At 41.5% G+C, this 72089-nt stretch overlaps 2 protein-coding genes across 3 annotated transcripts; one reads left to right on the top strand and one right to left on the bottom strand.

Annotated features, from left to right (window-relative positions):
• Positions 1-30707: 30707 nt before the first annotated feature.
• Positions 30708-35078, bottom strand: LOC115776426 (uncharacterized). 2 transcript variants are annotated; one of them, XM_030724097.1, is made up of 10 exons: positions 34975-35020; positions 34456-34668; positions 34292-34367; positions 33909-34027; positions 33400-33819; positions 33091-33301; positions 32598-32809; positions 32372-32519; positions 32052-32161; positions 30708-31397 (listed from the first exon to the last, which is right to left on the bottom strand). In XM_030724097.1, the coding sequence occupies exons 3-10, from the start codon at positions 34329-34331 to the stop codon at positions 31086-31088; spliced, it is 1572 nt and encodes a 523-aa protein (XP_030579957.1). In that variant the 5' UTR covers positions 34332-34367; positions 34456-34668; positions 34975-35020; the 3' UTR covers positions 30708-31085. The 2 variants fall into 2 exon arrangements, with proteins under 2 accessions (XP_030579957.1, XP_030579956.1); XM_030724096.1 differs by lacking the exon at positions 34456-34668 and having other exon boundaries at positions 30709-31397; positions 34975-35078.
• A 270-nt stretch (positions 35079-35348) lies between these two features.
• LOC115776425 (uncharacterized) lies at positions 35349-39312 on the top strand. Its single transcript, XM_030724095.1, has 3 exons — positions 35349-35929; positions 36025-36111; positions 36763-39312. Exons 1-3 carry the CDS (start codon positions 35519-35521, stop codon positions 38899-38901), a joined length of 2637 nt encoding a protein of 878 aa, XP_030579955.1. The 5' UTR covers positions 35349-35518; the 3' UTR covers positions 38902-39312.
• The last annotated feature ends 32777 nt before the right edge of the window (positions 39313-72089 follow it).

Genomic DNA, 72089 nt, shown 5'->3' with positions numbered 1-72089 from the left:
GAATGACCTCCTGTGGCGCTCTGTGGTGCATTTTGGTGGGATGAGTCTTGCGCTGAATGTGCTCCTGTGTCTCATCACTGTGTCGTAGAATGGGTGGGAGGCATTGTGCATAATGGCCTGCAGCTTAGACAGCATCCGCTTCTCTAACACTGCCCTCAGCGGGTCCAGCTCCACTCCCACAACGTCACCAGACTTGGAGATCAGTTTGTTGAGTCTGTTGCTGTCTGCTGCCTTCAGCCTGCTGCCCCAGCATGCAACAGCATAGAGGATGGCACTCCCCACCAGACTCACAGAAGATCCTGAGCATAGTCCAGTAGATGTTGAAGGACCTCGAGCATCTCAAAAAATAGAGATGACTGGCCCCTCCTGTACAGAGCATCAGTGTTCTTAGCCCAGTACAGGTTATTGTCAATGTACACACCCAGATATTTGTAGTCCTCTACAAATATCTAGTGTTGAAGATTACTCTGTCAGACACACAGTGCTGCAGGCATACATACTGTGGTCTGCCAGTCAGATAGGGACACAAGGGGGGCGTCTACCTGCTCCCCTGTCAACTTATCTCCCAGAAGAGCAGGCCGAATGGTGTTGAATGCACTCAGGAAGTCAAGAAACATGACCCTCAGAGTGTTGGCTGGCTTATCCAGGTGAGCATAGACTCGTAGATTTTAGCAGGTAAGGTTAGGGCTGTCAAACACAATCACAGAATGGGCCAAAAAGAGGATTGGCATTTACTGAACATCTAAAACTGAAAATATTCTAATCAGCAATGTGAATTTGAATGGCCAGGATACAGCAACTTTTCTCTCAACATATTAAATAACATCTAAATTAATTTTTCTAATTATATTTTTCTTAAAAAATAACATCATGAAAAATTTGAATATTTCAAGCTGATGAAAATTTGCAAAATTTTCAGATAAAAACTGTGATGTGATATCAGCAAACAAGAAACAAGCTATTCAATTTCTCACTTATTCCATTTCGTTCTTACTTTCCATGAACTGACAGATTTCCTCAGGCAGCTCATCATACCTGTGTGATAAGACACATCACCAAATTCAAAAAGTATTTCAATTCAATTCAGTTTTATTTATGCAGCGTCAAATCACAACAGTAGCCTCAAGGTAAGCCTCGGTCTTTTCTGGAGGAAAAGACTTAAACTGCTGGTGACTTAAACCTTTGCCTCTGACGCGTTCTGTCTTCATGACTTTGCTGCGCAGCATTTCCTGCTGTGTGACGCAGTGATGCTCTGTCAGCTCACCTGTGCAGGTCTCCCTCTGCATCTTCTCCTGTATCTGTCCCACCAATCTGCTCTTTTCCCGCACATCGCAGGCGAGGAAAAGAGACACAGTTTACCTCGGATGTCAGCGATCAGGTGCCTCCCACCTGTTTGGAAAATCCCTGTTTTCCCCGTTTTGTTTGGCCATTTTTGGGGGTCAGGCTAGATTAAATGTCACTGTAGTGTACTGATCAATGTTTTTATCTGCTGACCACTGATCAGTGAGTCATTGGCAATGCCAGAAAACGGGTTAGTGTGCAGGTCATCACCTGTGCAGCAGCTGTTGCAGTGCATAGTGGGATTTGTTGTATAAGTGATAGGAGCGCTATTTACTGGCGGGCCATTAATAATACCCATATGAAATTATCTCACAGGCCGTATATAATTATATCACGAGCTGGATCTGGCCTTGAGTTTGACACCTGTGAGGTAGATGATGGCATCCTCAACTCTCAGGTGGGGCTGATAGGCAAACTGGAGGGGGTACAAAATAGGCTTGACAATGGGCCGGAGCTGATTCAGGACGAGCCTCTCCATGGTCTTCATTACGTAGGACGTCAGTGCCACTGGCCTGCAGTCCTTGACGTCACTGGGTCACGGCGTCTTCGGGACAGGAACAAGGCAAGACATCTTCCACATCACAGGGACCCTCTGGAGACTCAGGCTCATGTGGAAAACATGCTGCAGTACTCTACAAAGCTGAGTGGCACAGGTTTTAAGTAAGGGACTGCAGCCTTGTTTGTGTGGAGTATTTTCAGTTGTCCTCTCACCTGGGCAGCAGTGAAACTAACTGTAGAGGTGACGGGTGGGGGGGTGTGAGGTGGGCTATCACAGGAGGGGGGCAGGCTATTAGGAGGTGGAGGGTTGGGGAGTGGAGTGGAGTGCACTGCTGAGGACTGGTATCAGAGGAGTCAGGAGGACAGAGTCAGATCTGTTAAAGAACAGATTAAGGCCCTGTATACACGAGAACGTTTTCAGATGAAAACGACAAAATTTTGATGAGTTTCGGCTTCCTGTTTACAGGACAACAACGTGAAAACAATACTTTTTGGGGAACAGGCTCCAGACCGGAGCGTTTTTGAAACGTTTCCGTGTAATCGGGGGAAAATGCTACTTTTTGAATACTGGGGCACTGGCACATGCACACTATGGTTGCGGCTCCTATATCCACACTGTCAACTTATCACCTGGCATTAGGAACTGCAGCATTTTCAAAATCTTGATTTCCATGTAAATGGAGATCATTTCTGAAACATTTCTGTCTGAACGCGCTTCTTTTCAAAAATGAAAACAGCAAAACAACACTGGTAGGAAGCTAATCTTTTAAAAGTGTTTGTGTACTGGTTTGTTGTGCATAGTACTGCTTGCAGTGTGCCAATTAGTCTTAGCGAGGTGCTTAGTGCATGCGATAAGTGTCCTTGTGGGATTATATTTGTAGTGGATTGGTCTTAAGGCACCTTTTAAAGCCTCCTGTTGGTGAGATTAAGCTGATGTTCACAGGTGATTGATGCTTGCCTGATATAGTACACCACAGCAGGTATTTGTAAGTTGCTAGTGCTTCTGCTGGGTTTTCTTTGTTTATGTTTAACTTTCACAAATTCTTTTAATATAAAAAACCCTTTTATTCACTGAAACTGACCTCTTGTCCCATTTATTCTGGACTCCTGCATAACTGTATTTAGGGGTCACACCAGTAGAGTCAAGGCTTTAGTAGCCACGGAGTTTCTACACAAGCAAGTGAAAGCAAAAAACAAGAACCAGGGTCTCCTGGTAAACCAGTAAATTATGCCTCCACTCAATTTGGTGCTATATAATTAAAAATTAATTGAATTACCTGTAGATTTTATAGGCTAACAACACCTGAAAGAAAATCAGGAATCATACAACCATCATTTTACCCCCTTGAAGTAGGTTTTTTTTTTCATGGAGAAGACGGACCAAACCCTCCGTCCATCAACTTCTCAGGTTTGAATGAATCACCATTAAAAACAAGTATCCTTTACCTCTGACCTCACCCTCTGACCTCACCCTTTGAACAGGGAGCCACCATCTTTTCGAAACTGAATTTACAAAATGCCTACCATCTGGTTCATTTCAACGAAGGAGATGAGTGCAAGACTGAGTTAAATACTCATCTCAGTCACTTTTAATATGTAGTTGTGCCTTTTGGTCTCACTAATGTACCTGCAGTTTTTCAAGCTCTAGTAAATGATGTCCTTCATGATTATGTGAACTGGTTTATCTCTGTCTACCTTGAGTCTTTTCGATCATCCTTCCCATGTCTGCCACATTTTGCAGTGCCTGTTAGAAAACAAGCTTTATGTCAAAGGTAAGAACTGTGAATTTCACATTGACTGTTTCATTACTTGGCTACACTGTACACTGATCAAGGCAGACCCTGATAAAGAACAGGCAGTGGTGGATTGGCCCAAACCTGCTACCCGAAAACATTGTTAGTGTTTCCTTGGTTTCACAAGTTCTATCCTTGTTTCATCCAAAGCTACAGCAAGATTACCTTGCCATTAACCACTCTCACCGCTCCCAAGGTACCTTTCCTTTAGAATGAGTCAGCCCAGAAAACCTTCAATACTCTGAGGGAGTTTTTTGTTTCTGCTCCATCCTAATCCAAACTGATACTTCCCTGCAGTTGATCGTTGAGATGGATGCATCTGATTCAGGAGTCAGGGCTGTGTTGTCACAACAAAGCAAAGGCAAAATGCATCCTTGTGCCTTTTTCTCACCCGCAGAGTGTTGGTCAAGTTAGCCCTGGAAGAATGGAGTCATTGGCTGGAGTGTGCTGAGCAGCTGTTCGTGGTTTGGACGGATCACAAGAACTTTGCTTACCTGAAAACAGCCAAGAAACTCCAGTCTCATCAAGTCAGGTAGGTTCTGTTTTTCACAAGTTTTAACCTCTCCATAAAGTACAGACCCAGTTCTTGCAATACCAAACCTGATACCCTGTCATGACAAATCTCCAGCTCAAAGAACACCGTCATCCCTCCCCCCTCCTGCATCATCGGCTCTCTCACTTGGGAGTCTTTTGTTAAAACACTCAGGACGAACCCGACCCAGGTAATAGACCTCCTAATCACCTTTGTGTTCTTTCCAGTGTACAGTCTCCTGTCATTCACTGGGCCCATACTTCATAGATCACGGGGAGAACTTTGAAGTTCGGGGTGTCTGGAGCTCAGGAAGTAGAGGAGGTCACCTACTAATCAGAAGATTGGTGGACTGGCTGCTCTAGTCTGCATGCCAAAGTATCCTTGGGCAAGATACTGAACCCCAAGTTGCTCTCTGATGCAACCATCAGGGTGTGAATTTGTGTGAATGTTAGATAGAAAACATCTAAGCTTAGAAAGAAGTGCTTGAATGAATGTGTGTGAATGGGTGAATGAGGCATGTTGTATAAAACCCATTTGAGTGCTTAGAGTAGAAAAGTGCTATCTAAGAACCAGTCCATTTACCATTTACTTGCTGTCTTGGTAAGAATCGCACCATAACTTTCCTTCAGCTCTTGTTTTGGTGGCCTATTTTGATAAAAGATGTTGTCTGATGTACCATCTGTGCACAAAATCTTCCAGCACCCCTCCTGTGAGTCTGCCCTGGCCACTCCCTATTCCTGGATGTCTCATATCACAATGGACTTTGTGACTGGTCTGCCAGTGCCTTCTGGTAAGTTATTCTAACCAATATTTCTCTAAGTCTGCACACTTTGTTGATGTCCCTGAGCTCCTTTATGTCCTAGAGACTACCCAGTTATTGACTGACCATGTTTTTCATCTCATGGAGTACCTGAAGACACCATTTCTGACCAAGGACTACAGTTCACATCCCGTGTCTGGAAAGTGTTTTGCTCCAACTTCATTGCCTAGGTCAGTTTGTCCTTTGACCTCCATCCCCAGACTAATGGACCAACCAGGAGCAGGAGGCTCCTCCCCGGTGTGCAGTCTCCTCCAATCAATCCACCTGGAGCTCAGAATTTACCTGGATAGAGTACACCCATAACTCAGTGACATCCTCTGCTACTGGCCTCTCTTTATTTGAGGTATCCCTGGGTTATCACCTGCCACTGATTCCTCCAATCGAAGGTGAGTTCTCTGTTCCATCCGTGCAGCATCATTTTCGCCATTGTCTCTGGATCTGAAGGCCACCCATGCCACCCTGTTAAAAACTGCAGAAAGAAATAAACTTTTTGCTGACCGCCACCAAACTCCAGCATCAAGTTATATCCCAGGTCAGAATGTCTGACTGGCTACAAGAAACATTGCTAGAAAACTGAATCTAAAAAATGCTCTCCTGCTTACATTGGTCCAGAGATAGAGGCTTAACCCTGGTTAACCCTGTGTCTGTCTGAAATTGCCTCACAACATGAGGATTTATGATGTTTTTCACGTATCACAGTTGAAACAAACTCATTCCAGCCCTTTGTGCCCACCTTCCAACCTCCCCCACCTGCCTGGATTATTGATAGTGAGCTCGGTCCAGGGGATGATGGACATCAGGTGGCATGGGAGTGGTCTTCAGTACTCCGTGGACTAGAAAGGTTATGACTCTGAACAACACTCCTGGATTCCAAGGTCTGCCATGCCTAACAAATGCATAATCAGAGAGTTTAACCTCAAGCATCCTAAAAAGCTGTGTGGGTTGCTGGGAGGCTCCCATTAAGGGGAGGCATACGTTCCTCCAGTCTTCCTGTGCTGGTTTACCCAGTTCTTGCAACTCCCCTCTTTGTTTTCACTCTTCAGTGCCTCGTTAGCCTTAGCACCCAGCAATATGTAAACATGCCATGACAAACACTGCTGCAAACTTGCGAGGCAGATAATGTGGCCAATAATGTGTTCAGTTGCCTCCGAGCAGTGGCTGTTCACAACACTACAGTTTGTACACAACCTTTGTTTGTGTAGATGCATAAGTCACCCCCTCAGGCTTTCCCTGATAGCTGGTTGCAATCCGCATGGAAAAGCAGCCGGCCGTCGATCTGGACGCTAAGTTGGGCATGTTGTTGTTTAGCCATGTTTCTGTTAGGAAAAGTACCGCAGAGTTCCTCATCTCACAGGAAACACTCAGCCTCAGCCAGAGAAGGCCCAGCTTATTGTCCAGGGAACGGACGTTGGCCAGGAACAGGGAAGGGATCGGTGGTCTGTTAGCATTAGCTTCCAGCCTAACTAGCAGGCCGCCTCGCTTACCCCGCTTCTGCTTCTGCGCACACGCTTCCTCTTGCCCTTTAGCTGCTGCATTCTGCTACACCACCCCGATGTCCTCAGGAGCTGCAGTCTGCCCAGCATAGCTCTGAGTTGGAGAGGCACGTTGCTGTTTTTGTGGCTGAACCTTCCCTCATTGGCTGTACATTATCCGTGTAAGGCAGGCGAGGTCGGTCTCAGGACCGGCTGGAAAAAATTTTGTTGGCTGGAAAAACGTTTTTGTCAGGCTTAACACTGGGAGCTCAAGAAGCCGCTGCACAGCTGCATGCCGCCATAACACTTAACATGTTTTGCAAATGCAAAAAAAGTGGTCCTACATATTGTTTAATATGTGCATTGAAGGACATATCCTGGTCAAAAATTGCTCCAAGATTCCTCACAGTGTTCTTCAAGGTAATGCCATCCAGAGTAAGTATCTGGTTAGCCAGCATGTTTCTAAGGTTTGTAGGGCGAGTACAATAACCTGAGTTTTATATGAATTTAGAAGCAGGAAATTACTGCTGTTGTCTGTAGCTTCTCAAAACAGTCACCAGTACACTGTACATTCTGTATGATGACAAACAAAAGCATTCTATTCTGTTCTATTCTATTCTATTTCAATAACCAGAGTTTGTTCCTTGGTGGGTGTGTCACAGAGTGGGGAAAATTAATTAGAGATGTGAACAGGTTGGTGGTCTACTTGGGACATCTGTCTAAGGCTACACTTCCTCCTCACTGTCACCCAGACAGCCTGATTTAAAGGCTGCTCGGGACAATCTGCTGAGGAAGAGCTAACAGTGGTCCGCACGGACTACAGGGACTACCTACAGGATTTTCTAGGGTGCGGAGTTGAGTCTCCAATTCAATGAGCCTGGCCTCCAAAGCTACAAACAGGCTACATTTATTCCAGGTGTCGTTATTACTAAAGGAGGAAAAGGAGTAACTAAACATCTGGACGCGTGTGGGAGGGGCACCTAAAGAAGCTACGTTTTTAGTGCCTCAGCTAAGAGCTAAGCTAACAGCTATACTAAGGTAGCTAACCCCTAAAAACACAATAAGTGAATACTATGAATATAATTTACAAGTAATTCAGAGAGTATGCTTTGCATAAAGCACCTAAAAATTGCGCTATGAAACAAGTCCTTATCTAAATATTTATAATAAATCAAGTTACACAGATTAAGTTACAAAAAACACCGCTGTGTGTAGTATCAGGAACAGAAAGGGATACAATAACTACAGTGAGAGCCAACACCAACTGAGAGTGTCCCTTTGAGCTCAGGGACATTTATAGAACTGGACTGAATAATTTGTTCTATAATTGAAAATTTACTTCCTCTGAGCTGATGTGTGCCGAAAATAATCTGAGGTCATGTGACTTATGAATGCCTGAATCCTTTGTGGGGTTTGATTAAGTTTCACTTCTAAAATGAAATCAAAATTCTTCAAGCACCTACCGTTTACAGTCTGAGTCACAGTTAGAAGATCAGTATCTAACCATCAGCAGGTACGGATCACCTGTTCCCGTAGACGTGGCAGTCAATAAGAACGTGACGTGTTGCACTCTGACAGGATTTCCACTTGCATGCTCGCCACCAATGCCGTTGCACTCAAACACGACTCGCTGTCACCTAAGAAGACACTTGATGCATATTATCATAATCGTGAGATTACATGTGTATTTCAGATTTTACCACTTCAAGTGTGAGGCATGTGTGACATGGTTAAACACACACACACACACAGTAAATTTGAGGCTTTGTGTCTCTTTGGTCCCTCTGAGCCGATTCGCTGCCCCACCAAGGTAATCTTCATCATCATCTTCATCACTAAGCTGGATCAGAATCATCCATCCTGATGAAGAAGAGGCAGCCCTCCTGTGGCACTCACGCACACACAGACACACACACGATGGCTCTCCGAAAATCCGCTGCACCATCAAAGGCGCCGCCTGTCTGTCAGTCATGTGATTACGGGCTGAGTGACAGCGGACGGGTGACACTAAGCGGCCGACTGAATGCACCTCCGTCAGGCCTGGCAGGCTGGCATGACACTGGGGGCCGGGCCGCGTCCCTCAAGCACAGGATTAGCCTCAGCAGCTGCCGTCTGAACGCCACTGTGCTCTCACTCTCTCTCTCACACACACACACACACACACACACACACTGTAAAAACACACACGTATGAACATGTTTGAATACACAAAGCTGTGAACTCGTCTCCATAAAAATGACATCAGTTTCTCCACATTTCACCTCCTCAACAGAAACTCATTTTTACTCTCTTTTTATGCTTTATTAATAATTAAATATATCATTATGTTATTTGAAATTATCACCAATTATTGTGAAATTAAAGTCTTCTCTTTGTAAACATTGTAGACATTTTTTTAAAAAAGATACAAATTTTATTTTTCTTTTCATCTGATTTAACAGAATCTGTTTTATTTTCCTTTATGACCAAATAACTCTTCCTACATTCACATAACCTCACACTGCACGAAAAGAAGCATATTCGTCCCCGTATACTGACGCGGGCACTGCTAGTAAACGGCAGCTTTCGTCAGCTTACGGGGCAGCGCATTTGTGTTCACCTGAGTTGGATATGCTCATTTACGTACCACCAGAAGCAGCGGGGGGTAAAGGTACGGGGGAGCCGGCAGGCGTTAACGACTACTTTACATATGAAAAGCAGCGCTGCAAGCCGAAGCAGCAGAAACAGACCAACATGGCTTCTCTGTCATTGGATGAAAAAAACAGCTTTTATTGGATTCAGAGTTGTGCAGGAACTGCTTCCTATAAGATGAAACCAAATAAAAATAAGAAACCAAATCACAATACGTCTGTCAGCTTACTGTGACCATTCCTCCACTCTTAGTATTTTTGTTTTACAAACGACCAAGTCTTACCGCAGTTTTCGGATCGTGCTGCCGTCTTTTCTTTGTTAGAGTCCAGAGCATCGAGTCACTACACAATAGACGCCATCTTGTCTTTTAGTTGCTCTAGTAGAAACTTGAGTAACTGAGGAGATAACCCACTCATTGCAGCCAGCAGTGTCTTCTCGTCTGCAGCGGGGCTGGTTGAAGCTGGCCGGTAGAGAGGCCCGCTTTCACGAGGAGCTTCTGGGGTGTTGAAAATATAGACGACCTCCATTGTTGTACCAGGAAAGCAGCGTAGACAAAGAACGCCATTCAGTTTGAACGAAAGAGAACGACCGCACCGATTTTCTTTGGTCTTGCAGCCCTTCAGGGTGATCCCGCACATGATCTGTATTGTCCAATCACAGGCGAGGAAGCTGCCACACGGAATTCAATTCATTTCATTTCAACTCAATTAAATTTTATTTATATAGCGCCAAATCACAACCAACAGTCGCCTCAAGGCGCTTTGTATTGTGGGTAAAGACCCTACAATAATACAGAGAAAACCCAACAGTCAAAATGACCTCCAATAAAGGCTGTTTCTTCTTCTTCTTCTTCTTCCTGTGAGCAGGAAGACACACATCCACTGTCTGTTTAAGCAGGACAACTGAGAAGGTGACTGTTGTACTGCCGCTCTGCACAGTGGTTGAGATCTAGATGTAGTATGGGGCAGTGCCCCAAGAAATGAGGGGAGTCTTCATTTAAGTCTTTAAAATATCAAACTTTGTAAATGACTTCATGCTTTTTGTCTGGCATAATTTTCAAATATTAAAGATTTTCTGTGAATTGTTTTATTGTAAAAGTCTTATTCCAAAACCCGTTGCATTAAAATTAAAAAAAAAAAAAAATTTTAACATTTTACTTTTTTCTTTTTTTTTTTTTTTACATTTTTCTCATGAAGGTTTTGCTGATATCTCTTATGTACATCCATGTATAGCAAAATAAAAGTTTATCTGTTTTCTTATTCCATCTGCCTTGGTAGTCTTTAATGTCATTAATGCATGTGAACATTCACTGAACGTTTATGGCAGCGTTCATGGGATGTTGTCTGAATGTTCAATGCTAGCTGGGAAGCCACTGCACAGGAGAGGATGATGGTGTGACAGACTTTTAGTTACAGTGAATTAGACTGAAAACTGAGTTTGCTTTTCAATGAAAATAATGCTTGTAGTGTCACCAACATCAAGTTATAGCCTTTGTTTATCTCCCTCAGTCCACTAAAGTTCAGGGTTCACAAAAAACACCATGACAAAGGCTCACAGACAGAAGCTCACAGACAGAAGCTCACAGACAGAAGCTCACAGACAGAAGCTCACAGCCTTATTGGAAAAAGGGACAAAAGCTGAAAACGTCCAAAAGTATATTTCTAACTAGATAATAGTAATATATAAAATAGAATGACTTCTTCTGAGTTTAGTCTTGTTTGAATGTTTTGCTGTATAATAATTTATGTGTAGTCACATTGTAATGGAAAAAGGCTTAAAAGATGATAATGTAAATTTGATTATACATATCTCAAAATAAAAATATGTTGGTTACAACTGTCTGTGTAGATTCTCAGTTATCCAGGTCATAGTAGTCTCTGGAGCTTGAAAAAGGCGACTGGACTTCTTTTTGTTTCTTGAAGACGTTTCACCTCTCATCCGAAAGGCTTCTTCAGTTCTCAACCAAATGGTGGAGAGACCCAGGTATTTAAACCCCTGTGGGCGTTGGTTACAACTGTTGGGAGGGGTAGACCACTGGTGAGTACTTGATTTGCATTTGTATGACTCACAGAAACCTCCTTTACATATGAGAGCCTGCCCTAGACCTGAGGAGAGGGGGGGGAGCTGAGGGAGCACTGACACAGAGAGTCCACGGCAGTTTCCCTACAGTTTACTGTTCTGGCCAAAGCCTCCTGCTGAGAGCCCTAAAGCTCAAGGCGCGCGTCAGTATTACATACAAGAAACTGTCGAAAACCCCACTTTTCATGCAGTGACAGGTTGTTGTAAAAAAAGAAAAAGAGAGAGAGAGAGATCATTTAATATTTGTATGATGCTGTCATGGCCTTCAGCTGCTCCATAGTCTGTTACACATGCACAGCTGATCTTGTTAACAAGGCTTTTGCAACTGAGCTTCAAGGAATACTTCCATGGAAATTCCAGAAACTTGGGGAAAAAAATGCTGAAATAAACAGATTTGGTGATCCAGCACACGTTATTCCTGCAAGAAGTCTGTCTGCCACAAAATAAAAAGATCTTATCTCTGCTTTCAAATTTCTCACCTTTGTGTTGTCTGCATGTCATTAATGGAGCTGATTAAGGTTTAATGTGTCCACGGCGAGCCATCATCAGGCCTCATTTCACCTCCCAGTGAGATGGACCGAAACAACACAGCATGGACCTCCCCCCACATTAATATACACCATCACACCTCTCCTACTTTTACCCCACCCCCCATCCCGCTGTAACCCCTCTCACCTGGCAAACTGCACACCTTCAGCTTACTCAGCAGAGTCAAATGCCAGCCTCGTCCTCCTCTTCTGCTCCCGTGCGCTCACATTCACGCCTCACCTGCCTCCTGGAAATGGGATTGTCTGGGAATCTCTGCCGATCCTCGACAGGATAATTGAAAACTGGACTGCAAGGACAAACATGAGGAAGACAAATGCCACATGTTCTTCTGCAACTCTGCTTATTCACACACTGCCTGTTGATTTAAAAATTAGATCCATGTGTTTTAGGAGGTGTGTACATCCTTATAAAAAGTCATGTGCATGTCTAAATACTGAATGGTGTTTCCTGTGGATCAACATGTCTGACAATGGGACACATGGGAAACGTCTAAAAATGCTTTCATTTACTGACTGTCTCCAATGAAGCAAAGAGTAAAAAACCTCTACAGATAAACAGGAATGAATGTATGAAGCTAAAACAGCATTTTGTGAAAACATTGCAGCTAAAACTGCTGTTGCTAACTCAATTCAATTCAATTCATTTTTATTTATTTAGCACCAAATCACAACAAACAGTCGCCTCAAGGTGCTTTAGATTGTGGGTAAAGACCCTACAATAATACAGAGAAAACCCAACAGGCTCTGCCTCCCATTCTACTCTTAAGTATCCTAGGAACCACAAGTAAGCCAGCAGTCTGAGAGCGAAGTGCTCTGTTGGGGTGATATGGTACTAAGCTGGGGTGGCCGTGGCTCAGAAGGTAGAGCAGGTCACCTACTAATTGGAAGGTTGGCAGCTTGACTCCTGGCTACTCTGGGATGCATGCCAAAGTATCCTTGGGCAAGATAATGAAACCCAAGTTGCTCTCCAGTGCAAGCTTTGGAGTATGAAATGAAGTAAGCACTTAGCTACACTACTCATGGAAGTGATTGTGTGAATGGGTGAATGCAAATCTGTTGTATAAGCGCTTTGAGCGCTCAGAGTAGGAAAATGCTATATAAGAACTAGTCCATTTACTATGAGGTCTTTAAGGTAAGATGGGGCCTGATTATTCAAGACCAGTGTTAATTTTGACAGCAAATGTTGATTTAATTTTAGTCAGCGAATTATGGTAAGAATATAGTCGACTAAATCTACAGTCGATTTAGTCGACTAAAATATAAAGGGTGTAAAATGTAAATGCTTTTTCTTCAGTTCCCTTGAATTAGTCATTATACACACTTATACAAAATTAAACATTTATTCAAAGTTATGGAATATTATTAATAATATAAACATTAGTGTTTCACCTGCTTTCCACACACCTGATCATTAACACCACCTTACTGAGATAATCCGAGCGTTTTACAGCAGGACGCTCTGAAAGGTACAGGGCAGTGTTCAGGACTAAGATTATAAAGGCTAATCCACCGCGGTGTGGAGATTTTCTCTGAACACAAACTGGGAAAAACACTTTACCCTGCATGACATTAAAATGCTGACCTTTGCATGGAGATCTGGGTGACTGGTTTGCAGATGTCGTTTAAGATTTGTCGTGTTTTTACCCGAGATAGTCGCCCCACATGGTTTACACATCGTTTAGTTTGTCACAGTATCAAAGGACAAATGTGTCCATACATCGGCTCTTCTCTTTCTCCCTGCTGACATTGTTTACATCACTTAATTCTATCAGAAGGACCAATCACAGGCTAGTTTGATCTTCCCGGGTTTAGAGCAAATTTGTGCAACTGTACATTTGATTGGATGTTTTCCTAACATGTTCCGCCCTGTCACAAAATTAAATCAGTTCTGATCGGATGTCGTCCCCGCCAAACATTTTCATCTCATTTTCATTCGTTGACGAAAGTGTCAGTTAATTTCGTCATCGTTTTTATCCTTTTAGGTCATTTTTATTTAGTTATCGTCATTATCGTTCTCGTTATTGTCATGAAAAAAAGGTTTGTTGAAGAAACTATGGCGAAAATATTTCGTCAACAAAAGTAACACTGTTCAAGACCTTGTATGTGAGGGGAGGGATGTTAAATTTTATTCTGGATTTAACAGGGAGCCAATGAAGAGGAGACAGCCTAGAAGTAATAAATGCATGAATTAGCTTTTCAGCATCAGTCTGAGAAAGGATGTTTCTAATTTTAGAAATATTGCACAAATGCAAAAAAGCAGTCCTACATATTTGTTTATGTGCATTGAAGGACATATTGCATGCAGTGCTTTCTAATAATACTGCCTAAGGGAAGCATGTATAATGTAAATAAAATTGGTCCTAGCACAGAACCCTGGGAACTCCATAATTCACCTGTTAACTGGCAGCGGCCCAGCCACCCAAGCATCATGGCATCACATTAACACTGCAGTTCACCCTTACGATGCTTTTATGACAGACTAGACCCTCCGAATTGGATTGACGCCTCATTTGGCCAATCATGTTATATTTTCAGAGACAATAATAACCAGACAGTGTCATGTGACTTCTCTGGACATGCCTCAAATTTCTCCCAATCGTTCTGATTGGTCAATCTGATCCAAATTCTAAAACCACTGATTTATAACCAATAAAATTCCTGACACCTGCACTCTAAAAGGTAATACCTATTCTTACTTAAATAATGTTTGTGTGCTTTGCTTAAGTCTCACTATCCTGTTGATTTAACTCGAGTAATGTGAGTAATGTACATGTTTAGCCTGGGAAAGGTACAAGACTAAGTTATAGTGTGTAAACTGGACTTGAGTATTTTTGTTACTGGAGTGAATGCTTGAGTTCAGCAGTGCACATGCGCAGTAAGAAGTGCGGGAAGCTTCCAAAAACCCTCTAGACTCGTACATTGGAAGAAGCAGGTCTTCTCTAAAGGTGAGCTGTTCATCTTCAATATATTTTCATGTTTCATGTATGACTTTATTATTCATTGTTACAGGCTAGTTTTTCATGATGATGCATAGAAGTATTTGCAAATTAATGCTAAAATGTTAGCATGGGCTTATGGGGTCACCATTAGCTAAAACTACCATGTATTTTACTCTAGAGCCTTTAATGTTTTTTTTCATGATAAGAGCTCTGAACATTAATTACCTATACTTCAAATGCAGCACGTTAGCATGCTTGCATGCGTAAACTAGGCCTGCTAACATTCATTTAGCCTTAATTAGTTTCATGCGGTCAACCTGTGATGCCACTCCCTCCCTCCCCATTCGGTTCACGGCTGTAATGGAGGAAGGTGAGTTTCTCACAGAGCTCCTTTTAATTTACTACCTGAAATTTGTTGTAGAGAATGAAATGTTGTAAAATCTTTCAACTAACACGTTGATAAGATGTTCGTTTTGGTTTCTATACATAGTTCGGCACAGAATGGAATGTTCTGTCGAGCGTTAGCCCTTACTGTTGTAGAATGTGTGTGAACTAGCCGACTCTACTTCTCCTACTTGTAGTAAATGTCGTGAAAATTCATGGTCATGAAAACTGGAGCCTGATCAGACTGATTCCCCTGTTGATTGGCCATTGTATCCCAGAGGGAGATGAAACATGGGAAGTTCTACTGTGCCTGAAAGATGTGGTTGAGTTGGTCATGTCTCCAAAGTTTACGGAGGAGTCACTCCAATATCTAGATTTCAAGGTGTCAGAGCATAGGTCTTTGCTTCAAAAGGCATTCCCTCAGTACAGGCTCCGTCCAAAACACAATTACTTGGAGCATTATCCCCATCTTATTCAAGTATATGGACCACTGGTCCATGTGTGGACAATGAGGTTTGAGGCGAAGCACAAAATCTTCAAGAGAGTCATTCGTGAAGCCCACAACTTCAGAAATGTTCCTCTGACTTTAGCCGATAGACATCAGAAGATGATGGCCTACCACTTAGATTGTGCTTCATTTTTTAAACCAGCAGTAGAGCTGGATAAAGTAAAAAGCATCCTGGTTTCTTCCCTCCCAGACAGTGTGCAGCAATATGCCTTGGCAAGATGTTCACCACAAAACACAGTCCTTGCAGCAACATCTGTTATGATAGATGGTGTTAAGTACGCAAGCGACATGTTGCTGTCTGTTGGTTCATGTGCAGGCCTTCCAGAGTTCAGGCAGATTCATCAGATTTTGGTCATGACTACCAACATTATGTTCATGTGCACACAGATGTTTGCATGGTATCATGAACACCTCAGATCTTATGAAGTCTGCAAAAGTAGCTCAAGTCTGGTTGTAACTCAGAAGACCTCAATGACATTGCTCCCCTCTCTGCCTACAGAGTGAAAGGACAGCTGTTTGTTACCTTGAAACGTTATATTTTGTGCTGATGTCATATTTGATTCTTTCAGAATCATGGACCAGTCATGGCCAGTGAGAGTAGTGGTTGGAGGAAATGATATCCGCAAGATCAGTTTCCAAGAAAGGCCCAATAATTTGGAAGAACTTATAAGTGAGCTGAAAAAGCATCTCAGTCTTCAGTACGAATTCATACTTCACTATGAAGATCCAGAGTTCAACAATGCTTTTTGCAATGTCTCAGATATTGCTGAATTACCTACAAGGCCAACACTGAAGATTGTCTCACTAGAAAATGTAACTGTAACATTGTCGTCTGTCAGAACTTCATCTTCAGCATGTGACCTATCTACAGCAAGTTCATCTGACACCGATATACTGCCACACAACAAAGAGACCTCACGTGACCCATGGCCTTCTACATTTGAGGTGCCATATTTCTCTGTGGATACTGAATATAGACTGAGACAGGGAAACCTTATTTATATGAGAGATGGGATACGCATGTCAGTGTCACGAGACATGGACTAGTTCTTATATAGCGCTTTTCTACTCAGATATGAGCACTCAAAGCGCTTACACAACACGTTTTTACATTTACCCATGCACACCCATTCATACAAGCACTTCCATGATTAATTAATTAAGCTAAGTGCTTTTAATTATGTAACATTCACTCACATTCATACTCCGACAGAACGGTCGGAGAGCAACTTGGGGTTAAGTATCTTGCCCAAGGATACATTGGCATGCAGCCAGCAGTAGCCAGGAATTGAACCACTGACCTTCCGATCAGTAGGTGACCTGCTCTACCTACTGAGCTACAACCACCCCTAAGCCCACCCCATGAAGCATGACATTTTGCAGAAGCTCGCAGAGGAGATGTATAAATACATGGCTTATCCCCAAAATGAACACTTCACAATTGTTGCTGAGGCGCTGATTGGTAAGCACCCCTGCCTTAAAGAGCCAGGATCCACCAGGGCTTGCAATGGATGGAAGAATAGCTTAAAATTCAAAATGGGTAATCTTCGTGCCAAACTCCGCCAATGTGGAATGGCAGATGTGTCAGTCAACAGTATTAAAAAAAGACGACAGAACAGAGAAGGAGGGCCACTAGGAAAAAATATAAAGAGACCCAGAAGAAGTGAGACAAACTTCCTACCAAATTTTCCACATGGTGAAGACAGGTCAACACTTGAAAGCTCTCGACAGATCCTGGAAAATGAGATGAAGAAAAGATCACCAAATGCAAACTATGTGAATCGCCTGATGAGCCAGACCTTCTCGTTGAGACGTAAAGAAATTGTGGAAGAGCAGCCATCTGTAAAGCAGATGTTGGAACGCTGGCCAGCTCTTTTCAGGAAACAACAGGTAAGCAAAGAAAAAAAACACAAATGGGCCACCCCATGCAGTTTGTGTACCAATTTTTTGGCTCTCTTAACCATTGTGGAAAATATTGTTTTTCCTGTTCTGTTTTGCCTTTAAAGGTTTTTGCAGAGTTCACCAGAGTGGCAAGTAGGGATCTTGAGCAGGACTTTTTTCAGTCCTTGGACCGCCACACCCCACGTTTGCTGGAGATATTCAAGTTGAAAAAGGGAGTCATTGGCAACACACTTTCCGAGATCCTTGTCCAGGTTGAAAGAAGGGTAAGCATTCCCTCTGATTTTGTTTAAGAGGAAGGAAATTCTGCAAGTTCTTAATTTACATCTTTTTCAGTTGGATGTGCACACATGCACATGATTCCTTTTCTTCACACCCTCTCATTTACAGTAAACTTCATACTAGGCAAAACCATCCAGTTTGGTCTTGTATTAAAGGGACATAGGGTCATATTTCTTTTGGGGAAGAAATTTATATTGCTGATGGTTGGATGATTAAGACTGGAAAAAATATAATGAATGATTGAGCAACAGTCTGTGGCATTAATATACAAATAAGCTGTTAGCAGGTCAGGAAATGACCGCTGCTCCTTTAACTGTACAACCATTAAAATTCTAATCAATCTTAGCCAGACAATAAGTGCTGTCAACACGCTGAACCAGGGGCGGAGCTTCTGGAGGGGCTGGGAGGGCGGCACGCCCCCAGCCCGGGGCTAGAGGGGGCCTGGATGGGAGAGAGGAGAGGAGAATAAGATTTCAGGTAGCCAGGCCTCTGTCACGTCCGAGGTGAGGTGGAGAAGGAGGGCCCTGTCTTGATTATATCGCAATATGCATGGCTCAATGTGCACAGTATACAACCCACTATACATCACCCATCATTCATGTTTTACACGGCGGTTTTAAAGGTTGCCACAGTCAGGACTGAGTCATGGTTGCTCAAAACTTTACAAGACCGACTGACTTTAGTGATGTAGTAGGTGTAAAATATTGAATAAGATGTTGGACTGCATGACTGGCTTTATTTTCACTCTAAAGGCCGTTTCACACCGGACGCGCTGCATTTTTGCGAATAAATCGCCCTCATAAAACGCACTGTGAAAGAAAGGAAGTCGACATCAAGCGATGATGTAATGAGGTTGTGATGTTTCTAAACAAGAGAAGGAAGAAACAGATTCTGGGTTCATCCAATTCATAAGAAAGCAGCAGCAGGGAGAGTTTCATGGTTTGATCCAGGAGTTGAAGCTGCATCACGGCCGCTTTGGCGCATACTTCAGGATGTCAGTGGGCAGTTGTTATTGGCAGAGTTGGGATCACATGTGAGGAAGCAGAGAATAATTTCAGAAAGCCGACTGACTCAGAACAGCGTGTAGCTGTGTGTCTGAGGTAAAATAGTATGAGTTTACTGTTCCCAGCTGTATATTCAGTACATCGGTGCGCGTTTTGAGCCATGAACTCACATGTTGCTAAATGCAGCGCTCTGATTGGTCAGATCTGTTTGTGCGTCTGGTGCGTAAAGGACTGGACGCATAAATTCCGTGCGAATGTTTCGTGCGTTAAAAACATTTTTCGGACTCTCCTGTTCTTAATGCAGCCGTTCACACCAACCTCGTCATTTCACAGGACGAATTTGCAGCATTTATTTTTCGGTTCAAGTTCGATTTTTCTGAACAAACAGGTCTGACCAATCAGAGCGCTGCATTTAGCAGCATGTGAGGTCATAGCTCAAAACGCGCACCAATGTACTGAATATACAATGATATGGGACAATAAAATCATAATATTTGACCTCAGACACACAGCTACATGCTGCTCCGGGTCAGTCGGCTTTCTGATATTATTCTCTGCCTCCTCACATGTGATCCCAACTCTGCCAACAAGAGCTCACACTGTCCCACTGACATCCTGAAATATGCGCGAAAGCATCCGTGATGCAGCTTCAACTCCGGGATCAAACCATGAAACTCTCCCTGCTGCTGCTTTCTTATGAGCTGGATGAACACATAAACTCTGTTTCTTCCTTCTCTTGTTTAGAAACATCAGGGCCTCATTACATCATCGCTTGATGTCGACTTCCTTTCTTTCCCAGTGCATTTTATGAGGGCGATTTATTCGCAAAAACAGCGCGTCCGGTGTGTATATAGGTTACACGACAAGTTCACATCCGAAAGATTCGGAATTTCATGTCGTTTTTACGCAACGCACCCGGTGTGAAACGGCCTTAAAGGCCTTAAGTGGAGCATTTTTACGGACTAAGCTAACATGAGTGGCATTTCATAACATACACATTCCCACTGTTCTGGGCATGTGTATGTTGTAAAATGCTGTTTATTATTTGGGTATAAAGGGCCCGGTCATTTCCCCCGCCCCCAGCCCGGCTCTGATTTGTTCCGCTAGTGCGCTGAACAATTATTTAATATCACTTATTGTGAAAAAATGTGATTTGAGTTTCTTCAGAAGATGCTTTTGCTTACTCTTATTTTTCCCTTCTTGTAGACCAGTGATGTCGTTGCCACGAGGACTGCTGTCCTGCGATGTCTGTCAGTTTTTCTCGGGGATGATGGAAGAGAATTCTACAATATCTCTTTTGTATGTATTGTAATTTGGTTTGTTAGAGGTTGTGCACTTGGAAATTAAGATTTTCACCTCATTCTTTTTTTTTTTTAATTTTTACTTGTCTTAATATCCACAGGTTTCAGATGCCATGGCAGACTTCACCCAGGTTCCTGTGGGGTTACTGACTGTCATTCCTGAGGTCAGTCAGCAACCAGGTCCAAATGCTCTACACCTTGAACCATCCAGCATTGGTATCATTCTGGAAGGTACAATTGTCATGGATGACATCAAAAGCCACGATCAAGCTGTTTGCTTTATATTTGGACTGATCTATGCCCTTCACCTTGACTATCCAAAATGCCTAAAAAACACCTTTGAATTCATCCAGAGGGTGATGCTTAGTCTGGGTGTAGGTAACCTCAGGCCGAAACTACAGAGCTTGAAAAATGCTCTTCTGCAGTAGAGGGTCACAGCTGCACACAACCACAGATAAGTTAAAAGTGCTGAGGCATAGACACTTGATGTTTTTTTTGTTTTTTTTTTTTTGCAGATATTTTCAGTTAATAACGAGAGGAAAGTTCTTATGGTTACAGTGAGATACATGCGGTTGATTTTGGGCACATGTATTATTTAATTTTTGTACAGTTAGGTTCATAATTACGTACATTTTTTGTATTGTATGTGGGGTATTCTTATTTTAAACTACCGAAACTAACTTGTAAAGTTTAATAAAGAAAGAATTTAACATTTGCATTACCATTAGGAGAGATAATGGTAACATTTTGTTCACATTTATAATTTTGAAATTTTTCAGATTTCGGATATATTACCCCAAATTGTAAATTATTTGACAGTCTGTTACTAGGGGTTTCCATTTTTTTCTAAATGTTTACTTGTAACTATGGAGGATGGATTCTGACATAATTGACAGTAAACATAGAATTAAATAAATGACTTGGTAAATTATTGGTAATTTGTTGCACTGTAAGTTTGGAAAGTTCTTATTTTTTATTTGAATTTGAATTACTTTATCAAGCCAATTATTTATTTCTATGTTTATTGCCAATTACATCAGAATCTGTGCTCCATATAAAACTACTTAAATTTGATTTTTTTTTTCTCCAGGTAAGTGTTAGTGCTATTGCTGTTTTTGAGCCCTGTTGAAGGGTAAAAAGGTTATTAGTTTAATTTCATGTTTCACTGGCCACATTGGCCTTTTGTTAATGCTATGGATAGCATTGTCTTAAAAATAAAACATTGAACGTTTTGAACTTATCATCTTTTGTTGTGGTTACTTTATTCATTTAAGGCAATCGGTTTCCTAGATTCTGCTAAGTAAACTGTACTGTTCATGTAAGTTGGAGTAACTTGATGTAGCTAAGTTAAGAACAGGTTAATTTACTTGCTATTTCTGAGTTTAAACAATTTCATTAAACTAAGTTAAATTAACTTCACACAATTAAGTTCACACAACAAGGTCTGAATTACACTGAACAAGTATATGTTAAGTAAACAAACATAAGACTTAATAGTTATATTTACTTACATTTTTCAGGGCAATCGGTTTCCTAGATTTTTTTAAGTAAGGTCAACTTGTCAGATTTTACAGTGTGGGTATATGGCAACTTGGGGTGTGTTTTCATATGAATCCACAAAGTTGCTGCACAATGAGTGCGCAATTAAGTGCGCAAAGCCGAGCCGGAAGTAAGACTGTGCGCTGTCGTGATCTCGACAGTGTTTTCCGTACTTTTTCTCACTAACGGATTGTATAAATATCTCAAAACAAGCTATATTTCTTCAACAAAGTGACAAAGTGTCTCACGAGAGTGGATTATTACAGATTATTAGAGGACTTTGTCACTGACTCAATCGGTTTTATCGCTGCAGAATCCCGCGAACGAACAGGTGTTACTCGGAAGGCGATTCAGACTCAGTTTAAGTGTAAGATTTTATTCTCAGCTCATCCTTGTATTATATGCCGTTTAGATGTAAATATTTATGTAATGGTGAGTTAGACATGCACCATTACACAGAAAATATCATCGTGCGCTGGTGTTAAGCCACTCCTATTGTGTGTATGTGTGTGCTCATACGGGTGGAAGGGAAGGGAAGGTGTTTTATAGACCTCAATAGGCTTTCACTGCGGTTGCACAATGGCTCAGAGCATTGTTTATTGATATTCGGTGATATTAGCTTTGTGGTGGGCTTTGTGTAAGTTGATTTGTGTTTGTGGGGGGTGGGGGTAATTGTTTGGGAGGATGTTGTAAGTTGTGTATCAGAGAAGGACTTATTGGGAGGATTGTGTTTTTTTTATTTTATGTGTATATGTAGTGTTTACATTTACTGTAACTTTTGATCACTGAAAATAGACTGGGGGGGGGGGGGGGGGGGGTGAATGAAGGCCTAACATTTTCCTTCTTTTACAAATTAGGGCAAACTCTGATTTATATGTCTATAATTATAATTAATTTGTACTATCAGTAAATTTGTGTATAGCACAGCATTCCTCTGGGTATTTTCTTTCATTAGAGTCCTCATTGATGACTGTATGTTGAAGCATTGAGGAGTTACAGCCATTTGAAATTTGTATATCAGGCATTGTCCCATTGGTGCCACTTGGAGTCTCCAAATGGCACCAGTTGGAAAACGCCTGGACATCAACACTCAAAAACTTGTCCAAAACAGTAGGTTTTTGTGCTATTTTGATAAACTTTGAAATACAAGTAGACAAGACTTCATTTTACAGCTTCATTTTATTTTCCAGTCCATACCTTCTACACTCAGTGTGTAGTTACATAAAAATAAACATGAAAAATCTAGGTGAGGCAAAAATCGTCTAATTTTTCTGTGTTCCAAACTTAATAGCTGCATACTCATTACAGTAACAGCATTTTTGAATGCAAAATGAAAAATATAGCTTGTCATCTTCACAAAGAGACCAAGCTTTTGCATGTACTCCAAAGAGTTCAGGAACAGCAGCTGATTGAATTTGGGTATGCTTTTTCAGGCATTTTTGTTGATTTTGGAGTGGCCAGATAAGGGGTTTTAACCGTAGTGTCTGAAGAAGACTCCCCATTTACATGAACAAATTGGAGTCTATTAGGTAAATATGACTCAAACCACTGCAGTGCAGTACCTTTAATACCTATAGTATGCTCTAACCTCTGTAATAAAATGTTACGGTCAACAGTATCAAAAGCTGCACTGAGGTCCAACAGGACAAGAACAGAGATGAGTCCACCAGTGGCGGATCTAGGATTTTTCTGAGTAAGGGGCCGCAGTATTCATAGAGGGGCCAAGTATTTGTGGTAGATGTGGTGATAGACAGAGCAATAAAAATTAAAGCCATTACATTAAAGTTACAGTAAATCTTATCAACATGAGGTGTAAGAATTCAGTGAACTAGGGGCTGCACGACTTAAGATTTTTTAAGGTCGAAGTCAACATGATAAAAGTCGAGTCGACAGCGACTAGTCGCTATGACGTCATACGAACTTGAGACACGATGCTTTGCAGTAACTTACAGGATTTATTACCCATACCCTTATGAAAATCCACTATGGTTAACCATAGTGGATTTTCATAAGGGTATTCACAGATAAAACATTTGTTGTGTGAAATTCTGTTCCCCCTGAGAATCTGTTCCCCCTATGTCGGGAGAGTGCAGCCAGAGAGGCGGATCCGACAGTCTTCACGGCGCTTCTGATCGATTTCTCGGTAAAAGTCTTTTACAGTCTCTCATCAAGAAAAACAACTCCTGTGAACATGAAAACATTTGCTCTTTATTTGCAAAAGTTACACGGGGGGAACGAAATATTTCAGCCATCCAAAATATTGTGTTCCCCCTCCATGACATGGGAACAAATTAATTTACCAGCAAGTCTTTTACAGTGTCATTTTACCGAGAAATCGATCAGATGCGCCGTGAAGACGGTCCGATCTGCCTCTCTGCCTACAGTTCGTACTCCCGACACAGGGGGAACAGATTTTCACGGGGAAACAGAATTTCGCACAACACCTGAACAGCTAAATACCTTCTGCTGATTGCTGGCCCACCACTCCAGTGGGTTCGCCATGGTGGGAATCTGCGGTAACGAAAAAAAAAAAGAAAAAAATCACGGACTGCGTCTGCAGCAGTGGAGAAGTGTGCTGCTGATCTCCTGTCAGTCTAGTAACGTGGCCCAAAAAGGTGCTCAAAATCCTTTCAAGTGACTGTGCATCACGGTCGTACTTTTGTTGTACTTCAGCACAGCTTTGCAGATTTGGCATGTAACAGTAGTTGAACCAGAAGAGTAAAATAATTCTACACTGTTGATTTTCTAGCTGTTTGCGAAGACTGCTCCTCGTCCTCGCCTTCCATCTGTTTGGAATCCATTTTGTCGCCAGCAGTCAAGTGACTGCGACTAGTCGACCTGAAATTTAAAGACTCGCGAGATTTCCTAGAATCGACTACTCGACAAGTCGACTAGTTCATGCAACCCCTACAGTGAACTTATATGCTGTTTCACTAACTAAGAATATCAGACATTTCATACATTACAGCATTAACTGTTGTTGCTCTCCCTAATTGATTTCTGACCTGATGAAAAGGGGCTGGAGGTGCTCTGCTCTGGACCAGCCTCTGGTCTGCTGTGTCCTGCTGCTCTCTCCCTCCTCTCACCCTGCTCATTTTCAGCTGGCAGACTCACTCTGCTCAAAAACTGCTGAATTCCTGCCTGAGACTGACCCTTTCTTTTCATATTCTTCTCTGTCACTGCCAAACATTATAGTTAATGTTAACACACAAATGCAAATTACAAAGACGTACATGAATTAGTAAAATGCTAACATTCATGTCCAAACACAAATAGGGCCTCAGTTAACATTACTATTAACTCACTTTGCTTCTTACTTTAATGTTTATCAGACTTACGCTGTGTGACAGCTGTGAATAAAAAGGGATTTATGACTTATCATTATCAACAAACTCCTCAAACTGGCATCGGTTGTCAGTTAAAAAAACTTTCTCCACGAGATCGTTCAAATCTTCTTTTTCTTGTTTTATTCACGCTGGACATTCCTATTTGGCTCATTAGCGCTACTGGTGTTTCGGCATGGAATTGCATCCACCTATAATTTGATCCTCGTTCTTGGACAAAGGACAGATGAGTGACAGGACAGGGGCACTTCAGGGGGCCAATCAGATTTCAGATGGGGCCAATGCCCCTGTGGCCCCGCTCCTAGAACCGCCCCTGGAGTCCACTGTCAGAGGCTCTAAGAAGATCATTGGTAACCTTCACTAATGCTGTTTCTGTACTGTGATGAATTCTGAAACCTGACTGAAACTCTTCAAATAAACCGTTCCTCTGCAGATGATCAGTTAGCTGTTTTACAACTACTCTTTCAAGAATCTTTGAGAGAAAAGGAAGGTTGGAGATTGGCCTATAATTAGCTAAGACAGCTGGATTTTAATAGTTTTGAATTTTACATTGTATTTTAATTTTAGTTCGTTTTTACTTTTTTTCTTTAATTCAGTTAGATTTAGTTAGTTTTCAGAGTGATTTTGCTCGTGTTTATTCGTTTTTATTTTAGATTTAATGCTTAGTTATAGTTTAGTTTTCATTATTTTAGTATTAGTTTTAGTTGTATCATACTATGTCAGGCTCAAGATTCAAGGTGCAAGAGTGACTATTGTGTAATAAAAACTCAACAAAACATACCGTTACAAAATTGTATTCAACAACCAACTGTTCACAAGACAGCAGCAGTACATGCTAACTGTGTGTAATATTAAGGACACACCCGAACAGAGAGAAACATAAAGAGAAATATGAACTCCAAAACTCAATAAACTCTACAATAAACTCTACAACAAAATTCAGCATCAGTGCAGCAGATTAACAACAGCTACATGTGGTGTTTGACAAAAACAAACTCTTTGAAGGAGTCAAAGCTCAAATCCAGCTGCATCCTGATGTTCTCACCACCTGAAGCTGCTTCTGTTTTGGAGCTAGCTTGGTTAGATGCTCGCTGATTAGACCTGCAGGGTCTTTGCAGCCTCTGTACATAACCTACGGAAGGAAGTGTTCGACCTCATGTCCTCATTTATGCTTGCATAGCTGGATTGTGTGTGTTAATTACCTTGTGGTCTTGCTGGTGTTTTACATGCGGTGCTGGCTGGGACTTTTTTTGGTCCTCGCTCTTTGTGCTCAGTTTTTTGGCTGCAAACATATTTGTCCGTGTTTTTTTCAGTTTTTTCATTCCCTCACATCCATTCCAACAGTTTTTAGCATTTCCCTCCAGGAATTTGCTGACATTTGTGAGTCCTTACATTCATGCTTTGATTATTATTCCTGATTGTTATTCTCTCACTGATGAAGTAGAAGGAAACGCACAAGGACTGAACAGGTTCATCACAAAGTTGCGACTGCATGGACCCTACGAGTAGTCACGTTTCTCCGGAGGTGCAGCCAAGTTACGTTGTAGGATCAAAGCGGTTTCTGTAGCCGTTGTGCGCTTCTCAGGTGGACTGTTTGTGATTTTTCCACTTGAGAAGTGCTCCACACATTTTCTCATCATCCACTACAAGACACACTCCTGTCTGTGCTATCGTACTCAAATAAACTCCATATGGGACTCTGCTGCTTTCTTGGCAGACTGCTGCCATTACCTTGCAGACCAGCGCGGTGAGCGCACACAATTGCTCGATGACGCTCCCATCTTAAACTGCTAGAGCGGAAAAAATGATTTCATATCAGTCCACAAGGCTTTGAAATAAAATGACAAACATGAAAACGAAGGTCATTTTATCTATAATTTCAGTGAGTTTTAGTTAGTTGTTGTTTTTTCCTTTTAATTATTCTTTTATTTCATTTTAGCAAAAGAAAATGTTTTTTTTTCACTTTCAGTTTTCGTTATTTTGTCCATTTCCTTAACTATAATATCCCTGGCTGGGTCAGTGATGGCTTTTTAAGTAGCGCTTTAATTACAGCCACCTTGAAGGTCTGTGGTACACAGCCAACCAATAAAGACTGATTGATCATTTTTAAGATAGAAGCATCAATAATTGGAAAGACTTCTTTGAACAGTCTAGTAGGAATGGGATCTAACAAACATGTTGCTGGTTTGGAGGAAGTAACTATTGAAGTTAACTCTGAAAGATCAACTGGAGCCAAAGAGTCTAAACAAATACCAGCAGTGCTGAAAACAAACCTGGGGTTGTTCTTATTTTCTTCAATTAATGATGAATAGTAAGATGTCCTAGCTTTAGGGAGGGCTGTTTTTTAATAGAGCAACAAACTCTTTTTCCAGGCTAAATGAGCATTTTCTAATTTAGTGAGACACCATTCCCTCTCCAGCTTTCGGGTTATCTGCTTTAAGCTGTGCGTTTGTGAATTATACCACGGAGTCAGGCACTTCTGATTTGAAGCTTTCCTTTTCAGAGGAGCCACAGTATCCAAAGTCGTACGCAGTGAGGATGAGTTTGATATAGGTAAATTGTAAATGGACTGGTTCTTATATAGCACCTTTCTACTCTATGTTGAGCACTCAAAGCACTTTACACAACATGCCTCATTCACCCATATTTATAGTCACATTTAAACACATTCATACTCTGATGGTTGCATTGGAGAGCAACTTGGGGTTCAGTATCTTGCCCAAGGATACTTTGGCATGCAGACTGGAGCAGGCAGGGATCAAACCACCAACCCTCTGATTAGTAGGTGACCTCCTCTACCTCTTGAGCTACACCTAAAATAAAGTAACAGATGTCTTGCTTGACAAGAGCAACAGTCCAAACAGAAAAATCAAAAAAGAAATAAAAGGCAGAAAATCCAAAGCAAAGGCCTGACATAAAAAACATCTGGTGATAAGATGTGATGAAGGACATGAAACAATTAAGAGCAGGTGAACTCAGTTAGAGAGGCAATCACAAAGGAGGGAAAAGGCAGGGAGTAAAACCAGAGTGAGACATTAAATTAAACTAGCCTTCAAAGCAAAACAGGAAAATACCAAGAGACAGTGAAGGCATGACTTGGCAAGAAGTCAGGGAGCCAGTATTCAGAGGCCCATAACGAGACCGAAGGAACACTGATGGAGAAGCACTGCAGGAACTAGAATAAAACCCCAGTGGAAACACATCACTACAAAAAACTATGAGTGCCAATACACTATAGTAATGGAACCAAAGCTCAGAAACAAGACAAACCCTGGAACACTGACAGTTTTTAACCACATAGGTTCTGCATACTCAGCTATTTGGCATGTGCCTAAAACAAAGCCCAACCCTAACTGTAGCCAGGACACCTGGTGGAAGTTCACAGGTTAAATGTGCCGGTTCTCTTTGGTCTTCTGCTTGCCTGTCAAAGCCCTGTGTAAAGTCTGCTTCTAAGGGTTCTGCATGAAGTTTATTATTATTATTATTATTATACACATACACGCAAAAGGACATGAAAATAAAGCGTCCAGCTGAGTTGTTTCCTCATCGTGATCAGTGAACTGTTCCAGTATTAATTCCCCTTCTTGACAGCGCGGTCGTTCTAAATGTGGTCCATAAATGTTGATTCCAGGTGTAAAGGTGTTCAACTTGTTTGTTCTCTGAATATGCAGATTCAGGGGATGGAGGGCAGCAAAAATTAGCCAATAATTCAATTTGTTCATCGCAAACTGTTTTTGATTTATATCAATTTCACGGCTTCCATCAGGTGCCACATCACAGAGGAGGGTAATAACCCAGAAATAACCTCGTTATGGAGACAGCGCTGCGGTGTGGGCACAATGAACTCAGAGCTGAAGAATTAGTGACCTGGAAAGTGGCAGTGAGAGTTAATGGCATTAGCTCCATCAGACACTCGGAGTGAGAGCGAATCATTTAGAGTGCTGCTGCAAAGGAAATCACAGAAAGGATCCTCTGATGGCTCATTGTTCTTTTCCTCCTCGCGGTGACTATTTCACTGTTATTATTATCAGGGAAACAGAAACACAGCTACTCCTATTGTTTTCAGTCTAATTAGAGGAGAGGGTGAGATGTAGAGCAGGCTGCTAATTATTTTCTTTCATGTATTTTATAATCGTGTTTGCGAATTTGATGTGGACACGTGCTTCCTGTGTCACCTGCTGACAGGCTGTCCACACGTGTGCTGCACAGCACCTTTCTCTCATGACAACATTTAACATGCTAACAACAAACTGATGCAGCATCTGTTTACCTTGAAACATAAAAAACCATCTCACTTGTCTGCTGTGTTTCACCTCAGAAATATTTAAAATATTGAAATTTGTGGATGTTCTGCAGTAATCAGCTCTTTGATATCCAACATCAATACAACTTTGATATATGGGGCTGCCTTGATGAGCTCAGAGAACATTAAAAATATGTTTAATTAGCATTTCAAATCAGCCACACTTAACTAAAAAAGAATATACAATAAAGGAGAAATATGGCCGAGTGTATGTGGGGGCGGGTGAACAAATTACTCGTGGGTTAGATGAACAAAGAGACGGCCCTCAGAACAAAGCGTGTGTTTTAGCCTTGTGCCTTTCACCTTCTGATGCCAGACCAATCAAAACCATCCTCCGGGCCCCTTTTCTGATTTCTTCATCACTCTCATGCAGGAAAATATTCTGTCTCTAATTAATATGACCTTATGAAATTTTAATGAAGCCTGAGCCCCTCTTTGAGCGTGCAGTGGGGAGCCTTGAAGTACATGTGTCAGTATTTGCTCTTAGCTGTGAGGAAGAAAGAGGAGAAAATGTGACTTTGGTCTGTGATGAATAACTGATGTACATTTTAACCTATTTATTTCATTTTGATTCAAATCTTCAGATCATGGAGAGGATTGACAGATCAAGACTGCTGGGGTAAAATGATTGCTCTTCCCTTTTATATTTATTTTTGGAGATGTAATGTCATGCCAAAAAGGAAGTTAAGATTTCAAACTGTTCAAAGTGAATTTCATATGAGGTGTAATTCAATGGAAAATATAAAATGCCAGTCTCAATTTTGCACTGTGAGAAGAGAGAGAATCTGCACATGCTCATGACTGGCTGCATCTTTTTTCCTTTTTTGTCCATTTTCCTGCTTTCTGAGGCGGAGATCCAGACATTTTCAAATCTACCAGCAGTGATCACTCTTTGAGCTTCAGTGTGTACAAATCTACCGAAGCTCATAGATACTCTACATTTCAAGGCTTTAAAAGCCTTGAAAAGGACAAATGCAGCCCTGCAGATTCTATGCAAACTTGTTTCTGTTCTCGGGCTGGGTTGGGGAGGAGTTTCTACTTGAAATGGATGAAGTAATTCAGGATCTTGTTCCTGAGAGAGTGGAACCGCAGACTGCACTGCAAAAACTACCTGTCTAAATATAAGGAAAAAACTACTTAATTTGGAAAGATTCAGACTATAATCAAGTGAAATATTCTGCCAGTGGATTGAGATAATTACACTTGATAAGATTTCTTGAAATAAGACAAAATATCTAGTCTTTAGACAAGTGAGAAATAACTTAAAACAAGTTGTTTAACACTCATTTCAAGTGCTTTATCAAGTCAAATAAACTCAAAACTAGCCTGCCAATGCTTCTTTCAGTGTTTTTTTCTTTCTCACTTTGAGAGAAAAACTCTTAAAACAAGAGGAACTAACAGCTGTTCTTCTGAATTCAAGAATTGCTAATTCTACATATTCTGTCTTAAAATAAGAAAGCATTTACACTAAATGAATCCAAAAACACAGTACAATATACAACAGCCTTTATTTAAATTGCTTCTCCAAATAGCAACAATAGTATACAGCATTGCACACATGAATGTGCAAAACAAACCCACACAGAAATGGTAATGTTGAGGTTGTAATGCAAGTAATGCTATACATTATACATGGTGTCATTGAACTAATAGTAACTTTCAATTACAACTAAAAACTGGTAAAGTTAATTAACTCTAATCAACATTTAAAGCTACTGAAACTCACATTATAAAGCAGAACATTTGAAGAACAGAAGATGTGTTTGTATTAGATAAACAAAAATGAAGAATTTAAATGTCTTTTTACAGCTCTTATGTTAGGTTAAAACTTTCCAACACAGACATGAAAGTCGTGTACCTGTACAACTCTACTCCTGAATAAAAGCCTTCCACTCTGCCATGGCTTTTTTGTATGAGCCTGTGGTGTCTCGCTCATGGATACTGTCCTTTAACACTTCAGTCTGAATGACAGACAGAAGGGTTGCCACACACTTTGGATATGTGAGATGCAAGGTGTAGTAGTATGCCATCAGATACAGCAAACCTTGACGGAGGTCTTCTTCAGCAAATGTGGTGATGGGTGTGGTTCCAATTGCCATAATACAGTGGGACCCATCAAAGAGCAAAACAGGGCTGAAGAGAGATCTCCTCTGAAGGTAGATGGCTGGATCTTCTGTTGGCTAAAGAAAAAAGGACAAAACAGAGAAGAGAGACATTAAAAAACTAGCTGAGCAGTCAAACTACTGAGACACTATTATGTATATATGTATATATATATATATGAATGATCACAATCATAGAATACAGGTGGTACAGCTCATCTTCATATCATTTTGTTTCTTTAGTTTGAAAAATGCCCTACAGAAAATGTCAAATATGCCTGCCAATGAAATAATTATGACAAGATTAACTTGTGTCTTAGTCACTGTTAGTAGTCATTCTCCACATACTTTGGGAAATGACAGAGATACTGCACCTGTAATGTTTTAAATCTGTTATTACTTCCAGTTTGTTTTGTGAATTTTTATGATTTTAATGAATTTTAGTTTAATTAGTTATTTTTAATCAATTTATTAGTGTTTCCTGTAGACATTGGTCTGTATTTGTATTTTGGCAGGCCATGCTGTCCTCTGACCAACATAGTGCTGCAGAAATTTCAGTATCAATTTTCAAATGTAAATTCTATTATTTTTAGGAGCAGAGATGCTTAAAAAGGACCAAATAAATTGCCAAAATGTACAGTGAAAGCCCTTGCAGACATACATTGCCTACTTTCCTTCGGGATCAATAAAGTATCTATATATTAACTGATAACAATATGAACAAACTCTGACCTGAAGGACATGAAGCAATGCCTCACTGGCATGTCCCAGCTTCTTGGGTGGCGCAGTTGGTGAGGGGAAGAGTGTGGGGAGTGCCCTAAACAGGGCGATGTTGCATTCCACTGGAACAAAATAAATCAATGTTTAGTTCAATCCTAAATGATCTAAATTTGATTGGCAACTTAATCTTGATACCACAGAAAATAAGGTGTCACCATGAACAGTACTGTTGTTCCAGTTTTATTTAATCAGCACTATCATACACAATCCTATACATATTTATGTCTCTGAAAACAGCTACATGATGTATTAAAGATAGCACAATGACTAACCTCTATTTTGGTTCATCGGTGGCTTTAACACCTTCTTCCAAAGACCATAAAACTGAACCATGGAGCAGAAGTCCTCCCATCTTGCCTTTACTTCAGTTATGAATTTGTTGTTGTTCTTATCCAGGATCCGCCGTAGCTCATCCATCACCTATAGTGCAAGTAAATGTTAAAACCTGCACCAGTGCTTGCTTTATAAGAAAGCCACGATGAAAAGTAAGTCACTTACATTGTGAAGCTCCTTGAAACATGGATATGCCTCTAGAATCTTTGTTGGCCTATCTTCTTCTTTCAGAACATCGCTGTCAATGAAGGCTCTTCTTGATTGAAACTCAAGGTCAAGAATTTGGCAAACAGCATCTCGGTTGGGTTTTGGCTTCTTATACAGGTCCTGCAGAGTCTTGTAATGCCTGGCCTGTGTTGCTAGACTATCCATGTTGACTAAAGGGGAAAATACAGAATCAGTAACTGGATCCAACATATCAATCTAAATGATACTATGTGTTTTAGCCAGCAAGCCTAACATTGTGTGTTATATATTTATGATGGTTATTCTACAGAAAGTCAAATACATGAATATTGAAAAATCACATCCTGTCACAACAGATCAAAACCTAATCAAGTTTAAATTTAAAGTGTAATATATCAAGACATCCCAATCTATCAAAGTCATCCAGCCTTCACGTCCATCATTATTGCCATAATTAGAATTTGTCAATTACCTGAACTGTCGCCATCAGAACTGCTCACTGGTGGCAAAAGAATCGTTGATCCGCCACTTGAATCTGCATCATCATCTTCTCCCTGGTCACTTGGTGAGAACTCAATGTGGCGCCTTTTTTTTGAACGGCCCCTCTCTGGTGTGGGACCCTGCCTCTTTCGAGGGGACTTAATATTCAGGATCCTCTTCTGAAGATAACTGTACATGCTCGTCTATGGTGAATAAGATGTTGAAAGAAAAAAAGAAACGTAATATCACGTATATAATTTCAGAAGTCTGAAATAAATGTGAAAAAAATTTAATCACATACATATTTGGCAGGTAAGTCGTTATCCTGTAGCATGGGATAATACTCCACTAGTTTCTTAGCCATGGCAGTAACATCGTACTTGGACGGGTATCGTAACTCCTCTCCTTGTCGACTTGCTCTCAAGATTGAAATCATGCTGGTGACAGTGTTTCTCACCAGCCTGCATCTCAGCTCTTTGGACATGGCAGCTTCTCCCTCTCTACCAGTGCAGGCCATCTCAAAATAGTGTTTCCGAGCTAGTTCCAGCTCACCATCTGTATAGATCACATATTCAGGAGGACTGGGAAGCTGTAGAGTCTTCTCTGGGGTTTTCTTTACCAAAGGAGTGGATGTCTGGGGAGATGGAGGTGTTCCTTTAGGTGAAGACCTAGTTCCTGCTTCACCAGGGCCAGCTTTGTCTGGTAAGGTGGAATAGTCCTCCTAAGAAAATAATTCAAAACATAAATGTTGTAGGTGTTACAAACAAAACTGCACTACACGTTTTTAGATCAAAGGCAGCAAAAACTTGCCTCTTTGTGAAGATGAGCCCACAACTGTTTCCTCCTGAGAAAGTTTTCTGGACCAGGAAAAAGATCTCTTAAATCATCACGACTGAGGGTGTGGATTAAAACCTCATCTATGTTGGCAGCTGTAAAGAGAGGTCAAATAGTAATAAACCTTTTAGAGTTGAAAAACTTGGACCTTATAAATTTAATGGTATTCAACTTGACAGGGCAAATAAAATCCAAATTGTCCTCTTACTGTTTTATCTCCCAGCTACAAATAAATATAAATAGAATAAAATTTTGACATTTGGGTGTTTTGAGATTACATAAATAGTTAAAATTCAAATTTGAAACCAATGTCAGCATGGACAACTTTATTTTATTAAAGACACTTAAACTTGACATACCATTTAGAACTGATACTGTAACATCATCTAGTCCATCCATGATTTCCGTGTGTCTTCCTTTTAATTGCGCCTTTATCTGAGGGCATGAAAAAAAACACGACATTAAGCCAAGGCTCAAAAAATCATGCTCAGAAGTATGTCAGACCATTCAAACAGTACAACACCTTATGGACTTTTCAAATACAACACATGTATTTTCCTTCTGTATACAGTGGACCCAGAGTGATTGACAGGAGCCTCAACTAGTGCAGAAACTAAACTCTCAGCATTTTCCTCCACAGCCTGCATAGGTCCCTCAGCTAAGACATGCACACCTGCCTCTGATCTGCATCTGCTGTTCCTACGTTCATTAGTACCAAGTCTGTCTGCATGTCCTGCTAATTACATCAAACATGTACATATTTTATGTGGAAAATTATATTCAAACTTTTAACACCATTGGTTAGTCATGGTAAACAAAAAAAAAAAATCGCATTGTAACGTAAATTGCAGGACCAAACCTGTTAGCTAATATTAGCTAAGCAAGCTTAGCTAGCTGGCTTTTAGGCTACAGTGGCAAAAAACTTGTGGACGTATTATGAGAACTGATAGTCCATCCATGGGTAAACTGATTGCTGGACCAGGCTGCTGTTTTCCCAGTAGTACAAAATTTTTAAATCAAATGCTGTAAAAGTTCTCCTTACCTCAGCAGAATCCAGTCCAAGCCTGCTTCTTCGCTCCCCTTCAAACGGTTACAGGACAGACGTGACCACATGAGGGCAGTCAGGGGGGAGTAGGTGCAGACCATAATAATGTTTCTAAAACTTGTAAAGTAATAACAGGCCTAATAGGGGGATATTATAACTATAAATTACATTTTAATTATTACTCCTGTTGTGGTCCCTTACTGAATCACAATAACTAGAGTTTAAACTAGATTTAATGAGAGTTTTGATGTAACCGACCCCCCTCCATATTTGGTAATGACCTGCAGCGCCTGTATGAGCCCGCCAACAACAGCTCAAAAGTGATGTGAAGCAGTAGGGTATTTGTTTCTGCTCTTGCTTCTTAGACTGAACGTTTTGTCTACTTTCTTCTGCTACATTTACATTTCTAATAGAGGTTTACGAACGTGTGTTGTAGTGCTAGCATGACTTGATTTTGCCGTGAGTGAAGATTTTCATTAGGCTAAGAATAGACTGTCTGCATTCAGCTAGCTGCCCTGTTTTTTCTTTTTGGCGGTTTAACATGGCCTGTTGGAGGTGTATGATTTGCTTTGTTTTTGTTGCCTTAACATTGAAGTCTCTCTTGAGCCATATTAACAAAACACATAGCCGCAGTCCAAACTTCCGAGTCATATGCGGAATAGATGGTTGTACAGAGGAATACAGAGTCTTTAACTCTTTTTACTACCATATCAGACGCACTCATGCTCTGTATCTTGCGACTGGGAACCCTCCTACCCAGTGGATGACAGCAGCATCATCTGACTTATCACATGCTGCAGGTGAACATTTTGACATACCAGTTTTTTCTGACTGTGCCACTAAAACACAAGGAATGCAAAGGACCGACAGTGAGGTCAACATACCTGTCATTCCAAATGAAATGTCAAGTCCGGAGCTTGAGGATTTCCAGACTCCAAATACTGATAATCAGGTAAGATGCAATGTTTGCTAATGAAAATGTTTAACAGTTAACATTCAGGTGTTTATATTATTTTTTTAATGTATATTAACACAACATATCTACAGGAAGGAGCTGCTACAGCAAGTGAAAATCTCGTCAGATGTGCAGCTGCATTTACCATCAGTGTCCGGGAAAGATGTCACCTATCCCAGGTATTGCACAAACCTAAGTGTTAGGGAAATAAAATATATATTGAATATATGTATGTGTGTCTGCATTTAAGTATGCGTTTTACCACAGTCATAATTTGCTTATAAAGACTTGAAAATTGGTCCTTGATAGAGTTTGAAAAGTGCTTGAATAAGACTGGGAAAAGGTCTTGAAAGCATGTAAACTTACAATTCTAATTCTATGGACCATTTTATAATTCCACTGTCAGAGCTACAACAGTGTCATATTTTGTGACAAGGATACACACAAACTTTTTGGCTCTGGGGCCACATTGACTTTTTGAAATTTGACAGACGGGCCGGGCCAGCACCAGATGGATACATATTTAACATAAACATATAAAAAAGCATTACAGTGTTAATACTTAGATTTGCATTTAGTGGGAACAGTGTTGTTTTTAAGTAATGAGAACACGCACGTGTGAAAAGAGGTCAAAAGGGTGCAGGAACAAGAGCAAAAAGAAAGTCTGCACACCAGAGAAGTGTAATTCTGACTTTTGAATTCTGAGCAAGAACTGGACAGAGATCATTTTGGTATGAAATCCTATTCAGAATGTTCTTAAGAAGTGTAATGCTAGTCTCATATTGAACAAACTGTATATAGCTCATATTTCTTTGTTGTTTTTGTTTCAGAGGGGTGTCAACAGTATTGTCTCTGGAGTCCAGCAGTATCAAACTGCTCTTCTCAGTACCATGAAGGACACCATGAAGTCGCTCTTTCAAAGACATTCAGACAATATGGAGCAGCTACAAGAGGCAGTATTGGCAGAACTGGAAAATTTTCAAGATCCTTTCTCCATGATGGCTTCCACATACATTCAGGACAGCACAATCCAGAGGCTTTTTAACCCAGTCATACCAGAGGAGGTAGTTATGTCTCAAAAGGTTTGCAGAGTTAACAAAGGACAGTCAAGAGTAATTGCCATCAAAAACAGAAGTTTTTACTATATACCCCTTATTAGGAGCCTTGAACAGTTGTTGTCCAATTCCAGGATTTTTGCCATGATCAACACCGCACCTCAGAGTTGCCACAAAGATGGGTTTTTGTATGACATTATTGATGGGAGCATTTATAAATCCCATCCACTGTTTTCAAAAGAACCTTCTGCTTTACAGATAATTTTGTATGCTGATGAAATAGAGATATGCAATCCTCTTGGGTCACATGCTTCAGTAAATAAATTATTCATGTTTTATTATACTTTAGGAAACATAGACCCCAAGTTTAGGTCAAAGCTTGCTGCAATCAGACTCCTTGCTATAGCAAAAGCTGATGATATTGACAAATGTGGTGTTGATTTTGTATTACAAAGGATTAATGAAGACTTAAAGTTGCTCTATAATGGTGTCAAAATCCAAACACAGCGTGGTAGCATGGATTTATTTGGTGCTGTAGTTTCGGTCTGTGGTGACACACTTGCCCAACATGAGCTTGCTGGTTTCAAGGAAGGAGTTGGTTTTGCATATAGTAAGTGTAGGCATTGTGAATGTACCTTTGATGAAATGCAAATTAATTTTAATGAACTAAGTTTTACTAAAAGGACAATGAAAAAACATATTAAGCAGTGCTGTGAAATAGAAAAGGCTTGCACAGACTTCTTGAAATCATCTCTCAAAACCACCTATGGTATAAACAGAAGAAGCAAGCTGATTGATTTCCCAGCCTTTGACCTCATTCAACAAACACCACAGGATATAATGCACATCATTCTTGAGGGTGTTGCACCCATGGAAATTAAGTGTGTGCTAAAACACCTTGTTCTCTCTGGACAGATGGAGTTGGATGTGTTCAATTCTGCCATGCAGAGTTTTCCTTTGTCACCAATAGACATACGTGACAAACCCTGCCCTATCAGTGTCACTACCTTGGCATCTAATGACAATAAACTGAAACAGTCCTCGGGGCAAATGCTGATACTGTTGAAGATCATGCCTTTTCTGCTCAACAGTATAGAGAAAAATGAATATGTTCAGTTTGTTTTGGACTTAATTAAGATTGTTCAGATACTCTTTGCCCCTATTTTATCTGTACAAAGTGTGTTCAGACTGAAGAATATGATTGAACAGCATTTGAAACAGTTTAAGAAACTTTTTCCTGAGAATAATATAATACCTAAGCAACATTACCTGTTGCATCTCCCTGCTCAGATTCTTCATCTGGGGCCTGTGATAAGGCACATGTGTATGAGATTCGAATCAAAGCACTGTTTTTTTAAACAATGGGCATCTAAATTGAACTTCAGAAATGTCTGTAAGTCACTTGTGAACCATAATCAGCTTTCTGAATGCTGTCAAAATGAATTGGGCACTGAGCATCCAATATTTGTACATGAGAAGGAATTGGGTCCTGTCTCTGAAGTGACAAATCCTGAGTATATTGCAGCAAAGATAAGAGATTTTTTGGGGATAGGTGGCATACAACATGGAGTCAAAGTAAAATGGCTTATTCTCAATGGGAACAAGTACATAAGTGAAAAGTCTCTAATAATCACCAGTGTGAGTGACACAGTTCCTGTTTTTGGACTTATTAAAAACATTTTTGTGGTAGACAGTTCATTATACTGTTTTGAATACCAGCTTTATGAGACTGTGGGCTTTAATACAGATTTTTTAGCATATAAAATTGTAGTTCCTAATCTCGCCCAAGCAACAGAGTTTATAGATGCTGAAAAGCTAGTTGATCCTACATCATATTATCCAGTCAGTTTCAAATGCAGTATGTATGTTCTGACAAAATATAACCTTGATGATGTCATTGCACTTAAAAGTTGAAATGAAACAGGGGAAGATGTGCTGTGATTTATTGCCTATGTTGTGGCTGTGGATTCGTACTACATAAAATGTTACACTGCAGCTTTGTAAATATTGTAAATAAATGTGTTAATGATGGGCCAACAAAAGCCTAAGCGACTTATTACTGAGAGGCCTTAAAATAAGCTTTCGCATCTAAAAATGGTTGTGAAATATACAATGTGACCTCAAACAGTGTCTCAGTGATATAATTTAGCCTAAAATGCATGTAAAGTAACTAGTTTAAGGATTTAGTAACTAAGTAAGAAATAAAAGTAATATATTCTAAAAACAAGTTTTATAATCTTACACATTCAGCTCCTGCTTAGTATATCACTCTCAAAACAAGATCAAAAATACTTTTTGGCTCAATGTAAGATTATTAGACTTAGATAGACTGTCAGTTTTTGCAGTGTGACGGGGAAATTTCTGCAACATCTGCAGTGACTGTGGTGGTGAAGCGAGAACTGAGTGTAAAGGTGAAGCTGTCCATTTACTGATCGATCTACATTCCTACCCTCACCTGTGGCCAAGAGCTGTGGGCGGTGGCTGAAAGAATAATATCACAGATACAAGTTTTCCCCAGAAGGCCTTTAGGTTTAGCCTTGGAGATAGTGTGAGGAGCTTGGTCATTTGGGAGGAGCTCAGAATAGATGCTACTGCTACTCCTCCATATCAAAATGAGCCAACTGAGGAGGTTCAGGAGCAGGACACTTTATGGATGCCTCTTTGGTGAAGTGTCTCATGTCCAACTGGGACCCTGGGGCAGACCAAGGACACACAAGAGAGATCATGTCTCTCAGAATTTGGCCTGGGAATGTCCCTGAAAAGGAGGTCTGGGAGTCTTTGTTTATACTGCTGCAACCTGGATGTGGACCTGGATAAATGGTGGAAGATGGATGGATGAATATAAAACTATATCTGCAGGTAGACGAACAGCTGTTAGCTATCCAGTAAGATAGAAGTGGTATAAACTGTTGACTATAATAACAACACTTTACTTTCTCATTCTTACCGTCACAGGTAGTACTGATAGGACTGCAAGAAAAGGTTCACCTCATTAATCTCTGATTTGAATTTTGAAATGACCCCAAAAAGTTATCAGGCACAACAGAAGCAAAATTTGGACAAAAGCCACAGCGATATCCAAACACACAGAAATTCCCGCTTGGTGAAAGGAACAGGAACTGCACGGAAGGGATGAACCTCCTTGTCCTACAACCTCACCCAAATACAGCATGATAGCTTTTTTTCAAATCACATCTAGACAGATTGATGGTCAACTTGGCCCAATTTGCTAAATAATTCAAGATTCAAGAAGTTTATTGTCTGCACACTCTTTAGATGTTCTTCCCACAGGCCACTGTCTGTGACCACATCACCTAAATAAACCGTACAACCCTCCAACCACTTTGTTCATTAACCGCTGGAGTGCAGCCAGTGCATTACGCAGTCTAAATGGCATGACCATGTAAGAACATAGCCCTTATGGTGTTATAAAAATAGATTTCTTTGGATCTTTCAGAAAGGGGAACATGCAGCTCAAACTTGCTGACATATTTAGCAGCCCCCACTTGGTCAGCACCATCTTTCATCCTTAGTAGGAGTCTTTGTCATAGAGTCAGTAGGTAGGTTAGGTAGGTGGCTTTCCTAAAGTTTCTAAGTTTTGAAGTTGAGGCTGCAACAATCCTTCAGACATGTTCTCTCCTTCCTCAAGTGCTGATGTGGCTTTACATGCTATCACAGCTGGACAGCCTCACATGCACTGACATATGCATAATAAGCTTTAAGGAAGTTGTCAGATTTTAATAGACCTCCTTTAATTTTGCATTTCGATCAGATAACTGTGTTCAGAAACTCACTTGACTACATTACAAGAACCAAAGACAAGGAGACTGTGCTAAAGCTAAGACGTGGTCACCAGCAGACCAGAAGACAAAAACCTGGAAGTGGGTATAAAGGATTAACAGCACTTCAGTGCTTTTGTTTTCTCACATTTGTGTCCAGTTTATAGCATCATAAATAACCATGCCAGCACTCAGAGGCCAACACACACTCACACCTTTCAGAGTGTGTCACATGACAGAGCGCAAAATACAGCTGCTTCAATTCAGAGCGATAAAACTCTGAGCTGCAAGAGTCAAACTCAAGTTTTCACTATGACATGTTCAGATTACTAACTACCAACTGCTCTGTAACACACACACACACACACACACACACACACACCTCCCATCCAAACCCTGTCTCGAGCTTTTGCATTCATTACTATGTCTAATTATTTGCTGCATACATTCACACCTTTAATTGGCTTTTTGGTCTGCAGCTGTCACACTTTCTGCGTGTGTGTGTGTGTGTGTGTCTGACCTGCTACAGAAAACTGTGAATCTGAAAAACTTTAAATGTTTTCTTCTTTGAGCTGATGTTTCAGACTTGTGATGTTTTTGTTTTAGTTCGTTTTTCTCTTCATGTATTAATGTGAGGTCTATACTGTATGTGTGTCTGTGTGTGCGTGTGCTTTCACACATTTGTTCCTCGCTGTGTTTTGCTGTGCAAGTAAACATGCACAAGTCCTAAAACCTGCTGCTGAGTGATGCCACTTCCTGGTGAACTTGTTTCTGTGTGTCTGTGCCGACCCACTCAGAGAGGGATCACAGGTCAAAGGACACCGTGCTGCACGTGTGCAAGGAGTGAACAGCGGGCCGGTGTGAGCCATCAGCAGGGCACAGTAACAACAAACCTGTCAGAGAGATATGAACTGAAACGAGTCACACATGGAAAAAAGTTTAACTTCCAGGAGGGAAAAAAACAAAGCTTTTTAAACTTTATTTTGGGGCAGAGTCACCAAACTTTGAGATGTGCTGGTGATTCTGTACATGCAGTTCTTACATCCCAGTGAGCAGTGAAATTAAAGTTCATTTGGATAATGCTTCAAAATAACCGCCCATGCGTGTTTCAGGGTTACGGTTCCAGGTTAGCGTGAATAAACCTCAGATTCATGGTAGGTTCATTGCACTTTTCCTGGTATTCAGCAGTGTTTCATGTTCAAACTGATGACTGACAGCATGCATCAGGTGATCTGAGGATGATTAAGAGGAGACATCTTCCTCAGTACCAACAGGACAGATCTGGTGAGCTTTGAGGTCTAATTATCTTCTTTTTTTCATTCATTAATATTTACCATAGTGCACATTGCATTATTTCATAATGGGTGTTAATACATTACAGATATTAATTATTCCCTTGGGAGTCTAAAAATAAGGAGTCATTGTACACTAAAGGATCAACGTTAAAATGCTCCTCTCACTGTCAGCGCAAAGACAACAATGCTGCAGTAAGTGAAGCCATTTAATCTCATTTACAATGAATGAACCTGTTCCGAGCAGGTTTATCTTTTCATGGATACATCCAACATCCCCTTCATGGAAGAGAAAGACCGAAACATTAATCCAGGCGCAGAGAGCGGCCCTGAGCTTTGTAAAAGCAGCAGAAGAAATAGCATGGCACAGCTGGAGTGGCACACCCCCCTCAGCCTCGGTGCCACTCTCTCTGAGGCTTTAGAATTGATTTAGTGAGCAGGTGATAAAGATCGATGTCAGTCTGCCAGGGCAGAGACACCGAGAGCGGCGCAGTGGCATCGTGTGGCAGGAGGCGGCAGCTTATTACGGAGGCACAATCGAATATTTGTAGCATCCGGACACAGTCGTTCTTTATTCATGCTAATACGAGTATATTAAAGAAGCTAAACAGGGTTAGTGCTCCATCACTCACAGGGGGAATCAGCCGCAGCATTCATCACAAACTCGGCTATGACTCCCTCGGCCACAGACGCCGCGCTAACTGACACACTGACGGGATAATGGGCTCTGATTTGTATGCACACGGCCGCCTTTGTCATTTCTTTGTGGTCGCTTTGCAAATAATGCATGATTTGGGACTTGAGTCAACGGAAGCCGTGAACCACACTCACATGTGCAGTCTGTAATCCCTGCGTGGATTCTGCCCGTTATCGACGACACTCACCAACAGAGAGCGTCTTCATTAAGCAAACACTGATGTGTGTGATGGATCTCTGCAGCGAGGAGTGTATGAACAGCAGCAGCAGCAGCATCCGCTCCTTCAGCCCATAAAACAAGACTCCACATATATTATGTTTTAATACCCGCTTATAAAGGAAAACATAAAAATGCAAAATGCAATATCCCCGAGCTGTCAGTTTGATAAACAAAGCTGAATATTGATCTGTCTCTAAATTGGAGCGCGGGGGGGAAACAATAATGTTAGATTCCCTCTAACATGAAATTACATGCTGAAACAGAGTGCGTTGTGCTGCGGCCTGTCAGCATGCAGCCGCGCAGCACTTCCTCACACACAGTAAAGCAGAGCCTGAAACAGGCTGCAGAGTGACGAACCGCTGCACAATAATCCACGCGATGCTTAGACAGACAGCTGTTTAATTATGACTTCCAGTCAGTGATGACAGTACGAGGTGAGTATGAACACAGCTGGGTTACCTTTTAGCAAGGTGTGAGGCACAGGGAGCAGACTTCAGGTTTTTTATGTACTTCCATTTCAAATATTTGAGACGATTTGACATTCATGCTTTGAACAGTATTTGCAGACAATGATGTGCTGCAAGAACTGGGTTTCCACACAGACTGTATATAAAAGATGTATGCTGCCACTGTGCCACCATTTTTGGCTGACACCCTGTTGGGTTTTTTTGGAGCCAGAAATGACCGTATTCAGTGCTACGTTATCACCTAATGTCAGCCAGCTTATTTCACCCACCTGTGCGATGCAAATTTTGGTATCAATCCAATACCAAGTAAATACAGGGTCATATTGACTTTGTTGTGTTAGGCTGTAAAAAATAAGCCCACTGTCCCCATCTTTGTCCACCATTTATTTATTTATTTTTACAAAAGTATGTAACAAAATACCACTTCCTGTTCAATATCGAAATTTGGTTTATATACATATCAGGGCCATCCAACCACTAACATCTAGGAGAAATTATGAATGCATTGCAAACAGGAGCCCAGGTATCAGGAGGTCAAAGCACTCTGGGTCAGCTTCTGTTGGTTAAATATGATATATACATAAATCAGATTTTACAGCCAACACAAAAAAGTTATTACATTGAAATGTAATATATTCATAGTTGGTGATTCTAAATTTCCCATAGGTGTGAATGTGAGTATGAATGGTTGTCTGTCTCTCTGTCTACAGGGTGTACCACACCTCTCGTCCTATGACAGCTGGGATAGGCTTCAGCCCCCCCCCCCCCCCCCCCCCCCCCCCACCACGACAAAGGATAAACAAAGGATATGGGTCGATGTTTGACATATACTTATTCAGTTCCAATAAGATAATTTATTTAACACAATTCCGTGAGCTGAATTTATTATCTGAATGTCTGAATATAGTCTATAGGTAATCAGTCTGCTAAAGTAATAACTAGAAGGGCACTCGTGACATACCTACCCACCCAAAACTGTCTATGTGGCGATACTGTGCTGCAATAGATACCACCCACTGTTGTATACTAGATCACATAGGCTAGAAATTAATTTTACTGGCTTTTAAAAACTGTAAAATATGATTTTATATTTTTATTAAAAGCAACAAGAACAGGACAGATAATGGCATATCCAGTCTGGATATATTTTATTTTCATGCATCCTCTAAAAAAAGCAAATAAAAAAGATTTGCCAAGATATGAATTGTAAATGTGTGTCTGATTTTTGTGTAAGCTTTGTAGTTCACTTTAGATTATTGAATATTAATTTATACAGACAAAGACAATGAACTATCAACAGTAATTATTTATACCTGAGTACCAAACTGCTTGTGTTTGCATTCAGAGCTGTAAAGTAATTCTGCACAATGCTCCGCTTTCTCACTCACTGCAGCCTTCATGGCCCCACTCTGTGCCGCTGAGTCACATGACCGCAGGACAACCCAACGCAGCAGAGGAGGGGGCGGAGCAAACTGTGCCAGCCTCAGAGGAGGTGTTTGCACACACGTGTTTAACTTCTGATGAACAGGAACAATGTACTGAACTTACAGGCGACAAGCTAAAGCATCGATCTTATCACGCTCATATCGATCCAGTACCAATGCCAGCGTTGGTATCGATAGTATCGATATTTGGATTGATCTGCCCACCCCCATGAAACAGTTTGCATTGTGGGTACTGTACGAGGAGACAGCACCTAAAATAAAATAAAAACTGCCTGAAGCTGGTTGTTATCAGCTCTGCTCGTTCTCCTGCTACATTTTGATCGATGTTGAGATGTTGTTCAGGTGTTAGCGTCGAGCTTTTGGCTCCTTTTATCTGAGACTGTGAACACGTGCAGTATGTTTTTATATTCAGAGTCCTACAGAGTGACCAACGCCTGTTAGCAGGCCCAGGCATGAATTAGGCAGGTTCAATTTTTTTTAAGATTAAGATTAAGATGAAGATTAAGATGGTGTTTATTCGTCACATGCACAGTTATACACAGTACAATGCACAGTGAAATGTATTTTGTACCTGCAACCATATATATACACACATATAAATAAGAAGAATAAAAATAAAAATAAGTAATTCACACTATACATTATACTCTATATACTATACACTATACGCACTTTTACGTGGAATTATAGATTATAATATTTACATTGTGCAATGATAGTCCAGTTAGGGCTCAGAGTTGAGCAGACGGATGGCTTGTGGGTAAAATCTCATCTAAAGCTGAACAGTAACAAACAAAAAGCTTGTTTCACTGCAGCCAAAGAGGATTCTGGGAATCTATTAAAGACAGCAATAATCAGCCTGCAGCTGGAATCTGTATTTTCACATTCTTGTTGATAACTGCCATAGACTGAGTTTCTCTGTGTTCAGTGTGGGCAGCAGGTTACACTGACAGGCCGAACAGTCTGAATCCATCTGCCAGCACCTCTGAGCTTTGTTCACTTTAACCTCCACGTATTTTGGTCTGACACCAGTTTGTGAAATGTCTTGTTCTGCCGTCTGATGGCTGTCTGAGTCGATTTGTCAGAAACACCCGTGGTGAAGCGATAACAAACTGTATGCTAACTCCCGCGTATGAAAAAAATCTGCCTTTCTCTAACAAGGCGTACAGCCCATACCTAGAGAGTTAGCGGTTCACGTCTTCAACAAATAGACTTACACCTCTCCCCCCATCTCCTGCTCTCACAGAGCTCAGGGAAGGCAGACAACCATCTACTCTCCTCCATCTCTCTGTATTAAATCGACCAATCAAGGGGTGTCAGTCATGCATCCCAGCTCACTGCTGACAAGTTGGCAGTTGCGATGCAAGAGCGGTTCATTCATTCTGATGACACTCTGCCAATATCTGTATGGTGGAAGCTGCACATTTCTGCCTCTTAGTCAGAGGAAACTGATTCACAGCAGACAGGGAGGGAGTGCGAGGGGCATCGGAGCGAACAGAATTAAAAGCTTCGACTGTAAGTTTCCCATCCAGGGTGTCTGACTCGCCAGTTTGAAGTGTGACTGATAACACAGGAGGAAAGTTTACAGAGAAAACAGCTCGTCTTCCTGCCAGCAGAGCTCAATCTTTAATGTCTGCACATGCAGGTCGTATTGACAGCCGAGTTCGAGTGTTCTGGCTTGTTGTACAAACTTGGGGGCATATTGATGTAGCCAGGAGGGCACTGAGAGAAGGCTGCTCACTGGGCCTGAACTGCTACCAGAGGGGGCCCTTTGGGGGTCTGAACATCACCGATAACCACAAACACAAAAACCACCACGACACCGACTCCGAGTCTGCTGCATTCATGGGCTTTATTTATTACAGAAATTAAAAAAACAAAACAAACAGAAACAAAACAAAAACAATACAACAAAAACAAATCAAAATAAACAAAGAAATGAAATACAGCAAAACAAAAACAAACAGTCGCTGGTAACCAGCTAGCCCTGGCCTTTCCTGTTTCATGTTTGCCGACCTGCAGGTCCTTCAGCTGTGGTCGTCCTCAGATCCTTCAGCTGATCCTTTAGCTCTGATCCAATAGTCACATGGACTTCTAGAACCTGCAGCAGATGGAGAACCTGCTCATGCGCTGCTACAACCAGCTAACCACGGCTGCAGAGTCGATTAGCTGGACAAGAAATTCAGTGGAGAGGAAATATTTATAGTGCAGCACGTCATGTGTGGCACAATTTAATAATGAATTTGAGCTGTCTGCTAGGCTTCGTCTCAGCTAACGGGAGTCCCTGAACTGGACCTCTGAACCATGTTTGTGCTGTTGGAGCCATTTTTAAAACAGACCATCCAAGAAGGCTGAGCTCCAGTTTTGGTGATTCAAATTCTAGGATTTTATTTGAATGTTACTGAACAAGTCAGGAAACCAATGAGTGATGGGCAGAAAAAAATTCTTTAAAAAATGTGTTCATTATTGTTTTTATTTTGTGTTTAATTTATTTCAATCACTGGGTGATGGCCTGTTGTCCATCCTTTATATACAGTCTGTAGTCTTTCTGTGAACACAGCCTGCTGACATCAGCATCAGGACTGACTCGCTGCCGACCTGCTTTCATCTTATTTCATGTTGAAAGTTGAGATCATTGTAATAAGATTTAAAGCTATAAAATATTTTATAGCAATATGACATTTTCAAAATCCCTTAACTCCAGTGTTTTAAAAATATAAAACTGTACTCACACAAAAAAAAAAAAACCCCAAGGGTTCCCATTGGCTCCAGAACCCTGAGCACGTACAGTAATCTGTCCATGAATATTATAAATAAGCATGTTTTGCCCACATGAAGCAGAAAGTAAACTCTGAAAGTTTAAAGTCACCAGCACTGAATCCTTGGAGAATTAGCTGTGAAGCAATAAAAAATAACACCTATTGGAAAACGTATGCTTCTAAATGCTGATAATTGTGTTTTTCCACACAGAATGTTCTTTAGCTCTGTGATGAGTTTAGATGCTTTGCCTATAATGAGAGACCTGTCCCAAGTGGGGCTAAGCATTCTGGGTAAAACAGCTAATTAAATTGCAATTAACCAGTGCTGTCTGCCAGAAAACTAAACACAAGCACGGCAATTTAGCTGGAATGTACCCAAACGAGTGCTTGTTAGTCGGACCAGCACAGCATCAGCTGAAAAAAGGTTTTTATTTCTCCTGAAATGAGATTAGAAAATTAGGAAAAGCTCTGATCTCTGACTTCACTCGTCTGAAATGATAAAAGATTAAAAATCAGGTCAAGCGAAGTGAGAGGAAAGAACAGAGACTGAACAGGAGATGCATGCTTGGTCTAAGTGGGATTCATTGGGGCCTTAACACTGGCTGACAGAGTGTGTGATGTTTTCCTATCTTTTATTATCAGGCAACACGCCCGGCTGCTAGGCATTACCTGCTGATGGCCGAGTGCAGTGGAGAGCTGATAGACGGATGGATGGGATCATTGATGAACGTCTGGCAGGTGCTTTGTCAGTGAAGAAGGTAATCTCAAACCCAGAGAACAGAAAAGAAACCACTCACATCTCAGGGACACCACCTCAAAACTCCACCTTCCCCAAAGCCAATCAAATTACAGCACTACACATGGTGTTAATGAGGTGGCTTTACAGGCGTCCGTCACCTGTGATGGCAGCCCATGTCACTTTGGTATCAGCTGGGTCTAATTTAGAAAAATGCCTATTGAGGAGGTCAATCTCCTCTCTCATACACGATGACTGATAGATCCAATACCTCTGGAATCAGATAAAACTTTGACAAATGGCCCTACGCCAGCCTGAGCGGTGCTGTGAGGATGGCAGAGTGGAGAGGGCCGGCTGTGTCCACGCTCAGCCGTGTCCCTCCATCCCATCACGGCACTTTGATCAATGAGGCCACAGTTCAGACATACATACAGAGACAGGTCTGAGGCCGTCAGCTCATGATTAAAAGGCTTACAGGATATTGCTTTCCTACATTTCATCCTACACCCTAAAAAAGCTTCATGAAGCTGAGAGGACACCATCCGCCCTGCACCACCGTACGGTCCTCCACCAGAAGAGGTGGTGGACTGTACGATGACTGCATGTAAATCAGGATGGATCAGAACCAGAGAACATGGTAAGTATCATGAGAGATTTCACCTTCTTTCTCCTGCTCTTCCATCAGAACAGCAGTGCTCCAGCCTGACATTCATCACAGCCAGGCTGATGAATCAGCCACTCATTACCATGATACATCACCTAAAATGGAAATATAGCCATATGCTGCTAACTGGCCTCCTCAACCTGGAGTTGTTCTGTCAGTAAGGAAGATATGACTCTTCATTATCACAGATGAGGAGTTCAGAAGGCAACAGCTCAGATTCAGCTCTCTCCATCAGTTCTCTCTACCCTTTTATTTTCAGGTTTTACTGATTACCTTTTTAAATTTTCTTTTATAATCTTGTATTATTTTGAAGTTTTCTTGGATATTTTTTGTTATAATCTCTGAACCTGTAAAGGTCCCAGTGGAACTGTTCTATTTATTATTATTGATCAAAAATGAATCACCTTTTTTGGGAGGCTAAATATGCTTGAATTTTTGCACAATTGTCCGGAGTGGTGAAGATGTACATATATTATGGATCTTCAGTTCAAGTCAATGTTATTTATATAGCACCAAATCACAACAAATTGTCGCCTCAAGTTGCTTTATATTGTAAAGTAAAGACCCTACAATAATTACAGAGAAAAACCAACAATCCAAACGACCCCCTATGAGCAGCACTTGGTGACAGTGGGAAAGAAAATCTCCCTTTAACAGGAAGAAACCTCCATCAGAACCAGGCTCAGGGAGGGGGGGTCATCTGCTGAGGGGGGAGAGACAGAGATTAATAATAACTAATGATTAAATGCAGAGTGAAGTATAAACAGAGTAAAAAGAGGCGAATGAAATGAAACAGTGCATTATGGGAACCCCCCAGCAGCCTAGGCCTATTACAGCATAACTGAGGGAGGGTTCAGGATCACCTGATCCAGCCCTAACTATAAGCTTGATCATAAAGGAAAGTTTTAAGCCTAATCTTAAAAATAGAGAGGGTGTCTGTCTCCTGAATCCAAGCTGGGAGCTGGTTCCACAGAAGAGGGGCCTGAAAGCTGAAGGCTCTGCCAAAAATGACTCCAAGGTTCACAAGTCTTGCACAGGACTCCATAACAACCCCTACAACATTTCAGTGAAGCAGTCTGACCTCTGTTATTATTTTTACCTCTACCAGCTTTCGGTATTGTTTGCGTATGTGCGTGTCATTCTATCTCAAAAAGTTTTGAATGGATTCTTATAAAACATTGTAGAGGTGTAGAGTGGGGTCATGTTAGCAATTCACTAAAATGGCTTACATCTGTTAAGCTCTGTAAAAACAGGCAAAGAGACTTAACTTGGGAGACGTTGTGGATTCTCACAGTTCTATGAAGCTTGAGACGTACAGTAACAGGGATGATTAGAGAGTCTATTGCAAAAGGTCCAAAGAAGTTGGGCGACAGTTTTTTACAGTCTTCAGCAGAATATGTTTGGTAGATAACAACGAAGGCCGGCCTCCAACTTCTGGTTAGTACGTTCTGTCTGACCATTTGTCTGTGGGTGATAACCATTAATTCATTTAATTCAATTCAAAATAATGACCTTCCAGTAATATCAGTAATATGCTCTTTGGAAAGCAGGAAACGTAGTAATGTGGGGAAAAAACAATATCTTACTGTTTGCATAAGAAAAATAAAGAAATAAATACTTGTATTAGAGTTAGAACAAAAAAAAATAGAAGCTGCCTATGATGCCTCATCACAAGAACATATAATTAGTAATGTGAGGAAACTATAACTGGAATTACATAATTCATAAGACACGATTTCTGGTGCAGAAGCTGCTTTTGGAGAACTCTGAACATGGCAATAAATCCAGAAAATTCCCCACAAACCAGTTAAACCAAAATAAAGAAAAAACAATTTATTCTATTAAAGACTTGACTGGGAATGTCACTCATGAGTCACAAAAAAGTATACAAATCTTTTAAAGACTTTTATGAATCTTTATACTCATCAATTCATCTAATGCTGTCATTGAAGAATTAAAATCTTAAAATGTATATCTATTACTCCGTGAATCACCAACGTATCCTGGTGGAGGGGTTTGTGTGTCGCAGTAATCCCAGGAGCTATGTTTTCTGGGGGCTTTTAGCCCCTGGTAGGCTCTCCCATGGCAAATTGGTCCTGGGTGAGGCTCCAGACAAAGAGCAATTCCAACAGCCCCTATGGACAAAATATTAAGGGAACAGTTAACCCTGCCCGGGATAGGGTTACCAGGGCCCCACCCTGGAGCCAGGCCTGGAGAGGGAGCCTGAGGGAGACCGTCTGGTGGTTGGGCCTTAGCCTGGGGTGCCCAGCCAGGCACTGCCCAAAGAAGAGACATAGACCTGCCCTCCTGTAGGCCTACCACCCGCAGGAGGCATCATAGGGGTTGGGTGCAAGGGCAGAGACCCCGGCGGACCAATCCCCAGTTATCAAGGCTAGCTACTAGGAAGGAGCCTGGTTATGGTCGGGCTCACCTCAACACATCACCTGGGCTCAGGAACCAGTTTCCTGCAGAGGGGCTGGACTCTGTTCTATTCTGGTGTTGCCCTCGCTGAGGGGTAGAGAGCTCGGGTGAGTATCCTTGTGTCCCCTCAGTTTGTTGCCTGTACATTGGACTTTTCACCGGTAGATGAGAGGGTTTCTTCACCTTCCGGCTGGTGAGCTGGTCCTGATAGTTCTGTGTGCTTGTGTGCCAAATGACAGTTCAGAGTATCTAGCCTTCTTGGAGTCTTTGGCAGGGTGTTGGAGGGTGCTCCATTCAATTACTCCATTATCCTACTGGGAGACTTCAATGCTCACATGGACAATGACAGTGAGACCTGGAGGGGCGTGATTGGGAGGAAGGGCCTGTCTGATCTGAACCCAAATGGTGTTTTGTTATTGGACTAATGTGCAAACCACAGTTCGCCCATAATGAACACCTTCTTCGAACATAAGGATGTCCATAAGTACATGTGGAACCAGGACACCCTAGGTCACAGATCGATGATTGATTTTGTAATCATATCATCCGATCTGCAGCTGTATGTTCTGGACACTTGGGTGAAGAGTGGAGCTGAGCTGTCAACTGATCACCAACTGGCGGTGAGTTGGATCAGGTGGCAGGGGACGATGCTGGACAGTTCTGACACACCTAAACATATTGTGAGGGTGCACTGGGAAAGACTGGCAGAGACCCCAGTCCACGAGATCTTCAACTCCCACCTCTGGCAGAACTTTGACAGCATTCTCAGGGAGGCTGAGGATATCAAGTCCAAATGACCCATGTTTTGCACCTCCATTGTTGAGGCTGGTGTTCAGAGCTGCAGCTGCAAGGTGGTTGGTGCTGGTGCCTTTCATGGTGGCAATCCCCAATCCAGGTGGTGGTCACCAGTGGTGAAGGGAACCATCAAGCTGAAGAAAGAGTCCTATCAGGCTTGGTTAGTCTGTGGGACTACAAAGGCAGCTGATGAGTATTGGAAGGCAAAGCGGAACACAGCTCAGGGGTTGGCTGAAACCAAAACCCAGGTTCAGTGAGACCATGAAAAAAAAATTCAGAAGGCCTTTAAGCGATTCAGGAGAGGAAAGCGGTGCTCTGGTCACACAGTGTATAGTGCGGTTGGGGCACTTCAACTTCACTTTCAACTGAGGCTATAGTCAGGCAGTGGAAAGAATACTTCTAGGACCTCCTTAATTCATTTCAATTCAATTTTATTCATATACCCCCACATCACAACAGTCACCTCAAGGCACTTTATATTGTAAGGTAAAGACCCTACAATAATTACACAGAAAACCCAACAATCAAAATGACCCCTATGAACAAGCATTTGGCAACAGTGGGAAGGAAAAACTCCGTTTAACAGAAACAAACTTCTGGCAGAACCAGGCTCAGGGAGGGGGGGGTCATCTGCTGCGACTGGTTGGGGCTTAATCCCACTAACACACCTTCTGTAGCAGAAGCAGAGTCTGGGGATGAGTGGGACGACTCACACATCACTGGGGGTGAGGTCTCTTAGGTGGCTAAACAACTTCTTGGTGGCAGGGTCCCTGGGGTTGACGTGATTCGCCCTGAGTTCCTGAAAGCTCTACATGGTGTAGGGCTATAGATGAACTGGAGGAGGTGGCCGGGGGAGAGAGAGGTCTGGGCTTCTCTGCTTAGGCTGCCACCCTCGCAGCCCAGCCCTGGATAAGTGGAAGAGAATGGATGGATGGATGGATGGATACAAATCTACAAAAACTAAACAATGAACAGGTTGTGGCTCTGGATTCACCTATTTCAGTCTCTGAATTTCATGAAAGACTACAGTACCCAATAATGAAGCCTGATCCAGATCATTTTCCGGTAGAGTTTTATAAAGAATTTTGGCTAGCACCCACTGTTTTCAGAATGGTGAATCAAATTCAGTATGATCACATACATGAACTCTGCAAACATGCTTCCAAAACCAGGCAAAGATCCTACACTCCCATCCAGCTACCACCCAGTCTCATATGAATATGAATTCTTGGGCATTAAGTCTATTCAGACCAACGTGCACCACCCTCAAATCAATGGGCTTGTGGAGCACCTGAAAGACCTTAAAGTGCATGATTCTGAAGTTTATTCACAAGGATGAATGGAATTGGGATCACTGGCTAGACCCTCTGTTATTTGCAGTACGATAGTGTTCATGTGTGCAGATCTCACTTATTCGTGGACTTATAAAATACAAGACTTCTGTAACGTAACTTACCGACTGTCAGGGTTATAATAGTTTTGGATTTTACATTATAGTTTAGTTTTAGTTAGTTTTTACTTTTTTTTCTCTAATTCAGTTAGTTTTAATTAGTTTTCAGAGTGGTTTTGGTCGTTTTTATTAGTTTTTATTTTTGGTTTTATGCTTAGTTTTAGTTAGTTTCAGTATTAGTTTTAGTATTTTCATACTTAATCAGGTACGCTTTAAAGATACCCTTTAAAGAAATAAATTCAGCAACCAACTGTTCACAGACAGCAGAACTACATGCTAAATGTGTGTAATATTAAGGACACACATGAACATCAACAGGGAGAAACTGCTAACAATATGAACTCCAAAACTCGATAAATTCTACAATAAACTCCCAATAAAGTTCAGCCTCAGTGCAGCAGATTAATAACAGCTACATGTGGTGTTTGACAAAAACAAACTCCTTGAAGGAGTCAAAGCTCAAATCCAGCTGCATCCTGATGTTCTCTCCACCTGATGCTGCTTCTGTTTTGGAGCTAGCTTGGTTAGATGCTCGCTGATTAGACTTGCAGGGTCTTTGCGGCCTATGTAGCCTACGGAAGTGTCCGACCTCATGTCAGCATTTATGCATGTATAGCTGGATTGCGGGTGTTAATTACCTTGTGGTTGTGTGCTGGGGGTTTTTTGGTCCTCGCTCTTTGTGCTCAGTTTTTAGGGTGCAAACATATTTGTCCCTGTTTTTTCACTTTCTTCATTCCTTCACGTCCATCCTGATAGTTTCAGCAGCTCCCTCCAGGAATTTGCTGACATTTGTGAGTCCTTATATTGATGCTTTGATTATTAGTCCTGATTGTTATTATCTGACTGATAAAGTAGCCGGAAACGCACAAGGACTAAACACAACGTTGTGGCTGCGTTGACTCGACGAGTAGTCACGTTTCTCTGGAGGTGCAGGCCGGGTTGCCTTGTAGGATGAGAGCGGTTTCCGTAGCTGCCTTGTGTGCGCTTCTCAGGTCTACTTTGATGTTGGTGTTTTTTTTTCTGACTAAGAAGTGTTCCGTACATCATCCACAACATCATCCACAACAAGACACTCGCTGCTATCTGTGCTATCATAGTAAAAAAAAAAAAAAAAACACCACATGGGACTCTCTGAGGAGCAGCGCGGTGTGCGCACGCACGCACATGCACACCCATTTGCCCGACGGCGTTCCGAGCTTAAACTCGGAGAGAGGAAAAGAATGATTTCATATCAATCCACAAGACTTTTGAAAAAATAACAATATCTATAATTTCAGTTAGTTTTAGTTAGTTTTGTAAACTCACAATTCAGTTTTAGTTAGTTGTCGTTTCTTCCTTTTAATTTTAGTTTTTATTTATTTCAGTTAACGACAATGTTTTTTCAATTTCAGTTTTCGTTATTTCGTTCGTTTTCGTTAACTATAATAACCCTGCCGACTGTCTTTAAACCAATTTATAAAGCTTTACTCATCCCAACATTTTTATCCTTCTCCTTCTTTCGTTTTCTGTTTTGTGCCCCAGAGAGCTTTCTTTTTTGCCTCTCCATCTTTAGCTACCTGTTGTCAGATGACAACACGATTCAAATAAAACCAGTCGCCATCGAGTGCGTTCTTGAAAGTGCGCGCTGGAGCACCTTTTGTGAGTGTGTGTTTGTGTGTGTGTGTGTGTGTGTGTGTGTGTGTGTGTGTGTGTGTGTGTGTGTGGGGTAACAGGGGGAGGGGAGGTGAAGGAGCACAGGGGCACCTAATCAGCGCCATGCCTCTGTTATCGATCATATCATATGCACAGCTGTTAAATACAGAAAATAAGACCAGAGAAATTATTTCCTTGCGTCCCCCTTTTTTGCAGCGCCCCTATGCATTGCATATAGTGCATACCCACTTTTTGTGTCACTGCATCCTGGACCTGAGAGCAAAGCTGCACACACTTGGGAGGTTGTCATGTGAAAATTTGCTCCAGACCCAGGAACGTCAGCAACACCTGTATGACAGAGGGGCTAGGCTCAAGGAGCTAAAGTGCTTGTATTACTCACTTCGTTCAGCTCAGAGCTACTCGCCAAGCAGCACAAAAAGGCTAGGCCGGACGGCTCCCCCCGGCCTAAGTCATGGTTTGGGGTTCGGCTGCAGGGGAGGGGTGATGCAGTTGGTATAAGGGGGTGGTGTCAGCGGAGGACGGCTGGTACACCCAGTCAGCATGGGGAGTAATTATGTGTTGTCTCTTTTTTATGCAGTAGCAGGTTGGCGATGGAGGTGTATGGGTGACCAGAGAGAGCTGGCTAGGCTACATCTGCAGGAAGCAGCTGACAAAGAAAAGCCTGTAAAAATCACAAATAAAGAGTGAAATTTGTACCTGCCAACTGTGTTTATGAAGGTGTGTCAGCGACCGAGAAGCATAGTCTTGCTACTTCTTTTTATTATTGTTATTATAACTATTATTATGATTTATTATTCATTTCCTCAGTTTGTGCAGTTGGCTGGAGGGGCACTGTTATGACACATCAAAGATTAAGAACAAAGTTAATCAGAAAACATGGCTTTCTTATGTGGAGCAAACCAAAATAGATATGAACCCCTTTTGATGCATTTATGAAAGTTTTCTGTCATTTCTAAGTTTTCTTTAGTGCTTCAAAACTGTTTTCCAAAAATTAAATGTTTTTGGTTGGATTATTACAGCAGTTAGCAGCCAGCAGGACCTGGGTTCAAATCCAGCTGTGATGTTTCTGGAGTTGGAGTGGAGTTTGTATGTTCTCCTACATGGTGAGTTTAAATTTGCCATAAATATGAATGATCATCTGTCTCTCTGTGTTAGCCCTGTTGCTTGCTCTTTGATAGGCTTCAGCCACCCTAAGCCACAGAATATTTCAATGGAATATTCCCTTAACATCAGAAGCACACAGACCCTCAGCAGCAGTTAAATCTTTCACGTTTCCTGGTAGTGAGGAAGCTCTCGCCTGTGGCTACTGTATGTAAAACGTGGCGTTAGTCACCACCTCACCACCTTTGACACGCCTGCAGTGTGAGGGAGATTAATGCCTCACAGGGACACTTTATTATTCTCTCTTTCTTCTTCTACTCTGCCTCAACAACCGCTTACACAATTAATCGTCTGCTGCCTCCTTCTCCATCCACTGATCCTCCCTCCTCCTTCTGTGACAAATGTGGAGAGGAGCCTGATGTGGGCGGGGCATAACATGGGTGGGGCATGATGGAAGGGCAGTGAAAATGTGTTTCAGTGTGTAGGTGTACCTGTGTATAACTCGTGCTTTTGGCCTTGATAAATATCTATATACACATGCACACACACACACACACACACACACATACAGACACACACACACACACACACACAGTATCAATGTCTTCTTTCTGACCTGTGGTCGCATTTTTAAAGGTTTTAGTGAATTATATCTGAACATTTTTTGTTTCCTCTAAAACTTTGATAAGGCTTTTCGCCTGAGAAAGCTCTTCTAAAATGATAAAATATGAAGTGAAATAGTTCTGAATAATTGTTAACCTCTGAAACATCGCCAGAAATATCTGTGTTTGTCTGCAACATCTGAGTTGTGTTTTGATTTGTCATCAACAGATGCAGACCTAAATTCCTTTTGACCTAAGTAAGATCAGAGCAAAGAAAAGTGACTAAAGCTACCTTTATGGTAGAGTTTGGTCTTTTAGAGAAAAGATGGCATCACATTCTTTTAACAGTGACATCAGGGTTCAAAAGACAGTTTCACATCAGCTGACTAGATAGTTATTTGTTTGTTTTTCTTTACACTAGAATCAGCTGATCCAACCAGTGGAACAGCTGTTTACCAACCTGAGTGACGCTTTAAAGGTTCTGCCTTTAGGCGCTCTTTGGTTCCTTGGTTCGTTATTTTATATTGTTTCCAGCTGCCCTTTGTTACTAATTCTCTTCATAATTTTTACAAACAAAATTTACAATGAGCACCAAATTCTCAGTATCTCATTTCTGCTTTTTGCACATTATGTGGTTTTGTTGGCTACATCGAGGGACAGCCTTCAGCTTACACTGGGCTTTGATTGCAGCAAGTGTTTAGGACGAGAATCAGCACCTCCAAGGCTGAGACTACGGTTCTCAGCAGGCAAAGGGTGTAGTACTCAATCAGAGTTGGAGAGGAGTTTCTGTGCCAAGTGGAGGACCTAAAGTATGTTGGACTCTTGTTCACAAATGAGGGAAAAGTGGAGTGGATGATTGACAGATGGGTTGGTGCAGTTTCTGCAGTGATGTCAATCCTACAGCAGTCTGCTGGGGTGAAGACATAGCTGAACATGAAGGTAAAGCTGCCAATTCAATTCAGTTCAGTTCAATTCTATATATATATATATATATATATATATATATATATATATATATATATATATATATATATATATATATATATATAAAATCCCAGCTTGCCCTGTGGGTGGTCTTTGTCCTCCAAACTCGGGTCCTCTACCAGAGGTCTGGGAGCTTGAGGATCCTGCAGAGTATCTTAGCTGTTCCCAGGACTGCACTCTTATGGACAGAGATCTCGGATGTTGTTTCTGGAATCTGATGGAGCCATTCTCCCAGTTTGGGGGGGTCACTGCCTCAAATGTTCCAATTACCACGGGGACCACTGTTACCTTAACTTTCCACATCTTTTCTAGTTTTTCTCTGAGCCCTTGGTGTTCCTTCTTTTTGATGTTCCTGTCATTTGGTATTGTAACATCTATCACTACGACCTTCTTCCTCTGTTTGTCCACTACTACAATGTCCGGCTGGTTAGCCATCACAAATTTGTCTGTCTGTATCTGGAAGTCCCACAGGATCTTAGCTCTGTGATTCTCGACCACCCTTGGGGACGTATCACATACTTCCAGGTCATACTCAGCACAGATGTTCCTGTATACTATGCCGGCCACTTGGTTATGGTGCTCCATGTGTGCCCTGCCTGCTAGCATCTTGCACCCTTCTGTTATGTGCTGATTGTCTCAGGGGCATCTTTGCATAGCCTGCACCTGGGGTCTTGTCTTGTGTGGTAGACTGCAGCCTCTATCGATCTTGTGCTCAGAGCTTGTTCCTGTGCTGCCATGATTAGTGCCTCTGTGCTGTCTGTCAGCCCAGCTTTGTCCAGCCATTGGTAGGACTGATTGGGGCTGCTGTTCAGAGACTGTTCAGCGTCTGACCAGGACTTCCTAGGTGAAGTATGGATAAGTGGTAGAAAACGGATGGATGGGGCTCCAATAACTTTTCATTTGTTATCAACAGAAAGTCATAGTTTTACAGCAAAACACAAACTTTGGTATAAACATTCCTGTTTGTGTAAGTTTGGAAGTCTCAGGATTTTTTTAGTTTTGCAGTCTCTACACTATTAAAGAACACGTATCATGCTTTTAAAACCTTTCTTTTTTATATGTAAATCATTCACTTGTCATCTGTATAAAGTAGAACTGCAATGCTTTGGTATGAATTTCTCATTATTGTGGCTCCACAGACCTCTCTTTTACACCTTTTTTGACGTGCCTCTTAGAGCAACCCGTTTTTGTGCGGTCTCTTTAAATGTGAATGAGACATTTCAGGCCCCGCCCCCCTCCAGGTCGCACAGCGGTTAAATCCACCCCGTTCTGACATTTTTGTAGTTTGATAACAGCGATACGAATAAGGGCGATACGACTACTGGCAGAGCAACCTTTTATTCACAAGTTTATTAAAAATGTCAACAACGGAAGAGTTATCCATCAGCCCTATATATAAAAAACAGCAGCACTAAAATGACTACTGTGGCTGTAAGCTTGGAAAACAACTTAGCGTTTAATAATCAGCGTTATTTGGAGATTACCCCTTTGCTGTGTCCCTGGTTTCTGTAAACAGAAGGAACTGACCCCTGAACAGGGCTGGACTGGGACAAAAAATCAGCCCTGGCATTTTTGGTTTAGACCGGCCCGCAACTATGTCTTAGAAGCATTTGACACTGTCTGACTTCTCAACAGGCTTCTCAAGGCACTTTATAGTGTAAGGTAAAGACACCACAATAATTACAGAGAAAACCCATCGTTCATCCTAATCTTAGAAATAGAGAGGGTGTCTGTCTCCTGAATCCAAGCTGGGAGCTGGTTCCACAGAAGAGGGGCCTGAAAGCTGAAGGCTCTGCCTCCCATTCTACTCTTAAGTATCCTAGGAACCACAAGTAAGCCAGCAGTCTGAGAGTGAAGTGCTCTGTTGGGGTGATACGAGACTATAAGGTTTTGAGATAAGATGGGGCCTGATTATTCAAGACCTTGTAGGTGAGCAGAAGGATTTTAAATTCTATTCTAGATTTAACAGGGAGCCAATGAAGAGAAGCCAATATGGGAGAAATCTGCTCTCTCTTTCTAGTCCCTGTCAGTACTCTAGCTGCAGCATTTTGGATCAGCTGAAGGCTTTTCAGGGAGCTTTTAGGACAGCCTGATAATAATGAATTACAATAGTCCAGCCTAGAAGTAATAAATGCATGAATTAGCTTTTTAGCATCAGTCTGAGACAGAAATATTAGAGTGTAGCCTACTCATTTAATTAGTGTTGTTGCAAGTGTACAAATCTGGACAGTTAGAATAGTCTCTTCTTTCTTTTAGGAAAGTGGCATTTGTAAAAAATTAAAACAAACCAAAAAAGTTTCATGACAAATGTGGGCAAGCTTGGGGGGGCCCCTGGTGGTCAGGGGCCCTATGCAGCCGCATATGTCGCCTATGCCTCTGGCCGGCTCTGCCTACAGCTGCTGTTGCTGCAGCATTACTGTTACAGAGGATGTGGAGGCTACAGCAGCAAACATGTCTGTGATCTTTACACATTTTGTAGCATCTACAGCGACACTCTAAAATTTCTTCACACGTAACTTCTCTGCACCTCCTTTCTGGTTTCTCCATATTGCCTCTCCTTTAACACACGCGCTCAACACTGAAACTTCTAGCGGGAGTAGGTTCAGTGTTCTGCACCACGCAGAGAAAGGGTGGGGCCGCTTTCATCCTATATCCTGATTGGTTCTGTCCACTGTCTATATTGAAGATGGGCCAATGGGCCGCCCCCTCTAAATTGTGGGCCGGTGTCTTAGAAAAAAAAAAGGGAAGAAAAAAAAAATCCAACGGCATCGGCCCCTGAGGACTGTCGGCCCAGCGGGCAAATGCCCGGTATGCCCGATTACCAGTCCAGCCCTGCCCCTGAATCAGTATGGAGAGCCGTTTCATTCAAAACAAAATAAATAAATACTGCTATTGATCAGTTATTAATAAATATCCCAATGAAATAAAACAAAATATTTTTAAAAGAAAATTTTATCTTAATTTTTTAAATGAATTAATGTATTTGTTTAATTATTCATTTATTTATTTATTTATCTATTCATTTCATAATGGATTTTTATTTTGTGTCACTTTTATTTTGTAAAGCTACTTTACTATTTCAGTGACTTTTATTTTTTAACCCCGTTTTTCTTTTTATTTCATGTTCTTATATTCAAATGAGGGGGCGGAGTTTTATCTGTGGGGCGGCGAATGAAATGAATGAAACGGCTCTCCATAAATCAGATGCAGTCTTTAGGCAAATCCCTCTTTATGCTGGCTGAGGTTGAAGAAGCACACGGAGGATTTTCCCCATTGTTGTAGCTACATTTCCCAGAAATAAAAAATGTAACCAGGCACTTCGAAGAGGCTCTGATGCCAGGAGGCGATGTAAGGAATTGTGTGGGTTAATACAGCCAACAACCGAACATTTTGCCATACCTACATGCAACTTCGGCATAACGAAACTGGACTACAAAATCACTGAGCACAAAAAAAAAGGGCAGATTTATGAGATTGGTTAGCCCTTGTTTAGCAGTTCCACAGCAAATACTGTGACGTCACAGGTCAGAAAACGTCACAGGGACTAGAGAAAACTGAACAGCCTGAAAAATATGACCCAAAAAGAATGTAAAGATATCTACGCAGCACCGGAAGAGAATGCATTTAAATTTCCTGCACTGCTGCACACTTAATATACACACCAAAATGTATTTCAGGGCTAAAAATGTGGATTTTGCATGATATGTGCCCTTTAAAGCTTAAATAGACTTTTTCCTGTAGAAGTTAAGGAGAAAAGATGTAAATCCAAGAGCACAATGGGCCACCACCTGTAGAGGCCATACTTAAAGTCAAGTGGAGAGACAAGACGAAGACAGAGAGAGATAATGAGAGAGTGCAGACTGTTAGTATGTTAAATGACTGCATGTTTTCACCGGAGGATGCTGAACAGATGTGAGGAGAAACCGCACATGCACAAGATCAGAAAACATGACATTTTTTTCAATCACAGGGGACAAAAGCAGACAGAGAGGGAGACAAACATCCTTTAAAAGTTGACTTTAGGTATTCAGGCTCCACGGAGCAAAGTGCTGACAATTAAACCGATCAATCTTACTGCTGCTGTGGAGCCAACATCTGGACCACCAGTGCCCATAGACCACTCGGGGGGGGGGTCATGGTGGACAGATACTTTGAGCTGTCCTTCACTGATCTTCATTCACACACACGCACACACACACACACAGGTCCGCATGGGCCTGATGTCAGCCGGTTATGCTGTGTTGTTTCTTTTGTTATAAATAACAACAGGCCACCTGGACTCCTTCAGCCCGTTATATTCGTGTGTGTGTGTGTGTGCGCGCGCATGCTCTGTAAGGCCTTAATGATCCCCCAGGCTACCCAGACTGAGCTGAGCTCAAAGCAGAGCAGAGCACCTCATCCCGGGCTAATGGGACAATGGAGGATTGTGTGTGTGTATGTGTGTGTGTGTGTGTGTGTGTGTGTGTGTGTGTATGTGTGTCTGTGTCTGTGTCTTTGTGTACTGTACTATAAGAATGTTCATGTCTCTGTGTGTGTGTGTGTGTGTGTGTGTGTGTTAATGGGACGGTGGAGGATTGGGTGGAGGACTGACTGGTGGCAGAGACGGATGGCCTGGGACAGAGACAGTGCTGACAACCAGTGAATACGGGGCAACGTTGCAGAAAGGTCACACACACACACACACACACACACACACACACACACACACACACACACACACACACACACACACACACACACAATAATGTCAGGAGAGGAAAAATAGGGGAGGTGTGGGCACCTCCTCTCTGCTTATGTGACTTTCAAAGTTTTGTTGGTGTGTTTGAGTCTGAATGTGTTTGGTGTGTTTGAGCATAAAGAGCAGACTGAAGTGAGGAGCTGGACTCGTTATTAATGCACCTACATGAACATTCACAGATTTAAAGGTCCTTTAACGGTGCTGATGGTGGGACACTGATGCTCAGGAAGTTAACTTTGACAGAGAAAACAAATAAATGATAAAGCAGTAGAACTGATGTTAATGATCGAGTTGTCTGTAGCTCTGGTAGTCGAGCATCTCCTAATTAGAAGGTCGGTGGTTCGATCCCTGGTTACTCCAGTCTGCATCAGTACATTGGGCAAAATAGCAAGTTGCTGTCTGATGTGTTCATCAGAGCGTGAATATTAGATAGAGGCATGTTATAAAAAGGGTTTTGAATGCTGAGGCAGAAAAGAGCTTTAGAAGAATCGATGCATTTGCTTTGTTTTCATGTGAGTAAGGACATGTGACTGAAAGTTTGGAAGAAGGAGGTCTGAAGAGTTTCTGTAATTTCAACACACTGAGAGACAAAAAAATAGAAATGATCTTTATTAATGTGCTACTTGGTTGGCAAAAACAGAAAGCAAACAACTCACGGCGTGAACAAAGACAAGCAAGGAAGCTGCAGAGTGAACAAATTAATATTAAAAAAAACAGTGACACTGGTGATACAGTCAAGATTAACAACACCAGGATGAGGTAGCTGAATTTGTAAATTTTACTTCTTAAACTATAATAAACTCCATTCACATTCATCATGAATGGAGGTGACATTTATATATGCTAGCAACTTAAACATGCTATATGAAACTTTATTTCATGCATTTAACATCAGTATACCAATATCAATATCTTGTAACATAACTTACAAAATGAGATCCTCCATGACTAACAGTTTGTGGACTGATTTCTATGTTAAGGGTGAATTTTCCTTTAAAATTCAAAGGATTCAATTCTATTCTGTTTTATTTTATTTATATAGTGCTGAGTCCCTCCAATAATTACAGAGAAAACCCAACAGTCACAACGACCCCCTATGAGCAGCACTTGGTGACAGTGGGAAGGAAAAACTCCCTTTAACAGGAAGAAACCTCCATCAGAACCAGGCTCAGGGAGGGGGGGTCATCTGCTGAGGGGGGAGAGACAGAGATTAATAATAACTAATGATGCAGAGTGGAGTATAAACAGAGTGAAAAGAGGTGAATGAAAAGAAACACACAGTGCATCATGGGAACCCCCAGCAGCCTAGGCCTATAGCAGCATAACTAAGGGATGGTTCAGGGTCACCTGATCCAGCCCTAACTATAAGCTTGATCATAAAGGAAAGTTTTAAGTCTAATCTTAAAAATAGAGAGGGTGTCTGTCTCCTGAATCCAATCTGCTCTCTCTTTCTAGTGTGTGTGTCTGTGTGTGTGTGTGTGTGTGTCCCTGTGGTGTGCAGCATATGTCTGGCCATGCTAAAGTCACTGGGTTAAGTAGGATTTAGAGCGGGGAACACCCAGCAGCAGATCTGGCACTGATACAACAGTAACTCATGCTGGACTGCACAGAGCCATCACAGCCTGCTACAAGAACCACATCAAGACAAACCAGGGCTGCATCAGCACATCCGGACAACATCACTGGCAACATCAGGACCACATCAGGAACAGATCATGATCCAGCATGTCCTCCAATACAAATGACAGTATCAGTCATTTGTTTTAAAATGGCCCATGAGTGTTGCCAAAATTACTGCTCCTTCGTGTGGCTTCCTGTGCCATGTCACCATGTAATGTGGCTGTAGCTCGTGAGGTAGAGCAGGTCCCCTACTAATCAGACAGCAGGTGGTTCAATACCTGGCTGCTGCAGTCCGCATGTCAAAGTGTCCTTGGGCAAAATAGTGAAGTGTGTGTATGAATCTGGTATGTTGTCTAAAGTGCTATAAGTGCTCAAGTACAGTAGGAAAGCGATGCATAAGAGCCCGTCTATTTATTTAATGTTTAAGCTTTTCCTGTGGCATCTAATGCCATTTAGTCCCCATAAACTTTTCAGAACCCTGAGAAAATCCATAGTTTTGTATTTCTTCTGAATTTGCCGGGGAAACCAAATGTGTTTTTCACACGCCTTTCGTGTACGACTACTAGAGGTTGCTTTATTGTATTTTAAAATGTAGGTATTGGTTGAAGGGTGTGCCTGCAAAAATGAGCCATGAGGAGGACAGGTTCTCATAGTCACATCAGGACTGCATCAAATAATCCTTGAAACATCTTTGGTGCATGAGAGAAGGAAAAAACATAGTTTAAATATTCAGTTCTTGATTTTTGGATGAAAACAGTGTGTCTGTTTGATGGTAGAATATGTGTGTTTATAGAACAATATGTGCACGGTGGTGCATGATTTATGTCCTAAACATTCTGTCATACGCACTGTTAGATGAGCACACGAATAATGTCTGCTGTCATGTTCTGGTTCAAAGTAAATGCAGAACATATGAGGCAAATGTGAACAAGAAAAATACAAAATCTAAAGAAACACCTACTGAGAGCACAGGAACAGAGACTACCTGACAAAGGAAAAGACAAGAATATATATCTATTATTAACAAGATTAACAAGGAAACACAGGCTGGGGCAGCCAAAACAAAAACAAAAAGTAAAGCGAGAAGCAAATGATTGACACCCCGTACGTGGCTACGAATCATCAGATTGGAGAGTGGTCACATGACAAAAAACTTACATGTGTACGTATGAAACAAAGTTTCAACAAAAGGCCCTTTGTGTGTTTTTCCTAATATTTGGTCCAGCTGGGTCACTGTCCCTTCTCCTGCCCTCAGACATCCTGACCCTTCATTGTTTCTTTTGTTCTTACAGACACATTTTGTGCGATAGATGATGATTCTAATCTAAAATAAATGAAAGGGAGAAACAGCAGAGGGAGGGAGGAAGCAGCAGGATGGAGACAGGGAGCATTATCACCTTGGCCAAGCATCAGAAGTTAGAAAAAAACAAGAGAGAAAAGAAGGTCCACGGGCAAATTCATCTTCCCCTGCTACAATCAATCTCTGGCCAAAAGAAATACACAATAACTAGGCAGGAAGAAGCCAAGATTAATGGGCCACCGACATCTCCACTGACCAGCATCCACCTCCACCCATACACCTCCCTCTCTCCCTCTGATGCCCTCTTTCTTTCTCCAGCCTCTTTCCCATCCCCCTTCTTTCTCACGTTTGCTCTCAGAAAAAAGAAACTACTTTTTTACACCTTTTGCTCTCCTCCTTCTCCTTCTCATCCTCCCCTTTACACACACCTTGTCTCTGCCACTTGCAGTAATCTATTGTTTTTGCTGACTGCTTTAAGAGCAATAGAAAGCTTTAATGAGAGCAGCCAGCAACTGTAGTGCATGCAGGCGCAAACCAAGTTGGGCATGCCCACCGACTCTCACCTGTCCAGGAGAGGGAAGAAAAAAATTATTTTGTCAGTATTCAGGAGACTCTTTTGGCACCTTTTTACTGTTTATTATCACACATTTTATGACGAATGTGCATTCAAATCAAAGCCAAAAGGTCTCAGTGACAGAATGCCTATCTTCTGAAAACACAAAGTGCGTTGTCATTGCACATTTGGTTTCAAAATATGGTATAACCACGTTTTGAAACCAAATGTGATAAGTGAGGGGTGGATCTGACCGATAAGTTTCTGCTGTAGGAGTGTTGCTCAGTTTCTCAGTCACACTTTAGCTCTGCATTAAATCCTCCCCTGCTTCCTGCTCTTGACTAATAGGAGACCATAAACTCATCATTATGTTTACTGCGCGTAGAGATCAGGTGAGCATGAGGCTCATTTTATCATAGACTTCTATCCAGTCAGGCTTCTTTTCACAACCAGAGGAGTCCCCCCTGCCAGACATCAGAAAGAATGCATTGCTAAGGAGTGCCCTTTGTAAAAATCTGAACTCTGTGTAATGAAATCTGAAAAATGAAATGCAAAATGTTATCAGCAGTACACTCCAGGGTCATCTTGGTGATGTAGACTCTGACTTCACTGTTTCCTTTTAATGACAGACTCAGAAAAGGTTTTAAGGACCAGCAGTTTTTATGTATTGAAAAAGGATTACTGCTTTAACACAAACTGTACATATGACAGAGATGGTTGCATCAGGCAGGAGTCTGACTGGTCATAAACTCATGAAAACAGAGCAAACAGACAGCTGGGAAGAATCATCTGCTGGGACAAGAAGAACAAGGAGTCCTGGAGATCTGGAGTCAGTCTGGAATAACATTTAGACAAGAAACTAAGACAGCCCATAATTAAATCAGGAGACTGAGGATTCAGCACCTCAGCTGCTCCTGATGTTGTGCCTGGAATCTGCTGGGACCAGTCTTCCAGTTTCAGGGTTACAGCTCCAACACTTCTGTTAACACTAGGACCACTTTGTGCTTCCACATCTGCTCCAGTTGTTCCTTCAGGCTCTGGTACTTCTCGAGTTTCTCGTGCTCCTTCTTTCCCACATCTATCACTATATATTATCTGTCTGCTCCTTTCAAATACAGGTTTGAGAATTATACAAATTACAAAATTACAGAAATATTGGAGAGGATTTTTTTTTAAGCCTCCCACTCGCTCCATCCAGGCACTGAACCTCACCTAAAACTATTTCCTGTAGCGAGAATACATCTGAAGAGGATTACTTCCTGCTATGGAAACATGATTCACCTGGTTTTTCTCAGAGTTCATGAATGAAAACAGATTCAAACATTTGTCTGAAATCAAAGGTAATGAAAAAGCTCTTTAAAGTGAAAAATAAAATATTTGTTTCTCAGAAACCAATTTGAGCTCCACAAATCACCAAAAACTAGAATTTACCAAAAATGTTAAGTTTGCCTTTGTTTCTTTATTGAACAGAACATATTCAGGTCATGATGATTTATCTGAGCCAAGAGTCTGTAAACTCCTGAATAAACAAAGTTTCACTCACAGCTCTCTAAGAGGAAGAAAGGCACAAAGCATCACCTATAAATCCTCTTAAATATCATGGGAAAGTACACAGAAGATGCTCTGAGTGGACTGTGTGTGATTATCTATATTTTATTTCAGAGTCATCACATGAGCTACCTTGTTTCACTGCAAGCACGCTCAAAGAGAGTAACCACTCACAGTCAGCTGATATCACTACACAGAGAAAATAGCAGCCATGTACATGTGAGTACATGGCTGCATCTGTTATCTGTTTTTGGATTTTCTGTGTGTGTGTGTGTGTGTGTGTGTGTGTGTGTGTGTGTGTGTGTGTGTGTGTGTGTGTGTGTGTGTGTGTGTTCAGACCCCAGAGATCAGACAGGAAGTGAGACTGAGCACAGCTCCCAGCCCACAGAAGTAAAAATTCATTTCTACACAGCCATACATCAGTGGGCATTTGTTTAATGAGTGCTGTGCTGGAAAGATGTATAGAACATGTCACGCGTCCACTTGCAATGCGTTGTGGGTAGCAGATAGCATCACACAGTGTGACCGCTCACTCCGTCTCCCTGCTCGCCTCCTTTATCTGCAGCCTCCCTCTCCCCATTATAAATGAGAGACAGAGGGGAACAAGAGGTAAAAATAATGGAGGAGAGAGAACCACATACACACACCTACACACATAGTCTGTAAACACACACGACGAACACACTGTAAGAACGAGGAAATAAGTTTTAAACATATTTTCTTAGGTTTGATCAGTTGGTCTGCATTCATTTCTTATTTTATCAGTCACATCACAGCACAAGCATCACACACACACACACACACACACACACACACACACTTTGTTGCCTGTGTTTAGATATGTAAATGGAGAGCAGGGGGAGGACGTGAAGGTAATTAATTGTAACTGGGGGATAATGTTGAGCTGTCAGAGTCATCTGTGCTCTGTGTTACTGGTTTTAAGGGTAATGTAGTTAAACTGGGAGCATCTGTTACTATTCAGTCCCAACACTACCGTGCTGGGAATGCTAAAGCGTAGGAAGAGATCATTTCAGTGCTGAAGATTGTTTTGTTCTCTATGAGCAGTAAAATGATCCAACGAAACAAATGTTTTAATAATTGTCAAAGGTCGTGAAGAATTAATGAAAAGGTGGAGTCAAATACAAGACTCAAATCAGACAGTGTAAGAGATTTAATAATACAGAAACAGCTCACACAGGAATGGGAGCTCTGGGAGACAGATCTGGTCACTGGGAGTAGTTTCTCTGGGAAAAAAGAGAGGATAGTCCTTTTATAGAGATTCCTAAGAGATGTTCCAAGGTGTGATTAACAATGCAAGTGAGGTAGCTTTCTTTATGATGCCAAGAAGGGTGTTCAGCGGGGGGACCACTGGTTTGCTCTCCAACAGTAGCTGAGATTGTAGGAGGGTGAGAAGGTAGACTTGGTGAGGTGAGTGTTCAAAGGGATGAGTAGGAATGGACTAGTTCAGCAGGTAAACCTTCTGGTAAGAGAACCGTTCATCAGTCACTCACAGGTGAGCCATAAATGAGTCTGATTACCACTCTGGAGAGGCAGAATCTGACAGAGACTGGGTGCTGGAACTGGTCTTTAGGTACTGGCTGTTGATTTGACTGATGAACACCAGGTGCAACGAGCAGGAACCCAAGTCTCTAGGTGCGGGTCTATAAGTGACGAACCCACCCTAGACTCAGAGAGAGTTAGAGCCCCAAAACAAAAGCAAACCAGTGCAGGACTATTACTATGATAAATAATTATTATGTGCGTCTGTAACAGAGTCACACAGCACACAGCTGATGTTCAATTTCACAGGTTTCACATGATTCCAGTAAAACTAAAGCCTAAACTGTTTTATTGTTATTTATCAGAAAGAGAGGTCAGTGTATCACATCAAATAAATATGGATATAAAGGCTCTTTAAAGACTGAAGGCTCTTCAGCGAGCTTTTGGGACAGCCTGATAATAATGAATTACAATAGTCCAGCCTAGAAGTAATAAATGCATGAATTAGCTTTTCAGCATCACTCTGAGAAAGGATGTTTCTAAGTTTAGAAATATTGCACAAATGCAAAAAAGCGGTCCTAAAAATTTGTTTAATATGTGCATTGAAGGACATATCCTGGTCAAAAATGACTCCAAGATTTCTCACAGTGTTACTGGAAGCCAAAGTAATGTCAATGTCAATAATTTCAGTTTTATTTAGAAGCAGGAAATTAGAGGTCATCCAGGCCTTAATGTCTTTAAGACATTCCTGCAGTTTAACTAATTGATGTGTGTCATCTGGCTTCATTGATAGGTAAAGCTGAGTATCATCTGCATAACAATGAAAATTGATGCAGTGCTTTCTAATAATACTGCCTAAGGGAAGCATGTATAATGTAAATAGAATTGGTCCTAGCACAGAACCCTGTGGAACTCCATAATTAACCTTAGTGTGTGAAGAAGACTCCCCATTTACATGAACAAATTGGAGTCTATGAGATAAATATGATTCAAACCACTGCAGTGCAGTACCTTTAATACCTATAGTATGCTTTAATCTCTGTAATAAAATGTTATGATCAACAGTATCAAAAGCTGCACTGAGGTCCAACAGGACAAGAACAGAGATGAGTCCACTGTCAGAGGCTGTGAGTTCATACCAAGCTCTCCTGAACAGACTGACAGCTCTAAAGGCCCTTTCACACCGGATGCGTTGCGTAAAAATGACACGAAATTCCGAATCTTTCGGATGCAAACCTGTCGTGTAACCTACATACACACCGGACGCGTTGCGTTTTTGCGACTAAATCCTCCCTATATAACGCACGGTGGGAAAAAAAATGCAGTCGACATCAAGTGATGATGTAATGGTCCTGATGTTTCTAAACAAGAGAAGGAAGAAACAGAGTTTATGGGTTCATCCAGCTCATAAGAAAGCAGCAGCAGGGAGAGTTTCATGGTTTGATCACAGAACTGAAGCTGCATCACGGATGCTTTGACGCATATTTCAGGATGTCAGTGGGACAGTTTGAGCTCTTGTTGGCAGAGTTGGGATCACATGTGAGGAGGCAGAGGATAATATCAGAGAGCCGACTGACCCGGAGCAGCGTGTAGCTGTGTGTCTGAGGTAAAATATTATGATTTTATTGTTCCCACATCACTGTATATTCAGTACATCGGTTCGTGTTTTGAGCTATGACCTCGCATGCTGCTAAATGCAGTGCTCTGATTGGTCAGTCCTGTTTGTTCGCTTGCTAAAGTCAGAAAAATCGAACTTGATCCGAAAAAATAAATGCCGCAAATTCGTCCTGTGAAATGACGCGGTTGGTGTGAACGGCTGCATCAAGAACAGGAGAGTCCGAAAAATATTTTTAACGCACAAAACATTCGCACGGAATTTATGCGTCCGGTGTGAAACGGCCTTAAGACTCAGGAAAAAGGCTTCTGGTTCCACATAACCTCAGTAAGAAGGCCCAACCTCAGATGAACAGGTAAACTGTAAGTTCCTTGACCCCTGACCTCTGTGTAAAGTCTGAGACCAGGAGGAGGGTCATCAACAGGAGATCTCTTTGACGTGGGGAGTGTTAGGCCTTAAGCACGCTCAGTCACAGGCTCTCAGTGAAGAACTAAAACACATTAGTGGTCAAAGGTCAAAGAACTGCAGGAAAAATAACAACAGACTGTAATGTTTCAGTTCCAGTCTGAACGTTCTCAGTATCTGACTCATAATCTGTTTGGATAATTTATCATTGGAAGGCCACAGGAATATAATCTGCTTTGTTTCTTGTAACACTAATTATTGTTTTTTCTTGACATGAGGTCTAAGGAGGGACACGTCCTGATTTCAGTTAGATGATCACAGAAAACTATTTTGCTGTGAGCTCTGTGTAGAAGGACGACAAAGGAGGGAAGTGTGAGTATGACCTCACCTGACTGCACTACATGGTGTTATAGTCTGAACAAGACCAATAAAAATACACAAAGTACAAAATAAATAAATGGAGTCATGACAGTAAAATAACGAAGGATTCTCTCACTAAAACTGTGTAACTCTTAAACAGAAAACAGACTGTTTGTATATGATGTGAGACAGAATTAAGTCCAATTAGTTTTCCTTTTCTTTTTAACAATTAGGACAAGAATAATATCTGTAATTTTGGCAAGTTTTCCATTACAATAACATTTAATAACATGCTTAATGAGAACTCAAATACTAATGCTGTCATTGAAAGATAACCGAATAATGAAAACAAATTTCATTTGCAATGCCTGTTGTTTTCATTGTTTTTTATTTTTGTAT

The sequence above is a fragment of the Archocentrus centrarchus genome, unplaced genomic scaffold, assembly GCF_007364275.1.
Source record: "Archocentrus centrarchus isolate MPI-CPG fArcCen1 unplaced genomic scaffold, fArcCen1 scaffold_32_ctg1, whole genome shotgun sequence".
Taxonomy (NCBI): Eukaryota; Metazoa; Chordata; class Actinopteri; order Cichliformes; family Cichlidae; genus Archocentrus; species Archocentrus centrarchus.
Note: the sequence above shows the minus strand (reverse complement) of the source record. Positions and strands in the feature narration are given on the sequence as shown.

Bases quoted from the DNA above. Each gene is read 5' to 3' on its own strand.
- LOC115776426 (XM_030724096.1), bottom strand. From the start codon at position 34,331: ATGGATGGACTAGATGATGTTACAGTATCAGTTCTAAATG. The intron at 33,302-33,399 runs GTATGTGATTAA...TATTCACCATAG, and splicing joins ACGACTTACCTGCCAAATAT to ACGAGCATGTACAGTTATCT. The intron at 32,520-32,597 runs GTAAGTGACTTA...CTTGCACTATAG, and splicing joins GTTTCAAGGAGCTTCACAAT to GTGATGGATGAGCTACGGCG.
- LOC115776425 (XM_030724095.1), top strand. From the start codon at position 35,519: ATGGCCTGTTGGAGGTGTATGATTTGCTTTGTTTTTGTTGCCTTAACA. The intron at 35,930-36,024 runs GTAAGATGCAAT...ACATATCTACAG, and splicing joins CTCCAAATACTGATAATCAG to GAAGGAGCTGCTACAGCAAG. The intron at 36,112-36,762 runs GTATTGCACAAA...TTTTTGTTTCAG, and splicing joins AAAGATGTCACCTATCCCAG to AGGGGTGTCAACAGTATTGT.